General features: G+C 34.7%; 3 protein-coding genes across 4 annotated transcripts in view; 1 reads left to right on the forward strand and 2 right to left on the reverse strand.

The window, feature by feature from the left end:
- Positions 1-13,788: 13,788 nt before the first annotated feature.
- LOC132551798 (transient receptor potential cation channel subfamily V member 6-like) lies at positions 13,789-43,406 on the reverse strand. The gene is made up of 17 exons (XM_060215941.1): positions 43,379-43,406; positions 40,353-40,526; positions 38,466-38,655; positions 37,986-38,139; positions 37,583-37,603; positions 32,617-32,631; positions 29,786-29,887; positions 24,947-25,096; positions 23,643-23,725; positions 23,164-23,344; positions 22,522-22,629; positions 21,731-21,882; positions 20,848-20,957; positions 17,926-18,089; positions 14,697-14,813; positions 14,231-14,353; positions 13,789-13,947 (listed from the first exon to the last, which is right to left on the reverse strand). Exons 1-17 carry the CDS (start codon positions 43,404-43,406, stop codon positions 13,789-13,791), a joined length of 2,031 nt encoding a protein of 676 aa, XP_060071924.1.
- A 1,553-nt stretch (positions 43,407-44,959) lies between these two features.
- On the forward strand, positions 44,960-59,195 carry LOC132551802 (protein FAM166B-like). Its single transcript, XM_060215946.1, has 7 exons — positions 44,960-45,089; positions 45,700-45,775; positions 55,731-55,851; positions 56,999-57,226; positions 57,992-58,181; positions 58,477-58,574; positions 59,017-59,195. The coding sequence occupies exons 1-7, from the start codon at positions 45,004-45,006 to the stop codon at positions 59,127-59,129; spliced, it is 912 nt and encodes a 303-aa protein (XP_060071929.1). The 5' UTR covers positions 44,960-45,003; the 3' UTR covers positions 59,130-59,195.
- Positions 59,196-61,896: 2,701 nt separating this feature from the next.
- LOC132551769 (U4/U6 small nuclear ribonucleoprotein Prp4-like) overlaps positions 61,897-72,089 on the reverse strand; it is a 17,457-nt gene continuing 7,264 nt past the window's right edge. For both annotated transcript variants that reach the window (XM_060215910.1, XM_060215909.1), the window contains exons 7-16: positions 71,993-72,086; positions 71,264-71,358; positions 70,822-70,880; positions 69,449-69,572; positions 68,046-68,138; positions 67,119-67,241; positions 66,724-66,831; positions 66,315-66,433; positions 64,737-64,786; positions 61,897-64,524 (exon numbers count right to left, since the gene is read on the reverse strand). In XM_060215910.1, coding sequence (XP_060071893.1) covers positions 64,366-64,524; positions 64,737-64,786; positions 66,315-66,433; positions 66,724-66,831; positions 67,119-67,241; positions 68,046-68,138; positions 69,449-69,572; positions 70,822-70,880; positions 71,264-71,358; positions 71,993-72,086 — 1,024 coding nt within the window. In that variant the 3' untranslated portion in view covers positions 61,897-64,365. The remainder of the gene's footprint in view (positions 64,525-64,736; positions 64,787-66,314; positions 66,434-66,723; positions 66,832-67,118; positions 67,242-68,045; positions 68,139-69,448; positions 69,573-70,821; positions 70,881-71,263; positions 71,359-71,992; positions 72,087-72,089) is intronic.

The raw sequence follows: 72,089 nt of genomic DNA on the forward strand, positions 1-72,089 counted from the left end.
CACCATTATGGTATGGAAGTGGGAACTACTTGTCATTCTCGAGGTTGTATTTTCCCGGCAGATGTGTTACACACCCGTTTACTATTGGTGTGTTGACATGCACAGGTCGTCAATACAAATATCGATGTGAGAGAAGTATAGTGTAGATGTTGGATAGTGGTAAGGACTAATTGTACACAATGGGTATTGAATAAAGGAAACGGTTAACAAAGAATGCCTTTAATTGTGATTGTATAAAACGGTGTCAAATAGATGTATTAGATAGGTAGTTGTAAACGAATAAAGCGGAGAGGTAGAGCTGTAGTCACGGGAGTGCGTGTCCGTATCTTTATATTTAGGGCTTTTCACTAACTTGTGAAAAGACCTATTGTTTTTGTTCTGTTTCTTATTATTATTATTATTATTAGGGCTTTTCACTAACTTGTGAAAAGACCTATTGTTTTTGTTCTGTTTCTTCTTCTTCTTCTTCTTCTTCTTCTTATTATTATTATTATTATTATTATTATTAGGGCTTTTCACTAACTTGTGAAAAGACCTATTGTTTTTGTTCTGTTTCTTCTTATTATTATTATTATTATTGTTGTTATTATTATTATTATTATTATTATTATTATTATTATTATTATTAGGGCTTTTCACTAACTTGTGAAAAGACCTATTGTTTTTGTTCTGTTTCTTCTTATTATTATTATTATTATTGTTGTTATTATTATTATTATTATTATTATTATTATTATTATTATTAGGGCTTTTCACTAACTTGTGAAAAGACCTATTGTTTTTGTTCTGTTTCTTATTATTATTATTATTATTATTATTATTATTGTTGTTATTATTATTATTATTATTATTATTATTATTATTATTATTATTTTTAACTTGTATTGTTTTTGTTCTGTTTCTTCTTATTATTATTATTATTATTGTTTAGGGCTTTTCACTAACTTGTGAAAAGACCTATTGTTTTTGTTCGGTTTCTTATTATTATTATCATTATTATTATTTTTATTATTCCTTTTCCAATTTTGTGGGTTCGTAATCTTTTAAATTGTAAAAGCTAGACATACAGTCTATTCATTTATTTGTAGATACGTATATGAACTCAAGAACTGTTTCAGCTAGTGACCTCAGTTTTAATCATATTATGTAAAATAATAAGAAAACACTTTTCACAAGAAAAAATCTGGGATCGAAGGTCAACTTCAGGTCTTCGGTAGGGGTCAAAGTTCAAAAGTGTTATTTTAAGTTACAAACTTTGACAAACTTCTTCTCAAGTTCTGCAAAGCTTTGAGTCTTGATATTTCATGTGTAAGATGTCTGATCAATTATCTATCAAGTTTCAAGGTCACAGAGGTCAAATAACTAAGAATCGTTAAATGACAGTTTCTCACTTTCTAGAAGGCACACAATGATGGAAATTGATTAAAAACCTTCTGTGGACACTTCCTATTGATTGTCATAAGAAAAACTTCCTTAAAAGTTCAACTTCCGGTTTTCGGTAGGGCACAAACTTGGAAAGAGCTAATTAGGGTACCAATCTTTGAAAAACTTCTTCTCAAGTTCTGGAAGGCCTAGAGGCTTGATATTTCATGTGAAAGAAGGATATGTAACTGGAAACAAAATTTGATAATTAAAATGACCTTGATCCACTTTCAAGGTCACAGAGGTCAATTAACTAAAAATCGTTAAATGACAGTTTCTCACTTTCTAAAAGGCATACAATGATGAAAATTGATTATAAACCTTCTGTGGACGCTTCCTAATGATTGTCATTAGGAAAACTTCAAGCAAAATGTCAACTTCCGGTTTCCGATAGGGGTCAAAGTTCAAATATACAAAATAGGGTACCAGTGTTCAACAATCTTCTTGTCAAGTTTCACAAGGTCTAGAGAACTAATATTGGGGATGTAATGATCATCAGATGTTACATTATAAGGCTTGCAAATATGAATAACCTTGACCGACATTCAAGGTCACAGGGGTCAAATATGTTTGAACTTTTAAAAAGTGTATTTCTTCGTTATTATGCAGTTATATCTCCTTAACGTTTCAAGATACAAATTTCATCTTTGGATATATTGTAGAGATTAACAAACAATGAATCTTTCTCATATATCGTTATCAGGATAAATGTCAACTTCCAGTCAACTTGTCGCCAAAGAAGTGAAAAGCCCGCCAAATTGTTAACAACAATTTCTAGTATTAATTATTATTGTTAATTCTGATCAGTTCATCAGTTTATATTGTATAACTAGCGAGTTGTTAACAAAGTGTCCATGACGGTGGGTATTTTTTTCTTTTACATCTCAAACCATGTTAAAGTTTTTTTTTTAAATGGCGACATACCGCATTTATCTGAAATAGCATAGCTATACCTTCAAGTTTGCTACGTAAGTATTTTAAAAAATATCGCTATGAATGCGTTTGGATAAAGTGATCAATAAAAAATAGATTGGATAAAACGATCAGCAGAAAATAGGTTCGATAAAGCAAACAGACAATAGATTCGATAAAACGATCAACAGACAATAGATTGGATAAAGTGATCAACAGACAATAGATTCGATAAAACGATCAACAGACAATAGATTTGATAAAGTGATCAACAGACAATAGATTCGATAAAACGATCAACAGACAATAGATTTGATAAAGTGATCAACAGACAATAGATTCGATTAAACGATAAACAGGCGATAGATTCGATAAAGTGATCAACAGACAATACATTTGATGAAGTGATCAACAGACAATAGACTGGATAAAGCGATCAACAGACAATAGATTGGATAAAGCAATCAACAGACAATAGATTCGATAAAGCAAACAGACAATAGATTCGATAAAGCGATCAACAGACAATAGATTGGATAAAGCGATCAACAGACAATAGATTCGATAAAGCAAACAGACAATAGATTCGATAAAGCGATCATCATGCAATACATTTGATAAAGCGATCAACAGACAATAGTTTGGATAAAGCAATCAACAGACAATAGATTCGATAAAGCAAACAGACAATAGATTCGATAAAGCGATCATCATGCAATACATTTGATAAAGCAATCAACAGACAATAGATTCGATAAAGCAAACAGACAATAGATTCGATAAAGCGATCAACAGACAATAGATTGGATAAAGCGATCAACAGACAATAGATTCGATAAAGCAAACAGACAATAGATTCAATAAAGCGATCATCATGCAATACATTTGATAAAGCGATCAACAGACAATAGATTGGATAAAGCGATCATCATGTAATACATTGGATAAAGCGATCAACAGACAATACATTGGATAAAGCGATCAACAGACAATAGATTGGATAAAGCAATCAACAGACAATAGATTCGATAAAGCAAACAGACAATAGATTCGATAAAGCGATCATCATGCAATACATTTGATAAAGCGATCAACAGACAATAGATTGGATAAAGCAATCAACAGACAATAGATTCGATAAAGCAAACAGACAATAGATTCGATAAAGCAAACAGACAATAGATTCGATAAAGCGATCAACAGACAATAGATTCGATAAAGCGATCAACAGACAATAGATTCGATAAAGCGATCATCATGTAATACATTAGATAAAGCGATCAACAGACAATAGATTGGATAAAGCAATCAACAGACAATAGATTCGATAAAGCAAACAAACAATAGATTCGATAAAGCGATCATCATGCAATACATTTGATAAAGCAATCAACAGACAATAGATTGGATAAAGCAATCAACAGACAATAGATTCGATAAAGCAAACAGACAATAGATTCGATAAAACGATAAACAGACAATAGATTTGATAAAGTGATCAACAGACAATAGATTCGATAAAACGATAAACAGACAATAGATTCGATAAAACGATCAACAGACAATACATTGGATAAAGTGATGAACAGACAATAGATTTGATAAAGTTATCAACAGACAATAGATTCGATAAAGTGATCAACAGGCAATACATTGGATAAAGTGATCAACAGACAATAGATTGGATAAAGCGATCAACAGACAATAGATTCGATAAAGCGATTTAAACGTATTGTATTGGATCTAGATTAAGTAGGCATAAGGTTGAATCAATGGACTTTATGAGGGATTATATCAGAACCACAGCATTCATTGTACCGTGTATAGGTTAGTTAACACTGTCTGTTGAAGTTCGTGAAGACTGAATACGCCATTAAAATATTCTATCACAATGTACAATTTCAGTACATGTAATTATCGACATAGTAGAAGATAAACCAGACGTACTCTGCCTCCTTATAAAGACTTAAAAACGAAGAGTGTAAATTTAGGCATATATAAATACTAAAAGGATAAAGAAACGCAGGGTGAACTTTAAACCAGAAATTAAGTATGATATCGGGCTTCATTTCAAACGAAATTTTGTATACTTACAGATAAATTAAAGCTTAAAAATTTCCAAAGTCTGTATTTTGCATCTGACAATTGGTTTAGAGGTACTAACGATTAAATTGAATGGACCCATAGGATTTTGAAATTGAAATTGAACTGAGTCATCAATATCTTGTGTGTCCGCCGTTTGCTGTGGACACGGCCCTTATTCTTCTGTCATAGAGTTCATGAGAGCATTAATCCGTCTTATGGGGATGTTGTCCCACTCTTCAATCAGAGCTCTGGTCAACTGCTCTCGAGTAGTAGGGGTAGCTGGCGCTTTCGAACCTGTCTATCCAACTGGTCCCAAAGATGCTCGATCGGGGACAAATCAGGGCTATCTAGTGGTTGAATGTTGTTGTTGGCCAGAAAGACTTGGCAAATCCTTGCTACGTGGGACCTAGCATTATCCTGCTGTAGGGTTAGATTATGCTGCTGTAAAAAAGGGATAACATGGGGTCGGAGGATCTCATCTCTATACTTAGCTGCTGTTAAATTGCCATCAATAACAACCAATTGTGATTTTAACCCGTGTGAGATTCCTCCCCACACCATTACTGAACCGCCCCCAAACCTATCCCTCTCTACAACGCAAGCGTCCGTAAAACGTTCGCCACGACGTCGGTAGACACGTTGACGGTCGTCAGATCGATAAAGACAGAATCAAGACTCGTCCATGAAGAGAACTTGTCTCCACTGGAAACCGTCGTGGAGCATGTGCAGCGACCCAGGCCATACGATGCTGACGTCGACCAGGGCTAAGCTGTGGACCTACGTAGGGGCGACGTGCTCTTACACCAACTTCTCGTAGTCGATTCCTTACAGTTTTTGAACTTATAGGACGCCCATGATTTCCACGAACATTAAGTGCACTCTCAACGGCAGTAAGGCGCCGATTACGCACATGAGAGACGACGATATAGCGATCCTGACGTCGTGACGTTACGCGCGGACGTCCTGACCTAGGTCGATCAGCCAATCGCCCAGTTTCCCGAAGACGTCTTACAAGACATTCTATGGTGGAAACATTAACACCAAAGTGCCTAGCAACCTGATTTTGCAGCTGTCCTTGCATCAGCATCTGAATGGCCTGACCCCTCTGAACTTCTGTGAGGCATGCCATTCTTAAAACGAATCAAATTCTCAATTAATTTTAGGGAAGCAGTTGGTCTGTATAAAGACTAACGAAGAGTGACTTGTTCAACGCTGCATGAGACCAGAACAACACGGTGCACAAGATTCTTGTTTTTTCCTTCCTCCATTTACCAGAGTTGCGCACTGTACCGTGACTTAATTTTCGATCCATGACAAGGTGTAATATGACCTAATTACTCAATCCACAAAGTTTCACTTTATTTGGAGAACGCGTTTTCAAAATATCGGAATAAATATTACCCTGCGTTTCTTTATTCTTCAGTATATATATAAATACTTGATGATAAAAACATAACATTCTGGCTTTGAACACGAGTACGTCCGTATTATATGCGCAGATGTGAATGGGGTGTAGCACCACATTTCTTGTGTATGAAATTATGCCTAATACATAGCGATACAAATAACGTAGGCCATCTTTGTCCTTGCTTTAGGAAAAATTTTACCGAAGAATTCTAATACTTCATACCTGTTCCAACAGATAACGGTATCCAAGACAACAGCGTGTTTATCCATAAAAGGAATACCGCTTGGCCACATCTAGTTAACGCCATATTCCATCCAGATTGTACAAGGCTTCGTCTCAATGCGGAAGCTTTCGGTAACTGCACAATCATATCAGGTCTTTTAAACACACAAGTCGTTTACAGGGTAAATACGCTTGGGTGAACTTTTTATATATCTTGCCGCTGCATATTATACATGTACCTTTAAAGCTTTTCCCGTAAACGTTTCTGCTATTTGAAAACAGTCATTGTTTACGTACGGCAAATACGCCTATAAGATGAGTGACAATAACAGTGAAAGTATTAGCCCCACAGCTCCTCCTAGTAAACGAGTTAAACTTCCAATAAGATGTGATTCCATGCCAGATTTAAGTGAGGGATAACCATTTGTTTGTACTGTAATGGAAATTGAAGTATAAGAGTTATGTCCCTTGAATATGACTTGTGTAATGGAAATTGAAGTATAAGATTTTTTGTCCCTTGAATATGATTATAGCTAATTACATATTGGTTAGTTTGTTCATCTAATGATTTTTGTCGATTAATACAAATGTTTATAATTATGTATTAAGGTATGGAAAGGTATTTTGTACTATGTTAATATTTTAGTATGCATCATTTATGGTAAATTAAATACCAACATTTGTCATACCTAATGAAAGAGTTTATTATACATTCAAATAGAAATTACTTTGAATTATTGCGAGCGCTGTTATACTGACTGTTGGTGAAGCTTTCGGAGATACACAGACGACGAAAGACCCCTTACTAAGCAAGTAACACAGTTATTTGTAACAGGTGGTGGGTGAAAGTCTGAAATAGTGTCTTTTCCGAAACCGCTTGTCAAGCTGGTGCAAGAGCTGTTTAGTTTTCACCGAAGCTTGGACTTTTGACTGTGGGTATCTAGCTATAGGGTTAGGTTAGAACACGAGCAAGGGTTGACTTAGTTGGTAGGACAACCTAGTGCTTAGTCAGGACCGACTAAGTGGTATTGCTCGGCGACTAGTTCAGTACTTGGAACTAGGGTTAGGTGAAGTCACTGGGTGTCGAGCTTGCACTCACGCTCACATGCTAGTCAGAACAGTCTGTGTCGGGACAGCAGTCCATGTGAATACTAGTTCGTTCGTTAGTTTTATTGTTAACTCAGGTAGAGTTTGCTGTTCCACGCTATATGTATATATCGGCATTTGTTAGCTAGTATCTCTGCAAGGAATCAGAGACTTACCCACCGTGTGCAAAGCTAGGCTACACGTTACAGTACCACACCTAATACTTACAATTGGCGAACGGAAAACTTGTTAAATCAGTATCCGAGGTTATAAAATCGGATCTGCTAGAAACTATTAATACAACATTAGCATCCTCCATTCAACCTCTGATGGATGACATAAAATCCCTAACGGAACGTGTAAAGCTGGTAGTTATCGAAAATAGACAACTCAAAACATGTATTTTAGAGCCTTTTAGAAAAGATTGAAATTTCTCGGGTGGAGGAATATTGGTTTTATTATTCTGACTCCTTAAAATGTAGTCGAAGAAATGATCTTGAATTTTTGGATGGAGAAATACTTTGGATACAGATTGAAATAGGTCGCCAATCCGTTTTGGGAAAGTTTTAAATATTCTATTGAAAAAGCATAAGAGATTACATCTAATGTAGTAATTGTGGGTGATATCAATGTTGATTTTTTAACCATATCGCAAAACCATATTTTACAGCAAATCATGTCAGAATTCGATTTAACCAATGTTATTATTGGACCAACTAGACACGGAATGACGAGACATAGTTTACCTGATCCTATTTTATTAAGTGATAAATCTAAATGTAGTGATTCAAATGTAATTATGATAGACCGAAACATTAGTGATCATGATGCAGTGTAGTATTTTATCTTTACCAGTAAATCTGCTCTCTACCTATGTAATAAAATACACACATAATCCTAATAAAAATATATCATTTTTATAACTAATGTAAAGACACATAAATTACTCAGGGGATACCCAATATCATAACCTTGACTTCATCAACAGAGTCGAGTTGCTGGGATCTCGGATAGAAAAAAAAACCTAAAATGTTGTAATGCAATGATGTGATAGTTCAGTTTCACTAGGATAATTTCAACTATCATACAAAAATGTTTGGAACCAGCAAAAAGGTTTACATCACTTTAGAAAGACAGTGCAAAGTGTCACGAAACCAAAATAATGAGGAAGAATGAAATGCACGTTAGATACAAGAAAATAAACAATTTTTGCTGAAGGAGACATAGAGATATAGGGTTATAAAAAGTAGGGTAAAAAATAAATACGTAACTTCAAACACCAGCTAGTTTAGGGAGCGAATGATAACTGAATCGCTATATCCAGTCATACTAATGGTTGATTTGGTGGATTTCTGAAACTGAATCTGTAATATTCTGATATAGTCTTTTCTGACACCCCTCAAGGACCCTCAGTAGTATATGAACATAAGTCATTTCAAATAATGTACAGATTTCAATCGTAGTTAGTATTGTAATGGTCGTAAATACTTCGTGTTGCCAATGTCACAACTGAACTTAAATAACAGTTATTTGTATCAGCTTACATTTTGAGCGTGCAAAAGGCAACTTACGTAATACCCAACATATACCACATGATTTTGGTAACACACTCTTTTCTCAAGTGGACAATAATTAATTTTCAATAGATCCTACTTTTATGAGTTGATGTATGTCTTCCCGTCCCTTCCACACACAGAGTACGCAAAACTGTTAGATTTAGTTTTTTGTTTCTAACATTTAGTCTAAATGACGATTTTACCCTTTAACACTAGTCAGATGGCATGCCTCCAGGTCTTTTAGTTTATGAGAAAAGTCATTTAAAGGTTTTAACAAATCTGACCACTGTGACCTTGAATATAGGTGAAGTTCATTTCTTTTGTAGGGCTTCATTCTAGGAACATACCAGCAAATACGATGCTTCTAGTCCTTGAATGTTTTAACGCGTTTGACCGCTGTGACCTTGAATATAGGTCAAGATAATTAATTTTCCCAAACTCTGCCAAGTTTATTGGTTCATATTTCTGAATACTTCCCAGATGTTTCAGTTAAATTCCAACTGCAGATATAGTGAATGTTTTTAAAATAAAATACTTTTAACCATACTGGACAATGACAATCATATCTTGGAATTTACGCTTGATTTGGGTCATCTCTGGAGCTATGCAGAAAATATCACTGACAGCCATGAAGATGAAGGTACATATGACTCTGTATTGGTGATCTTAATTCCAGTTTCAGAATGAACATATATAAAATGGTAAGAATATTAAGCCAATATACCAGAGTCTGTATAGTCCAAATACTGTAAATGTACAGCAGTGTACTGAAGTTTTCACAATGTTAAGGTTTATTTTTCACTTTCTTTACAATTTTGTGGGTGTGACTATACCTCAAATAACTATTTTATTAAACCTTGAGGGAGCCTGAAAAATTATATTCCGCGAAAATATGAATGTTTACAGTAAACCATGTCTGCCTTGGTCAGAGGGGATATGAAGACAATGATAAAAAACCACCAATATAGAGTTTAAACAGTATTTAATAAAATCTAGATAAAATAAATTATTCAGAAGGCACATACATACAGCACTGTAATCTAGGTGTGGTTTTATAGTTTTAACATTCTACTATTTGAGTTTGATAAAAATCCTAGATTAAAGCATGACTATACTATTTACATAATACAAGGTTCAGATGATATTTCATATTACATGTAATCAAGTATGGATATTACAAAAAATACATGTCCACTCCTAATGGCTATGTAAATATTAAATTTATGAAAAAAAATCAATAAAAAAACTCATACACTTAAAGATACAATACATCTAAACAATGATACCTTAATCATAGTTTGAAAACTTAATTTTATCACAGTTAATACTTCATAAATAAAGTTAAAGATTGAATATCAATTTGATTTTAAAATAACTTCAAAAAGAAATTCCATTCAGCAGTAAATACAAAACTTGGCCAGTATAGTCTCAGCAGTATCATTACATTTCAGCAGTATTCTCTCAACAGTATGTTATGTTGTCAGTTGTATATTGTTGGTCATATCCTATCAGTAGTATATCATACTATGTCATCAGAAGACATCTTCCAACACTGTCATATTCAGTCAGTAGAATAATACCTGGATCAGTTTAACATAAACTTCTGTCACTTGTGTCTCCTGTTCTGGCAATAACATGCTGCAGAACAGCATATAAACAGTATGACATGTTGGCATTTTCATCCTGTAAGTCATAACCTATCAGCAGTGTGCCATATCAATCTACCTTATATCATATCCTAGCTGTCATCAGTATGCCGTATCCTGTTAGCAGTATGTCATATCCTGTTAGCAGTATGTCACATTCTGTTTGCAATGAGTCATATTTTAGCAGCAAATCATATTCAGTCAGCAGTATGCCATCCCTTGTCAGCAGTACATTGTCTCAAGTCAGCAGTATGTCATCTCTTGTCAGCAGTATGCCATCTCTTGTCAGCAGTATGTCATATCCTGTTAGCAACATATCATACCATGTCAACAGTAAATCATATACTGTTAGTAGCATACAAATTCTGTAGGCATATCATATTCTGTTAGAAGTATGTCACTATTAAGAGTCGGTTAGCAGTATGTCAAATCCTGTTAGCTGTATGTTAAATCCTGTTAGCAGTATACTATATCCAATTAGTAGCATGTCAACAATATAATTTCCTGTTTGCAGTATGTCAAATCCTGAAAGCAGGATGTCCTGTTGGCAATATGTCTTTTTACTATAAAAAGCATACTGTAATAATGAATAACAAGCATCATGTGATCATTAGAGACAGAAGTCATCGTAACATAACAAAGTGTACATTTGTTGCCAGGTGTATATATAACAAAACTAATATAAATGATTGTTCAAGACAAAAAGTATCAAAACGAAAACATAAGGTTCATTACAAAAGGCACAAGGGCAACAAACCAGGGAGATAAACATGTTATTATATCAGTGTTTCAAACAATTCACTGGAGCAGACTTTGGACGGAGTCAAGGTAAATAAAAACATAGTCTAAAAGTACATAAAAGGTTATATCAATACAAACAAACATTCCATTGGTTAGAATTGCACTATATTGGATTCAGGGATGTCAATATAAAAACACCTATAACAACAAAGACAGATATAAACTAAAGCTAAACAATGGAATTACATTCATTTTGATTTCTTGAAACAATTTCACTTTGTTAGCCTAATACCATATCATAGGAACAACTCGAAAATATAGGAATTCTTACATATCACATCTAATAAATGCATTTCTATCTACACACGTAAATATCAAGGGGTCAAATGTAAATCATCATTCACCTCCTCGTCTGTTACCTGTAACGAGCTTCTGTGAGGAACATCTAGGAAAAATTACACAAGAAACACTTTGTCTAAAACACACAAATCTTACATCTACTTATAGTCATGATCATCTATCAAGACAGAGGAAACATCAGTTTGAATAGTACAACTTCACATAAGATAAAATCAAAAGAGGCACAAGAGACCTGCATTGCTCACCTGATATTTTCTAATCAGTGAAGAAAAAACATATCTGTATTGTAAAAACTGGTAACTTTTATGTCTGTTCTATGCCTTTAACTTTTCAGTAGGTTAAATGGCATGTCACACAGGGGATTTTTGGTTATCCAGAAGGAATAGTTTGAATATTTTACACAGTACAACTAATCCCAGTCACATTTGAATTGTTTCATTTGAGAAACTAATATATAAAAACTTTTCATTCAAAACATGCTTCTGGTCAAATATCATGACAATGCAGCTGTTAACATAAATTTGATCACATTTGCCCATTTGACCTGAAATGTTTGTCAAGGTCATTCATTACCTTAATGGTAATATGCTGAGACATGGGATGTTTGGTTATTGCTAAGTATTATTTTTGAAGATTTCAAACATTTTGACACCTAAGACCTTGACAGTGGGTCAGATTCCAAAATGTTAGCACACTTGAAAGCTTCTTCATCCCTGCTGGCCATAATGGCCAAATATCTAAAAGGAATAAGCTGGTCCCTGATGGATGGATAAATCAAACCATGATGGATGAATGGATGACAGAAGCCACACCACAACATCACTTACCTTCAGGCAAGGAAGTAAAAAGTTACTAAAAAGCATATTTCTTTAATATTTACTCTTTAACCACAGTTCATCTGAATTCATAAGTTCCTCACATAATGATTTGACTAGCTGTATTGTCCAAATATAGAAATCAACACACCAGTTAATAACCTGCTTTCCTTACATAAACACTAAACCTAAGATACTTGTGTCAGCTTACACGGTAAGCAAATATTCAAATTCAATCTCCCTCAAATTGGTGGGAATATGCTCATTTATGTGACTATTTAACACAAATAACTATTCTGAAGACATTAAGATTCTTTACAGCCACAACTTAAATATCAAACATACACCACTCCAACAGACTGGAACAATAATTTGATATTTGTCTATATACCAGACAAAATAATCAACCTGTTTAAGTGTACCCTGCTCGTTGATGTAAACAGATAAAAATGCATTCTAGACAGATAAATAACATGTGATGAAATAATCACTAACTCCCTTTAGGACCTAGATTAGTTTTTGTACAACTAATTCTATAATTGAGATTCCTATAATATCAATATACCATATCATACATGACCGACGACTTTTACATATAACTATGTAAAGGGTGGTAATCCAATATGGCGAACACAGAACTCGGGAATGATAACCCCAAGAATGACATGTTCCTGCGTATAATGTGCACCCCCTTTTTGACACGACGGTTTTAGCTTGAAAAAGTGTGCACTATACGCGAAAATTTACGGTATTATTAGATGAAGATCAAATATTTTCGTCTTGCAAGAGGATATTCAAAATCTATAAACAGCCCCACTCTACACAATGTGACTACAGTTTACTAGCATTTATTTTCTTGATGTATCCCCTGTGTATGATATTAACAAGGTAAAAACAATGTGTGATACCTTTTCAAGGTGTATTGTTTATAAGAACACAATGTGTGAGGTCAATGCAAATTTGATGCATTGTCCAATCAATAGGTTTGACATAAAAGCAATGTGAACTTAAATACCGGGCTGACTTTTCTAGGGTGAATATAAATATCAGAAAATATCTGTTATTACTTTCAGACATCATTTGAATTAACAAAATTTAATCCCTGTAAGTATGAACTAGCCCAAACTTGAACAACAACAGAAATGTTAGCCCAACAAAATTAAACAACTATACAGTATATTTGGAAATGTTCAAGGTAGTCCAACTTTCAATCTTATGCCAAAATAATGAAAATGAAGCATAGGCTACAGTCCGATACTGAGGTTTGAATATGTTTCAAGCATTCAGGTTCAATTCCTAACTGGGTGAAATAATCTAATTTCCCTGACTGCCAAAAAGACCTGGATAAAAGTTTCCCAGTGTACAGTAAACCATTTGCTTTGAAAATGTCACCCCAAGTACTTTATAATATATAATAAACAGAGATTAACTGATTTGTTGAAACTCAACTTGGCTAATGAAGCGATTGTAAGACAGGTGATTGTCACAAAAGCCATTAAACCCTATCACATCCTCCTAGAGACTAATCCTAATTGTTAGATGTTGACTTTTCCCTCCTTAGCGTCAGATTCAACAATGGTTTTGTTTGAAGGTGTCTTTTTCAGAATACGTCGATTTCTCTCCTCCAGAATCTTTTTCCTTTGTTTCATCTTCTGTGCTTCCCTCAGTTTCTGTAACTCTTCTCTCTCTTTCTCCTGTAAACACCAAGTAACATAAAGTCAACACTGGATTGCGGAATATACAACAATATCACATACTATGTATGACTATTACAGGTAATTACTGAAACATTTAACAAGTTTTACAGCTTTCAACACAATACCAACAAAAGGTTAAATTTCTATCCTTCCATTGTCATTTTTCTACAATATTTACATGTAGAAATTAACATGGGTATGTATATATCTAACACCAAAATAGGACATTAAGCATAGCAATTATACAGAAAATAAAGGTGGGGATAAATATTACACTCACCGACTGGTGCCAGCGTATGACAAGTGCCCGGTCATTTTTGGTAGGCTGGGAATACTTGGTTTGCATTACCTTCCTCTGTTCTGTAGTCACACTCTGTTCTATCACCAGCAAAATCTTGGCCCACTGTGATAGATATAATCTTTCATTTTTAAACATTATCCTATGTACCTTACAGAGTGTATCAATGTACAAAACCTTGACAGACTTACAAAGGTTGTACCATAACATAATTTACATGACCTTGACAGTGACCCATCAAGTTTCTGTTTGAATGAATCCACAATATTCATCTGGAAATAAGCATGTGCTTGGTAATAAGCCCATACACTTTTAACACCAAGTCATCATGTTATATATTTTGTATCAGGAAGATTTTCCTATAAATATATTTGTGACAAAGTCTTTCTAACAGTACATGTGTATCATCCTGTTGATAATATTCAGTGTCCCCATTATTGGAACCCACCTGTCTGAACCACTCCTTCTGTGTTTCGTTGACAAGTTGATAAGTGTTACCCATCATGGCAATCAGCATGTTTACAAGCAGTAGCGTGACCATGATCATGTACACAAAGAACACAATCTGTAACCAGTCAAATGATTATCAGGGAATACAACAAACATGGCAATTGTGTCTTTATAGAAAACTCTTCAAAAACCATTTATACTGAAATCAGCATATGTTCTAATGAATCCTACCATCTGGGATTTCTTCAGTATCAAAAACATTTATACTGTAATCAGCATATGTTCTAATGAATCCTACCATCTGGGATTTCTTCAGTATCAAAAACCATTTATACTGAAATCAGCATATGTTCTAATGAATCCTACCATCTGGGATTTCTTCAGTATCAAAAACATTTATACTGTAATCAGCATATGTTCTAATGAATCCTACCATCTGGGATTTCTTCAGTATCAAAAACCATTTATACTGAAATCAGCATATGTTCTAATGAATCCTACCATCTGGGATTTCTTCAGTATCAAAAACCATTTATACTGAAATCAGCATATGTTCTAATGAATCCTACCATCTGGGATTTCTTCAGTATCAAAAACCATTTATACTGAAATCAGCATATGTTCTAATGAATCCTACCATCTGGGATTTCTTCAGTATCAAAAACCATTTATACTGAAATCAGCATATGTTCTAATGAATCCTACCATCTGGGATTTCTTCAGTATCAAAAACCATTTATACTGAAATCAGCATATGTTCTAATGAATCCTACCATCTGGGATTTCTTCAGTATCAAAAACCATTTATACTGAAATCAGCATATGTTCTAATGAATCCTACCATCTGGGATTTCTTCAGTATCAAAAACCATTTATACTGAAATCAGCATATGTTCTAATGAATCCTACCATCTGGGATTTCTTCAGTATCAAAAACCATTTATACTGAAATCAGCATATGTTCTAATGAATCCTACCATCTGGGATTTCTTCAGTATCAAAAACCATTTATACTGAAATCAGCATATGTTCTAATGAATCCTACCATCTGGGATTTCTTCAGTATCAAAAACCATTTATACTGAAATCAGCATATGTTCTAATGAATCCTACCATCTGGGATTTCTTCAGTATCAAAAACCATTTATACTGAAATCAGCATATGTTCTAATGAATCCTACCATCTGGGATTTCTTCAGTATCAAAAACCATTTATACTGAAATCAGCATATGTTCTAATGAATCCTACCATCTGGGATTTCTTCAGTATCAAAAAACATTTATACTGAAATCAGCATATGTTCTAATGAATCCTACCATCTGGGATTTCTTCAGTATCAAAAACCATTTATACTGAAATCAGCATATGTTCTAATGAATCCTACCATCTGGGATTTCTTCAGTATCAAAAACCATTTATACTGAAATCAGCATATGTTCTAATGAATCCTACCATCTGGGATTTCTTCAGTATCAAAAACCATTTATACTGAAATCAGCATATGTTCTAATGAATCCTACCATCTGGGATTTCTTCAGTATCAAAAACCATTTATACTGAAATCAGCATATGTTCTAATGAATCCTACCATCTGGGATTTCTTCAGTATCAAAAACCATTTATACTGAAATCAGCATATGTTCTAATGAATCCTACCATCTGGGATTTCTTCAGTATATCTCTTTTATTCACAGCAGCAGCATTTACAATAAGCACTGATTTAATGCATCTTCCTCTACTGGACATGGTAAATGCAAAGAGAATACATATATGTATATCTAATGAATTAAACTACCTTGGCTTAGATTTCATTCAATACAACGTAAATTCTGTCAGATATTTACTTCACTTGAGATAAAAATAATTTTTTGGACAAATTCTCTGCCACAAATTAACACAAAATTGTAAAACTTGACTGAGTAGACAATATGCCACCACTTCATTAGAGCCCTTTATTCAAGGTGGTATTAAAATCTGGTCTCCATTTCTAACTCCACTTTTTCACCATCAGTAACATTTCTAGATATCATAGTAACGTTACAGTAATCTATAGAAAATATAACATTTTCTTTGTAAATATCCATCATATATTTCATTGGCATAAATTAGATGTGCTAAAACATCATCAGAAACATTTCACCAAAGACAGTGGATGAATCCTGTTCCTCTTTACAAATGATAACATTAGGGACTGTGACAAGTTAGAGTGATATTTTATATCATCAGGGATCCAGGAATAAAGTCAATAGCCGTTAGTCAGGAAGGTGTAAATGTTACATACAGAATTGTTGTTAAGGGTTGGGGTCAATACAAGGTCACATCTCCATCATAGTATACAAACCAATATGTACAAAATTAAAGCTGATAATTGAAAAAAGGACATAAGTATTAGACATATAAACCAGAGAATGAATTTCACCTGTAATGCACAGCTGGAATTTTCTTACAAAAATGTAGACATGTGATTTTTAGTAAGAAAAGACTTATCAAAACATCAAAACGTATACATGTAACTAAAATAATTTAGCTCACAACACAAAAACTATCAACAATGTTCTACAGTGGACTATTATCATACTTTGTGCTGACAACAATATAATAATCACACATTAAATATAATATATATGTATAATGAAAATAGCAAGCAAGCAACAAAACCTACAGTTGTAAGATCATTTTTGATACATTTCATATTGATTTTGATATTATTCTTTCCTACAAACTCAGGATTCAAATCCTCTGAAAAAACTTCCTGGCTGACAACGGGATGAGATACCTTACAGAACATAGTACACAAATGTTTTAAATTCCAGTAATTTTATCAGGATATACAGAACACTGAAAGTTTATACGCTGTTCAGATAGATTTATCTTATTGATGTGTTGATTCTAGCAAGAGTTTTGTCCTGAGTCCTATCCAATATCTTAATTACTGTTCATGAATTTTATAAAGTATTCATGAATAAAAGTCTAAATAAATCTCAGGCCAGATGTTGGATAGCGGACCTCCTGCCAGGACTGTAATATTTCAAATGGTAGCAACCATCTTCACCAAATAAATGTTCTATAATTTAGTTACAGGGCACTTTTTTCAATTACAAATTTAAATGTTAACTTATTTTCCTGTGATATAACTACGTTTGAACAATGTATTTCTGGCAAAACATATGATTTGAGGAGCATGGTGTAGCATACATTGTGATGTGAAATTACTTTGTAGACTTACTTTAAGAAGGTCTGGGTATTTGGAGGAACTGAAAGTGTCGTACACATCGTCAAAGTCTCCGACAGTGATGGTAAACAGGCCTAGCATCGACTCAATAGGGTGATTGAACACACATGCATTTTGACTAGGATCACAATTGTTATCATTAAAGGCGATGTAGAATGCTGCAAACAGGAGAAGAGAGGGTGTGGTGCTAGGGAATCACCATGTTAGGGTATGTTAAACACTTGTCTAGATAGACACCTCAGTCTCAACATCAGGACATGGTAGTAACCATATAAACTCCAGGCTATAGCCCTATTACCATTGTGTTTTAGCTTCATTTTCTTCCAAATGGTCTGTTTAAAAACCCAAGGAGTCATTATCAGTATTTTCAAGTAAACACTCTGATACCAATTTCAATACTGAGTCTGAAGGGTTGTGAAGCGATAACTGTGTCCTGCCGATGACTTACAACAAAAAAAGCCCTGGTGATATTTCATCACATGTAGTGTGATCCAATCAAAATGCAAAAATAAAAAAAGGAAATCCCAACTAACTCTATATAACACCATATACCCTGGAAACCTAACCCCATAACAACAACAAAATTTTCTAGACCTGATAACATCACAGCCTGTAGTTTTTATCTACAACTTAAAGCATATTCAGACTACCAGCCCCTTTTTCTTCATCTTCCTTATGAAAGTGGAACATCCCGAATCCTTACATGAGGTAGAAGTGAAACTGTAACTATGACAGCTAAGGTGATTCTGGTGACACTATAAAGAGACAGTTGCTATAGTGACATGGTGATTCCCCAGGAACACTCATACAAACACAATGTTATAATGTGTCTAGGACTCAAACAAATCAGACAATCACAATATATTCAGCAACATCTATGTACAAGAAAACTAAAAGAAAATCAAAACATCAGTTTAATATACTCTCACTCAAATGGAAGCTAAAAAGCGAAATGACAAAAGCAACATGAAATTGTAAAACATTTCAAAATTGAAAATAACGTTCCATTCTATGGATTCCTATCAACATTTAGGGGCTTCTCCCTATTTAAAGATCACTAGTGCTAAATTGATGCAGTCATCTACTAATAAAAAAAGCAAATTTTATACACAGTATTAGCCGTGTAAAAAGACATAGGACACTGACAAAGGTACTTATTACATACACAATTATATATAGCCTTTAGTGAAAATATTTTTATTGTAATTCTTTCATATTAGGGTTGAATTTGAAACTTCTGTTTAAACTTAATAGAAACAGGCATCATCATAGAGAGCATGGATACTGTGACAATTCACCATCAAAATGTCCGTCTCACTTGACAACACTGTCAATAATGAATACGTTATTTCAGTTTGAATAATGTTATAATTGGCATAACATTGCAATTATGGTAGGGAATGTAAATAACAGTAATGAAGTGTCTTCTGATGGCATTTACGGTTGATATAAATGAAAATAATTTTGGTAAAGCTATATGATGTTTACCTAAGAGCTCTGTCATTTATAGGGACCCTTGACACAATATCGAAAGTTCAATGCTCAATTGCTCATAATTTAACCATTATCACATAGTATAACAATGGGATTAATATAGATTTTCTTAGTCATGACTAAATATATATGATTACACATACTTTCAGTTCCAAACCAACTGTTCCTAAACATTTATAAATATGTCTTTAAAACTGGGACCTTCTGGTTTGTCTGAAGTGATTAGAGCATATGGTCACAAGGCCTTGTCTGTTATTGAAAGTTGGATTATAGTTAGATGGACAAGGGGTTATTTGCAGACCTGAAAATCAGGAAGGGAACGAACATAGGGGTATATCAAATATTGACCAACTTCCAAATTACCTTTCAACATCTGAGTTATGTAAACAACAGGTGACAACACAAATACAGTGAGGTTAGGAAAGTTTTGTCTCCAAGTACAACATCAGAATCCATCATTATGATGAAGAACTGAGCAGTTTTTTCATTATTTAAAATAAAAACTAATTTTAAAGTAGAAAGTTTCATATATGCCTCTTGTGAATGTTTGACGAGTTTATCATCCTACGAACAGTTGGGGATATTTTGAGGCAGGGTCTCATTGTAGTAGCTGGTTTACTACCTTACACAACTGCATACGGGAGGCATGTCCCATGCCATTTAGCACAATTAGAGTAAAATGTCAGCACTGACACTGGTTTGTTTCTCATCTACCTGAGAAATAAAAACCACCACAGGTAGGAAACCCTGGATATATAAGATTTGCTGACATCACCAGTAATTAAAAAAGAAAAATTACATCAAAAGTTCCTGCACATGCCATATTCTTCCTCAGTAATTGAAGACAAAACTCTCCTAAACAGAACAAAGTGTACATGCAAAATAACATCCTGACAATTAGGGAGACAACAATTAAAACAGAAGAGTGCCATCAACATGAGCTAAAAGAAAAGGTTACAGAAACAACAGCGAGCAGATAGGAAGCTCTGGTTCTCACTTTTCCTAGTGTGGCGTAGTTTGTGTTATCAAATGATTCATAATAATCGCCAAATTCTCCAAGAGACATCATGAACATGCCCATAACTGCCTCTGTAGGGTCACTGAAAGGTGTGTCCGGAATACCACGGAACACAATATACATTGCTGAAAAACAATGGTATGTAATTACATATTATATTCACTGAAAACAAAAATTCATCATACTATGTCATCATACCATATCACTTAACTGATTTTCTTATATGAATGAAAAATCATTCACATGATTCAAAAAAGTATGTAACACAGTTTCCAAATTAAAGAGTCATTTCAGTGTAAAACACTGATAATTGAAAATGGTATTATGATTGTGCTGTTGATGATTGTATATATTTTAAACATTATTACTTATTTACAGAGAATCTGTATGTGAAAGGAACCTACATTGTGAGAATCCAATGATAAAAACAGCATAAATGATGAAGAACCGGAACAGATCTCCCTTGATCATCTTGTAAATCATCACAACAAAGGGACCAAAGATTGGGAAACCTCTGCAATAAGAAACAAGGAACAATACACATCTCTGTTTCCATAATATTTATTGTTATTAAAATCTATTTAAATCAGAGTGTACAAGTAAACCACACAAACATTTATAGAGATAATCAACAAAATGCACAAAGCATATAAAACTGGTCCCATGTATAGATTTTTATATATGGTTTTGTAAATCATTTCATATTTGAGGGTGTATAAATCAGTATAGATCATGCCTGTTTAAGCCACATTATCTCAGTGAGTATTGATCTTTCATCATTATGTGACTTCAATAATGCCTGTATAATGTATGTAATCCCTTATGACCTTTACTATTACCAGACTTTCTACCTGAAGTTAGTTGCAATATCAGGTCTGCATTATTAACAAACCATTCATTTTCACTTTAACAGATGGGTTCTTTTTTTATCTATAGAGCAAAAATCTTATTAAAAACTTTTTATGAAAGTGACTCTGTGACCTGGACCTTTCAACATTTTGATCCAACATTTTAACAGGTATTTCTCTTGTTTTGGTGGTTAGCATTACAACTTTTATTTAGTAATATTAAAAATATTTTCAGCTCTTCACTTCACCAATTACTTTAATAAACTAACAAAATATCGGAGTGCAATTCACATTTAACATATCACAAGATGAAAAAGCAAAACAACAAACACAATAACGGATGTAAAAATGAAATTACCACACAAAGACCTTGATGTCTATAGGCATAACACAAGTAGTCTGAATACCACAATACTGACAGATCCGTATTTTAACTTACCTGCAGAAAAATAAGAAGTAAGGAGCAGTGAACAGAATGGCCATCACACCCACTACATCTTCGTAGATATATGCACATGCTGCACGCCCCGGCAACATCATGATGACAAACATACAAGACATCAGGAACATGGCCTTTGTAGGGGCTCCTTTCTGTTGGTAAAGAGTGTCTGTGGTACATTATATAATTACAACAATTTTGAAATTAAACTTTGTTTTGTAATATCTGCGAAACAAGTTATTCTATTCTATCACTCATCAGCCCAGATGAAAGAACACAAGACACCTACGTGGAAGGGGAGTTAGTTACTACTGCATCACCTGATCCCCCCTCCCCAACAATAACAACCCCCCTCCCCTCCCGACTTACAGCAATATACCAATGTTTCGAGAATTGTTTGTACATTTGCTTCCACTCAGAAATGCCTCAGTGAACATAATTTGGGAGGCCTGCCACCTGATGTCCATAGCAATTGGGATATTGTACATTCTTAATGGAAACAACAATGATAGCATGGGATAAAACCAAAAACCTCGGATTTTTACGCGGTCATGAAGGCCAACATTACACCAACTGAGCTTTTGCAACCCCTGCTTTAAAAAAATATATGAATTACTTCTAACTATGAATGAATAAAATTTATGGGTGCTGATGTTTAGTCTATATATCTACACAAACCAGATTTTTTATCCTGTCGCTTGTTATATGAAGCTATATGTAGAGCAACTTATGGATCTTGTGAGGATTCAGCCCATCTATTTAAAGTCATGGTAATGCATTTAGAGTCATACCAGTGTTGTAAAGAAGAGCCGGAAGCCTTGGTGATAGATTTCCTTCATGGCAATCAGCAGATACCAGATGGACCCCACCAGAACAAGGGCCTCCAGAGTGAATCGAACCTGTAATATTATATAAAGATTATGTGAATCTTCATCTTTAAAGGAATCCATCGTAGTTAACAAAATACTATACCACATGTCTGGTAATTATTCTAACAATGAAATATCACGGGATGTGTCTTAGACATAGGGCTCTGCAATAAATCAACACATCATATTGTAAAACAAACTGTCATTTCACTCCCAGTAAACCTATAACTACCAGGATTCACAAATGGAACATTACCACAAGTTAACTAACAACAACCTCGGCAGATGATCAAGCTTCATAGCTAAGGACAGTGAATCAAAATAGGTCATGATGTTACATCAGCAGTAAGTACGTTCTGTCAAGGGAGAGGAATTATACATGTATTTGGATCACATGAAAGTAGATTCTTAAATCCAGCCGTGTTTAAATTCTTGGCTTTTATATTAAATATATTGCACACTTTTGACCGAATACTTTCTTCAAGATCAAATTAAGGATTTTCCAAACCAAGAAATCCTAGTGGCATTATGATACACATCAACCTTTGATAGACATATACTTACTATGTCCTCTGTGCTACAAACTTTCAGCAGGTAACAAGGGTCCTTTTCTACTGTAGTAACATTGTCTGTTCCTGTTACGTTAACAGTTCTAGATGGGCACATGTCATCTCCCGGTCGCAGGAGGAACACCACAAGGAAGAGGATGAAGTAGACAGTAAAGATAGCAAACCTCCGATAGAACCTGATGAAACATGGAAGATATTCGGTTATATCCATCAGAAAATGATATCATTTATTCTACAGTCACATATATATATATGATAACATATCAACTTCACAGTATTAGTATCACCATCATTTCTTCTGACTTTTATTATCTAACTTAAATCAAAAACTTAAAGAAAGTAAGATGACACTTCTTAACTATTTTGAAATATTTGATATAGAAATGACAAAGACAAATATTATAAACTTTAAATCATTCCCGTTTAATTTTAACTTCAATCAATAGCAGGAAAAAAGATTTTATTTGTACATACCTAAACCGTACAAATGTCTTCCATTTCTCTTTCAGCAAATTGACAACAACACCATCCATCATATCCAGATGGCCTTCTACTTCCTGTTTACAAAAAAGAATTAAGCAAACCTTCTATGTACAAATCATGGATGTTAGAAAACCCACAAGCCTGAAAGTTTATGCTGAAGAGTAATTATATATAAATAGTCATTACTGTATTCATCCTGGAATCCCAGGAGCCTAAATACAAATTCTCTAACTCAAAGTTTGGGTGTGTGCTTATTACAGGATATTGACCTGTTATATCTGTCAACAGTCTGCTTTAAGCTCAAAATTTCTTGTTTTATACTCTAAAGATCCTCATTATTTGTTTTTAATTCTAATGTAAAGATAGGCTTTTTACCAGATCACTATGGCAATACAGTGGACTCTCCATAATCCGGAAGTTCATAGTCTAGAACACTCCCAATCTGGATGGAAGTGTTCTGGAACAGATTTTTGTAATGTTATTTGTGCTCATCAGTCCGAAAAATTGAATTCCTGCTCAAAAAATACATTTTGTGAATGGAATAGTCCTTTTCCTAGTAATAATCCCTCGATAATTGTGTCACAAGTGTACACTTGATTTATTGCGCTACACTATATATAGTCCTAACAATTGCTGCCAGTTCATCACCTCACTTGTGTAGTTCATATCAGTATACAGTATGCACTTGTTACAGTGGCACATTTTAACTACAGTGTATGCATTGCCAATCATTTTCCCTCTGTTCTTATCATAATTTCACAGGGACATGGATAAGTCATTGAATAGTTATAAAAAGTTTAGAATTGGACTACTGACAGTAAGTTAAGGAAAACAAGGACTGTCTGTGTGTAGAACATCAATACTTTTGAGAATTAGTTGAAGTGTCCTGTATGTTATATTACCAAGGGAGGTAATTCTGTTTTCTTGGCAAATAGACTAAATTTGGCAGTCCTGAAAACTTGCAATCTGGATGATTTTGGCCAAGAACAAAGGTGTACAGATTATGGAGGGTCCACTGTACTAACATGAATCAGTTTAGTGACTACTTTATTTCTCTGAATTGTCAATATATATATTGCCTAGTGTTGATTATCAAGGAAAGGCCTTTCCAGACTTGTTAACAAAAAGCAGAGTAATTGATACATACCACTTTGGTTCCCAGTCTCAAAAACATCCAACTGAATTATGATGTATCCCTATTTATCTATTTATTTCTTACATCCATTATTACAGCCATTCAGGGGAACCATTATTCCTAGTAGCGAAGGACTCTTTATATATATAAATAGACTCACCCCATACACAACAAGATTAAGGGCAGACTTCTCGTTGATCTCTCCTGTGCTTGAAATGGTGTCTATATCACGCAAGGGATAGCCAGCACAAGTCACATTTCCGTAAATCCAACACACCTCACGCATCTTTTCCAAGATGTGTTCATACATCTGTAAATGTATCATGAATCTAGGATTTAGTTAAATATACCTTGTCAGAATCATTAATCATCTTTCTGGATTTTTTTTTCTATGAATTAAACCCTCAACATAAGGTGGAATTTAACAGTCATTTACATGCAGATACTTGAAGTATCACTACCAAAGCAGCTGTCATAATGCCTCCCAAACTGGAAGGTACTACCAAAGCAGCTGTCATAATGCCTCCCAAACTGGAAGGTACTACCAAAGCAGCTGTCATAATGCCTCCCAAACTGGAAGGTACTACCAAAGCAGCTGTCATAATGCCTCCCAAACTGGAAGGTACTACCAAAGCAGCTGTCATAATGCCTCCCAAACTGGAAGGTACTACCAAAGCAGCTGTCATAATGTCTTCCAAACTGGAAGATACTACCAAAGCAGCTGTCATAATGCCTCCCAAACTGGAAGGTACTACCAAAGCAGCTGTCATAATGCCTCCCAAACTGGAAGGTACTACCAAAGCAGCTGTCATAATGCCTCCCAAACTGGAAGGTACTACCAAAGCAGCTGTCATAATGCCTCCCAAACTGGAAGGTACTACCAAAGCAGCTGTCATAATGCCTCCCAAACTGGAAGGTACTACCAAAGCAGCTGTCATAATGCCTCCCAAACTGGAAGGTACTACCAAAGCAGCTGTCATAATGCCTCCCAAACTGGAAGGTACTACCAAAGCAGCTGTCATAATGCCTCCCAAACTGGAAGGTACTACCAAAGCAGCTGTCATAATGCCTCCCAAACTGGAAGGTACTACCAAAGCAGCTGTCATAACCAAAGCAGCTGTCATAATGCCTCCCAAACTGGAAGGTACTACCAAAGCAGCTGTCATAATGCCTCCCAAACTGGAAGGTACTACCAAAGCAGCTGTCATAATGCCTCCCAAACTGGAAGGTACTACCAAAGCAGCTGTCATAATGCCTCCCAAACTGGAAGGTACTACCAAAGCAGCTGTCATAATGCCTCCCAAACTGGAAGGTACTACCAAAGCAGCTGTCATAATGCCTCCCAAACTGGAAGGTACTACCAAAGCAGCTGTCATAATGCCTCCCAAACTGGAAGGTACTACCAAAGCAGCTGTCATAATGCCTCCCAAACTGGAAGGTACTACCAAAGCAGCATAATGCCTCCCAAACTGGAAGGTACTACCAAAGCAGCTGTGCCTCCCAAACTGGAAGGTACTACCAAAGCAGCTGTCATAATGCCTCCCAAACTGGAAGGTACTACCAAAGCAGCTGTCAAAATGCCTCCCAAACTGGAAGGTACTACCAAAGCAGCTGTCATAATGCCTCCCAAACTGGAAGGTACTACCAAAGCAGCTGTCATAATGCCTCCCAAACTGGAAGGTACTACCAAAGCAGCTGTCATAATGCCTCCCAAACTGGAAGGTACTACCAAAGCAGCTGTCATAATGCCTCCCAAACTGGAAGGTACTACCAAAGCAGCTGTCATAATGCCTCCCAAACTGGAAGGTACTACCAAAGCAGCTGTCATAATGCCTCCCAAACTGGAAGGTACTACCAAAGCAGCTGTCATAATGCCTCCCAAACTGGAAGGTACTACCAAAGCAGCTGTCATAATGCCTCCCAAACTGGAAGGTACTACCAAAGCAGCTGTCATAATGCCTCCCAAACTGGAAGGTACTACCAAAGCAGCTGTCATAATGCCTCCCAAACTGGAAGGTACTACCAAAGCAGCTGTCATAATGCCTCCCAAACTGGAAGGTACTACCAAAGCAGCTGTCATAATGCCTCCCAAACTGGAAGGTACTACCAAAGCAGCTGTCATAATGCCTCCCAAACTGGAAGGTACTACCAAAGCAGCTGTCATAATGCCTCCCAAACTGGAAGGTACTACCAAAGCAGCTGTCATAATGCCTCCCAAACTGGAAGGTACTACCAAAGCAGCTGTCATAATGCCTACCAAACTGGAAGGTACTACCAAAGCAGCTGTCATAATGCCTCCCAAACTGGAAGGTACTACCAAAGCAGCTGTCATAATGCCTCCCAAACTGGAAGGTACTACCAAAGCAGCTGTCATAATGCCTCCCAAACTGGAAGGTACTACCAAAGCAGCTGTCATAATGCCTCCCAAACTGGAAGGTACTACCAAAGCAGCTGTCATAATGCCTCCCAAACTGGAAGGTACTACCAAAGCAGCTGTCATAATGCCTCCCAAACTGGAAGGTACTACCAAAGCAGCTGTCATAATGCCTCCCAAACTGGAAACTACCAAAGCAGCTGTCATAATGCCTCCCAAACTGGAAGGTACTACCAAAGCAGCTGTCATAATGCCTCCCAAACTGGAAGGTACTACCAAAGCAGCTGTCATAATGCCTCCCAAACTGGAAGGTACTACCAAAGCAGCTGTCATAATGCCTCATAATGCCTCCCAAACTGGAAGGTACTACCAAAGCAGCTGTCATAATGTCTTCCAAACTGGAAGGTACTACCAAAGCAGCTGTCATAATGCCTCCCAAACTGGAAGGTACTACCAAAGCAGCTGTCATAATGCCTCCCAAACTACTACCAAAAGCTGTCATAATGCCTCCCAAAGTACTACCAAAGCAGCTGTCATAATGCCTCCCAAACTGGAAGGTACTACCAAAGCAGCTGTCATAATGCCTCCCAAACTGGAAGGTACTACCAAAGCAGCTGTCATAATGCCTCCCAAACTGGAAGGTACTACCAAAGCAGCTGTCATAATGCCTCCCAAACTGGAAGGTACTACCAAAGCAGCTGTCATAATGCCTCCCAAACTGGAAGGTACTACCAAAGCAGCTGTCATAATGCCTCCCAAACTGGAAGGTACTACCAAAGCAGCTGTCATAATGCCTCCCAAACTGGAAGGTACTACCAAAGCAGCTGTCATAATGCCTCCCAAACTGGAAGGTACTACCAAAGCAGCTGTCATAATGCCTCCCAAACTGGAAGGTACTACCAAAGCAGCTGTCATAATGCCTCCCAACCTGGAAGGTACTACCAAAGCAGCTGTCATAATGCCTCCCAAACTGGAAGGTACTACCAAAGCAGCTGTCATAATGCCTCCCAAACTGGAAGGTACTACCAAAGCAGCTGTCATAATGCCTCCCAAACTGGAAGGTACTACCAAAGCAGCTGTCATAATGCCTCCCAAACTGTAAGGTACTACCAAAGCAGCTGTCATAATGCCTCCCAAACTGGAAGGTACTACCAAAGCAGCTGTCATAATGCCTCCCAAACTGGAAGGTACTACCAAAGCAGCTGTCATAATGCCTCCCAAACTGGAAGGTACTACCAAAGCAGCTGTCATAATGCCTCCCAAACTGGAAGGTACTACCAAAGCAGCTGTCATAATGCCTCCCAAACTGGAAGGTACTACCAAAGCAGCTGTCATAATGCCTCCCAAACTGGAAGGTACTACCAAAGCAGCTGTCATAATGCCTCCCAAACTGGAAGGTACTACCAAAGCAGCATAATGCCTCCCAAACTGGAAGGTACTACCAAAGCAGCTCCCAAACTGGAAGGTACTACCAAGCAGCTGTCATAATGCCTCCCAAACTGGAAGGTACTACCAAAGCAGCTGTCATAATGCCTCCCAAACTGGAAGGTACTACCAAAGCAGCTGTCATAATGCCTCCCAAACTGGAAGGTACTACCAAAGCAGCTGTCATAATGCCTCCCAAACTGGAAGGTACTACCAAAGCAGCTGTCATAATGCCTCCCAAACTGGAAGGTACTACCAAAGCAGCTGTCATAATGCCTCCCAAACTGGAAGGTACTACCAAAGCAGCTGTCATAATGCCTCCCAAACTGGAAGGTACTACCAAAGCAGCTGTCATAATGCCTCCCAAACTGGAAGGTACTACCAAAGCAGCTGTCATAATGCCTCCCAAACTGGAAGGTACTACCAAAGCAGCTGTCATAATGCCTCCCAAACTGGAAGGTACTACCAAAGCAGCTGTCATAATGCCTCCCAAACTGGAAGGTACTACCAAAGCAGCTGTCATAATGCCTCCCAAACTGGAAGGTACTACCAAAGCAGCTGTCATAATGCCTCCCAAACTGGAAGGTACTACCCATAACTGGAAGGCCTCCCAAACTGGAAGGTACTACCAAAGCAGCTGTCATAATGCCTCCCAAACTGGAAGGTACTACCAAAGCAGCTGTCATAATGCCTCCCAAACTGGAAGGTACTACCAAAGCAGCTGTCATAATGCCTCCCAAACTGGAAGGTACTACCAAAGCAGCTGTCATAATGCCTCCCAAACTGGAAGGTACTACCAAAGCAGCTGTCATAATGCCTCCCAAACTGGAAGGTACTACCAAAGCAGCTGTCATAATGCCTCCCAAACTGGAAGGTACTACCAAAGCAGCTGTCATAATGCCTCCCAAACTGGAAGGTACTACCAAAGCAGCTGTCATAATGCCTCCCAAACTGGAAGGATATTGAATAGTAATAGTGTCTGAAGAATTCAGAATGGCAGAATCCATTTTGAAAACTCTTGCCTTTGTTTAGATTTCTGTTTGCTTTGTAGCAATGCCATTACAAATTTGATACTTTTTTGTTTTTTTTCTGGGGACTTAAAAAATGATATTATACTGTATATTTAAAAAGAAGGATCTGTTTAAAACATTTAGTGTTGGGAATTTCTGGTTGGAGTCCAGACATAATACTTATACTCACATCTTTCCGAGCCAGTTTTGCAGCCAGTGTAAGGGGAGTTAACCCTTGACGGTTCTTGATATCAAGTTCTGCCCCAAGATCTCTTAACAGGTCAAACATTTCCTAAGAAATCAATTGAAATGAATTATGTTTGCTGTAATGTGAATCACAGTTTATAACATTAAAACAGATCATACATTGGTCTGACACTGAAGATGGTTACAAAATGTAAGTGCTTGTCTATAACCTATTAACATTTTCTAAAGCAAAGCAGCCCATATAACCTCTATATCTTTATAGCTATATACAGTTTTTGCTCATACATTGTTATATACACATTAACTGAATATATATATACACAGGTATACATTTCATTGCAATATTGCCCTTGTTATTAATACAACAAATATTAGCCTTTAATTATAGATACTTCAATCAATATGATATTAAACCTTACTGTAACAAATTAAAAAAAAAACAATTTTCATGACATAAATAAATGGATATATTATTGATGTTTAATCCTTTTAATGTAGGTTTTTTTAATAGATTTGCAAGTGTCATAAATAGATCAATAAATTAATATATTAGTTATTTTAGTCCTTAGTAGGCCTAGCTTATATCTTTTCTTTACTGGACACATTGCAGATACCTGAACATTTTAAATATTAGCATTCAATTACTATCTGGAATTTATCAAGCCCTTTTTACATAGATATATATCATGATACTTAACCTGAGTAAGATAAACAAAGAGGCCCATGACTGAAATATTGGTATTACCAAGTTAAACAAACTTTCCTTCACAATGCTGTACCAATATGTGTGTACAAGAAGCTAAGTGAAGACAAAGGAAATTTGAAACTAAATGTGCTATTTTTGCTCCGAAGCATAAAAAGTGAGTGCATCTCTAAGCTGTGAATGTCATATCAATGCATTCTTATTTCCAAAGTTCAAAATTTCTTGACAATAGCTTTAAAGTTTATTAGATAACAGAAATGAATATCAAAAAGCTTGGTATGTCAATTTTAGGTCGCTTTCCAGTGTTTATACTTCATTACCTTGTGTGCATGCACAAAATCAGCACTTTATATTGATAACTGCACTAAAATCAGTATGAAAAGATAGCTGATGAAGGAAAATGAAGTAAGTTAATTACATCTGTCTAGTTTATAGTTTCTAATTCAGAGTATGTATAGTTATGAACCCAAGGAGTGAAATTCTAAACTTCAATTAGTTGTATTAGACAAATAACTTAGTGTAAGTACATTGTTTTATTTGTGACCCTAGATGCATATGAAATGTGAAATATGTCAAATGAAATGATTAATAGTAAAACTTTGTTACTTAATTTAGAGTGAAGTAGAATGAAAGTACTATAATTGAATAACAACTCTACCAAAGACTACAATCAATACTGTATGTAAAGTCAGTTCTCAAAAAAAAGTACTAAAAGTACTACCAATTAGATTTCTATCGATTACAAAATTCTCTAAAATAACCAACATCTATCTATATTAGGTGTCAGAAGTTATAGCATTATCACATTTGATTTCTGGAAAAGATCAGAATTGACAAGTACATGATATATTGTTACAGTTGATGCATACAGTACATTTACAGATAATGAATATATACACACTTCACTCACACACAACAGCTAGGTACAGGTTTCAGCATTCATGTAACAGTTATTAAGCAAATGCATTATCACATCACAATACCAGCAATGTGTATATTGAGAATGTTACCAAATTCTTATAACCCACATGGCCAGCTCCAATCAATATAAAACTCATGGTAATTCAATAAATAGAAAATAAGGAAAATTATCTCCCTTTGTTGAACTTTACTGACTGCATTTCTTTAAAGTCACTATCTAGTTCTAAAGTTGATAAAACAGAAAGAAAAACTGCAGCTTACTGACAATTACTCTTTAAATATAAAGCATACTATCCCAGAATGGTGTGAATTCATCAATTGTCAAACTAACTCCTCATAAATTCACTAAACTACATGGTATAAAAAGACTTCATGACCCTATTGTTATTGGCCTTGTTTCTGAACACATATTTCAACACCTCACATAACAAAATGCAACCTAACACTTTGCCAGCTTTATAATGTAATTGCATTCCATTAAACTAGTGAAAAACTTGTGAACAGTCACTCTTAATACCTATAAATTCTCTTGTCAACTTGCTTCATCCAAATTTAGTCAACATTTTTGTAGCAGGATGATGAGACTTAATATGTGATGCTTCAAAATACAGTTTGGATGATAAAGTTGCTCCTCAGTTCAGGAGAAGATGTCACACAACTATTTTACTTAATGGCATGTTACCTTCATCAAGTGACTTGCATCTAGTATTTTACATACAACACAATCAGGTGAAGTTTTTGAAGAAACAATTGGGCATTCTGTCAGAATGTTGCAGACAAGGCAGCATTAACTGTGATCTTGACACTTTGACCTTTGACCATGTCATTTGACCGCTTTCATTAAAACTGGTTTAGCTATTTTTGATAAAGTTTCAAATTCAGGCAATGTATCCTATGTTGAAAGCACATGCAAGTGTCCCCTCCTTCCTCATCCATCTCCTCTCAATTATGAAATCAATCACACAAAGCAAAACAAATATGGCAAAAATCACTACATAGCTTTCCTTACTGACAAATTACATGTAACACCAACATTTATCTTACAAACAAGGACAACAATTAATGGTCAGGTCAAGGTGCACTGTACAGGTTGTTAATTAAGACATAAGGATGCGTGCAAGTGGATTAAAAACATTAAAACATGTTAATAATGAACCAACATACACCAGAGAAAGGGTGAAGGTGCAAACCTTTTTGGAGGCATACTGTTGGGTGGTGATTTAAACGCAGCATGAATGGAACATGAAATACAACATTTGACTGTTAGTTATTACATACAACAACATCAGGTTAGTTGTTTACCAACAATTGTCCAAACTTTGTAACCTTTATATTACACTAGGCCTGCCTGTAGCTTTGGTGATTTTATTAAATTGAGAAGGTTATACTGTATAAATTAAGCGAATTCTAATTCAGTGAATTATTAACGATTTTCCCGAGCACTGAACAGATAGGACTATACCATTTTCCATAGAATGCAATACAGTATAATCATTCTTTTTGATTCATTTTGTGTATAAATATACAACTTTGACCAGAATTATAAAATTTAGCTTTATGTAACAGTGGACTATTAATTCTTTATCCACAAAATAGAATATCCATTAAATATTGTAATCATTGAAATAGTGTTAGGAAAAAACAGTGTTGATTACACATTCCAATAAAACAAATACTGTCAAATCCTTTTTGTTCTTACATAAGTCCAACAGGAAACAGTTCCTTATAGAGTGATATAAAATTGAGAAAACCGTGTTTGGACAAGAGTTAGGTAGACTGTACAAATGCATGGTAAAACAATGTCATCCATAATTAATATTAAGATATCAGATATATTAAATACATTAATGTGTCCATCTTTTAAAACAAACATCTTAATTAATTTATTAAACAAACTGATTACAAAACACAGTACTCAAAATTAAAAACAAACAAGTTTATTATATCAGGTGGTAGGTAACTGTTAAAATTAAACAGAAAGCATTGTCACATGTTAACATATCTAAAAGTAGTTTGTATAGACTGTCTTTTCTTAAATTACCTTTCAGTTTACAAAACACAAAGAAACAATTGAACACAAACATTTTAGCCTAAGATGCTGCAGAGCGAACATGTTTCTGAACATAGCTAGCTCAACTATATATGTGCATCCTTATTAGTTACAATTTACCTCCAAGGTCACGATATGTACATGATAGTTGATAAAAAATTCCCAAAGAATATTTCATTAAGTTGATTTAGCTGTTGAAATTTGGCTTATTACATTTAAATTAAAATATCAGTAAACATAAATGACTGCCAACACTACCAGTGTTTTTAACATAAAGCAGTATTTGACACCAAACAAGCATCAGGTAGCATCCATATCAGTGATGCCAGGAATAGGAAGGTGACATGGTTCCACTACAAAATACTGGATAATATTTTAGGGTGCATCAGAGATAGAGATCATGAGTCTGTGAATTTGATCCGGGATTGATGAGACATACAAAAGTCAGAGAAAAGATGTAGGAGATTGTGTAGTATGTAATTATAGTGCTGACAGCTGTTCATAGATGTATGCATATGCTATACAAGAAATATTTGATGTATTGGTATAAACAAGTGACAACCTTAAGGTTCCTAAAATGTTAGGTGCATTTATGAGGTCAATTTGTAAAATATGTGAATTTAACATAACTAGAGGTACAAGAATAACAGTTTTTCCATTTACACCTTGTAATTAACTATACTTTTTCATTAGAATAACTATTCAATATTGAGCTAATCAAGAAAGTTAGGTATAGACAAGTAGTGTCGTTTGTTGGCTGCACGCATTAGATGCACACCAATATAAGCTTTTTATTTCAAAAGTGGTTAAGTACAATTTATGACCAACAACCACTGAAATCTAATCATGGTGTGAAACTCTGGTGTGAAAATAAAAACTCTATCTGTTGACAAGTTGTTCATAGATATCTTGAGCTTCAAACCGATGGATTGGATACAAGGATATTCCCAGGAATATATACCCACTATGTTATTGAGTTAGGGGTTGAAATAATTGTCTCGTATACTCAGGTCTGAAGGGAAAAAATCAAACATACAATGCATACCTGTAAGTGTACAGCAAGCAGCTGTCATTGGTATGATTTCCGTATTCCAATTTATAGTAACAATTGTTAATGACTATACAGGCATCGGGAAGGATGTTAGGGAGATGAGGGGTGGAGGAATGGAGGTCACCCAGGGGTCATAAGGAATTTAAAAATCTGCTTAGATTATACCAAAATCACTTGTTATCACTAACTGATGAGGCAGCAGGCTGTTTAACTGCAAACAATTTTTCCTTGGTTTTAGCCAATTTAATTTGCATTTGTAGTGAAAGGGGAGATAACAAGCTTGTGACATGTACATCAACAAACAGTTGTATCATCATCTAGGGGTGATATATATACATTAAATGACACATCCTACCATCTTCTACTAAAATGTAGCTTTAAGTGGGCAACTACAGTTCAATTCTTCAATATAACATTGTTCAGAATTTATTATTATTAGAATCTACAGGAAATCTATATAGATACTGAGTTTTTAAGTGATGAGTGAAAAGTTGAGAAATTCCTAAAAAGCTAATTAGAGAAAATGGTAAGGTGTCATGACGTAACAACCTAGGCTTCTAATTCATCATCCTCAACCTAGCAATAAAATAAAACATTCTCACATGAAACTTTTCATCTGATTCCAAGAATTTTTCCTGTAAAGTATTGCTTTATAGACATGATATTTTTCAATAATTAATCAAAAGTGTACCTTTCAATTTTGTCATTTCTTAAAATACTCTAGTGTTATTTGAAATTAATAAAGGCATGTATTTTTCTGAAGAAATACTGGTGATTACAATTACACCATCAATATACACACACTTGTAAATTACTCTCTGTGATCATAATCCTATTGCATCAATCAACACAGTAAATACATATGTAAAAAAAAAATTCTAGGAAAAGTTCCACATCAACTAACCCTTTAAGCAAATTTTGAAGTTTACATAACATAATGAGTGATTTTTTTGTTGAATATAAAACAAAACCTTTCACTATATATTGAAATGTATCAAAATTAATTTTTTAATAAAAATTCTCACAACAATATCAAGAATGCAACATGAGTTGCCAATGTTCTAAATATCGATAGTTATTTTTTTGTTTAATGTTTAATTTTAATTCTAACCAAGAGATTAATCTTACATGTAACGTTAGATCAGGAACAAAAACCAATGGGTTGTCTCCCCTGATATGAATTCATGAGTTTCAACAAGTGAATGCAATTAAGTTAGCGAGGTTATAGACATGTCCTAGATAACACAACACCTAAAAAAAAAGTTAATTTAGAGTTACTTTAACAAAACACTATCTAGTATCAACAATCTGCTTACAACTAAACGTAACGGGTCTTTGCTGGGTAGGGAATCAGGACTGCTCTAAAATAAAAATTGAGGCTTCAATTGTAGATATTGACTAAAATGGATTTTTTCAGTCACACCAACACCTAAGTTCCCATTCCTAAGACAGGAAATTGGCTAAGTAATTAAACAAAAATATCCTAAAGTATGATGGATTATAGGATCGATTTGCTTTGTGTCACAGCCATGTTTTTTCTTAAATTATCATCATACATACATATACAATTTTCTTTTTTTTTTCTAAATCTTCATTTTATATCATATAGTTAAAAATTTCAAATTACGCAGAAATTTATTAAAATGTATAGTTTTCTTCAATACTGTATTTATCAAAACCATGTAATAAAAAGAGAAGGATAATCGCTACATCAAATTGAAGAACATCAATGAAGTCCTACAACAGAGCTAATAATCATATAATCATTTGCTAGTAGTATATACTTTCTGTACATTTCACATCTATATTCACAGCATATTCATTGGTACTTGTTCAAGACAACAACTTATCAAAAAATAAGAAATGATTCCCATTAGATTTTAAATATTCATGGCAGGATGTTTTGAGTTTTAAAGTTTAACAACTAAACCTAGTGGAGAGGTTAGCTAGGTGGATGTAAAGAGGGAAAAGATTTAGTTTTAGTTAGGACAAACTCTGAGAGATAACAAATTCCACATTACAGGAAAGATGACAAATACAACCACAAAAACTAACGATTTAACATTAAAACAAATTTACATTAAAACACTCAACATTAATAGTACAAAACAGAAACTAGGAAAACATCAAACACTGGCATTGAATAGTTTGTCTTTTCTCAATTATCTCTAATCTAAATCAGAATTGTAATTTCACATGTACTAAATTAACACTGTAATCAATGCATGGTTCCATGATATCACCAATATAATCCTGTAACATGATTTGTTTAGTTTTAAAACCACACTACATGTAGTAGTTCACAAAAGTAAAACTAAGTTTGATTGTGAGATAAACACCACTATTCAGAAAACAAACATATCTTACATCTGTAATTCTTAATGATAATTGGCAAAATACATTGCATTTCATTAGGTGTCAAAATGACATCACATACTATATATTAGTGATATTGTAGTTTTCACAACTCTTTTTGTTTTCCTTATTGACATAAACTAAAAACTGCTATGAGAATTACTCATATTTTTTCTTTTCAACAAAACTGATGTTAAAATATCCTCTTTTATACCTGTTCCATTAAAGGGCTTCATAAGCTATTTCACTATCCAATAACACATGATAAAGGAATCAATAACTACCAGTCAGTAATATGAATGACAGTCCCACCAAATTGATTTTACTTGGACATACATAGGTATATGTAAACGACAAGATTGGTCAACTGAGACAGACAAGACAAACAGACAACACAAACAAGGAAAAAACATACATATTCAGTAGACAATATCTAATAGCTATTCTTGTGTATAGATTTTCAATCATTTAAAATAAAAGTTTTAGCTTCAATTAGAAAAGAAAAACAACAATGAGACATTTAACTCTATGACAACCCTATAGCTCTATAGCTGAAGTTCATTATGGTAGGTTCTGTTTATATATGAAGATACACCAAAATTTATGAAAAAGAATATTTACTCCATCACTACATTCAAAATCAAATACAAAATAATTCTATTAAAAACCAAAAAAAAAAAAATGTGTCAAGAGTTCAAACCTCTCCATCTAATTCTTTCTCCTGGTATAAGATAAACAAATAGATTTCTCATCAGTTGACAATAACACACAAAAATATTGAATCAACTCTGAAATAAATTACATAATTATAGTTATATCATGGATACGATCTCATTTTAAACATGCAGACTGCTGTATCAAGTTATTTATGTGTTAGAGGTATTGGGCTACACAATATATAGGATTACAGACACAAATCATTATAATGGGTGGATTTGTGAAAATCTATACTAAATCATTCAGTATAAAAACAAAGTGTAATATACTTCTATTAACCATGAAATGAACTGAATAAGATGACATTTTACACCAATTCCAAAACATGATTGATATACAGAGTATGTGTAATGCTAACAACTTAAATGGACAGGTTACAGTCTTACCTTCTTATCATGGATGACAAGCATATGCATGACAGTGTTTCCGTTGTTATCCTGGAGGTTGGGGTTAGCTCCCTTGGCAACTAGCAGGCGAACACACTCCTCTTGTCCAAGACAGGCAGCAAAGCTCAGAGGATATTCTCCAAAGTACACATGTCTGAATTTCAAAATATGGATTAAATGCCATCCTGGTGTTAGATGTTATAGGGAGCATTATGAATCATGTCTTCTTACCGTCTAGATTCTATACTGTTAAGCATATGGTCAGCAAGTGGAAAATACTTCTATTAAGGGGTTATATATTGGTAAATATCACAAGATGATTAATATTACATGAAAATATTGCATTATTCTTGGCAATATGCCTCAATATTAATATATCAATTTTTGTAGAAAATTTACAGAACAAATTAAAATTCAAGATGAGCTTTATTTTTGACTTGTTTATTATCTAAAGAGGTCAAATAACCAATTGAATATTACCCATCATAGTTTGTAGTTTCACAGACATCGACCCATTCATGGTCTAAACTGTCTGACCTTGAATCTTTCTGATCATCTGGACACATGAACCGACCACAACAACGGGCATGGACATCAGCTCCCTTGTCTAATAAGAACTTGACCATGGCAGGATCTTCATTGACCACTGCCATATGCAGCACATTCTCTCCTGATATACATAAATAAAGCCATATAAAAACAAATGAGAGATTAAGACAACTGTTCAAATCATAGCTATGCTCAGGATCACAAAGAATATATCATGATAATCATGAGTTGTCTTCCCATAGATCCACAAAATGTGGCTTATCTCCCTTTAATGATTGGGTTATCCTCAGCTGATCACAAGAACAAATATGTTTCCTGTACTTGTAAACAGAGAGGAAAAAGTCCTATGTGAAGTCATTGTCCATTTAAATCTGCAAACTGAATTCTTACCACTCATCATTGTCTTGTTTTACCATCATAGGATGTAATACTGAAGTCTCATTTTTTTCTATTTGCAGATATGATCTTCACATTTTAATTGTGTCACTGCTGAAAGGTTCATCGTCCAAATTAATGATGCTTGTTTTTTGGAGATTATGGTTAAAAAACTAGAGCTGTTTCAATTGATTTTAAGCATGGAGGGAACCTAACAATCTTGCAAGAAAGACCCTTTACTTTTGCAGATAAGTCTTTGGCTGTAATATGTATGTTTTGTATTACATATATCACTTTATTAGATCACATCATCAATATGCCAAGATCAACAAAACAGTCAAAAAAGTCTGTAAACTTGATCTGCAATCACATTTATCTTGTCACTAAAGTTTGTCTGTATTGCCTATCTCCTCGTGTGCCAGAAATCCTGATAAACTACCTGTTATCGGACTTATACCCCACTATAATGTAAAATTTAATATTTTTATTAAATTTGAGTTTATGTTAGAAACTGTTCTCCTTCTATAGCTTCCTGTTTCGATTGTGATTTGTTGTTTATTTTTTTCTGTTTGTACATCAATGTGTCGTATCTTTATGCTAATTAGTATGCTAATGAGTTTTTTCTTTATCTTTAACCAATCAGCAATTACTCCTTAGAGGGATATCAGTATTGGCATCCATTAACTTTCAGCGTTTGCTGAGTGAGAGGAGCGTTTTATTTTGTGCCTTACCCACCCGCCATCCCCTTCATCACCTTTAGGACAGATGGTTGTATGTTTTACTTGTATATACCTGTTCATTTTTTTTTTTTTTCTCGCTTTTATTACAAATGTATTTAGTTCTTCTTTATTTGCAAATGTTTGTATTTTGACTGCCATTATAGTTGTGCTACTCACTCTTGTTAGGGGGTCAAACTTCTTAACAGGGTCCTTTCATGAGTCAAGTCACTACTCTGTAACGGTTCAGAGTTCACAGTCTTCTCATTGGTTACCCTGGAGTCAAGTTTGTCCTAGTATTATACTAGCTGCTCTGTGAGCCAGTGTCAGAGTCAAGTCACTTCTCTAGAACCTTCGGAGTCTCTTAGAGTCAAGTACTTCTCTATACTCTTACAGAGTCTAGCCCTATCATTCCTAGCTTCTCTGGCATCAGCGAGTCTAGTTGCTTCTCTGTTCATCAGAGTCAAGTGATTTCTCCTGTTCCGGAGGAGTCAAGCACAGTTCACTTTACTTCGCTTCTCTGATTTGCAGAGTCAAGCTTGTCACAATTATATGTTCAATAGTTTGCTTATGAGTGAGTAGCCCCTGTTACGCCAAAGAGATCGTTACGCCCAAGAGATTGTTTTTTGTTGCTACAGAAGACGTCTCATGCATTATCAATAAACAGCTTCACTAGTAGTCAAGTCTTGCTTTGTTTTTTGTATAAAGCCAGGTTTATTCTATTTACCATAGTACTCCTCACTAGTGTAGATATCAAGGATCAGTTTGGGGAAAGCCTGAAGGAGTCTCTTGGCCAGGTCAGCATGGATAGCAGAGGCATTAAGCAGACATAGGTGAAGGATAGTTTCCCCTACGGTTCCTCTCTCATTTAGATCCCAGCAGGTCTCACGGAATTTACGATCTAAACAAAAAAATCAGTACATATCTTATTTATTACAATAACAGATATAATTTTATCAATATTTGAAACATGAAGTTTTCTTTCAGTATCAAGATTATTTATGTCATTTCACAGAGGATTCTAACAATCAATATATCAATTAAGTAGCTGTAACCTAGATTACAATGGTTTACATTATGTGAACTTTGTATCATTACCCAAGACAATCTAGACAGTAAATTATTTGTGAGAAGTTATATAACCAGAATCACTGTGCCATGTAAATAAAAACAAGAGGCCCATGGGCCTGAGTGGTCATCTGACAATAAAGACTTATATATGAAAGAGGCCAAATAGACCTGAAATAAATTTTATCAATTGTTGGTTCATAAAAATATTTTCTGCAAACTTGAAATCATATTCTTTATACATGTTACTATACAAAGCTATTACTAAGAACCTATTGCTTGCCGAGACAGAAATTGTAAGATCTCAACTCACTTAACCCAAAAGATCTTGAATAAAGTTCAATTATGTGAACAAATCGGTAGTCCATCATCCACTTATATTAAAGAACCAATATCGAAAACGAAGTTTTTTGTTATTGAGAAGTCTTTTACAGATTTTTACATATTTGTCGTCTGTGACCTTGAAAATAGGTAAAAGACATTCATTTGATCAAACATGCTTTGGGCTCAATATCAGCACCCTCGGCCTTCTGGTTATTGAGAAGAAATTGTTTAAAGATTTTGACATATTTGACACATGTGACCTTGAAAGTGAGTCAATATCATTCATTTTATTAAACTTGGTAGCCCTTTATCCCAGCATCATACAGGTATATCAGCTCCCTGTGCTTTCTGGTTATTGAGGATATCAATAATGTTTCAAACAGAACCATATTCCATACAAAACAGATTATTATAATTCCACAACAGTCTGGTAATTACCAGATATTTAATCAGAACAAAAGGCAATAATCAGAACATGACATACTAACAGATGATGCTTTTTTCAGCACTGAACCCCAAGAAACAAATTGTATGCTGGGTATGTTCCTTTGGCTTCTTTTTTAATTCCTAAATGAATCTTTAGGTCATAAACAACTTTGTATTTCCACAGTAAAATTCACCTTTTCCTTTATTTCAGTGAGTCAGGCAACTTTCAATCTTGAATCACAGTACTTATGGTCAAATTATGTATAGATTCTATATGCTATAAAACCTGAGTTCCCTACATTATACTGGTATATGATATATATACCTATGCAACAGTTTTGATATATTCAGGCTTTGCTTATGTTACAGAAATGATCAAAAGAAGTATTGATATCCCTCTTCATCTCAATACAATTGAATATCTTAAGTAGTTTGCTCTTTAAAATTGTTAAACAACAACTGAATTAAGAAGACAAATAAATAATATTCACAACAAATTGTTATTTTTTGATTATCATAAACAATTGACAGAGGTCAAATGTGCCTGAGTTGCTCCCCTGTGTGTGCTTTAGTTTAAAAGAGCTTTGTCAATTATGTCAATTTCTGTAAACTTGAGCACTCATTTCCAAAGCATAGCCACAAGTATAAGGTTACAAGGCCTACTCACGACAGCCTTAGTTCTTCGAAATGAACTCCTGTGACCTTGAAAGTGAATCTAGGACATTAATTTGAATAAACTTTAAAGCACTTTCTCCAAGTATGATATGTACCTATTTATCATGACCAGGAGCTTATTGTTGAAAATTCAGAAGAGGTTTTTAAGACATCTAATTATATTTGACATCTGTGACATGAAATGTGTTTGTATAAAGGTAATTTATTTCAGCTAACGTAGAAGCCCTTCTTTCCAGCATGCTAATGGCCAAATAACCTGAACCTGGGTCACTTGATTATTAAAAAGATGTTGCTTTAACATCTTAACCCATTTGATCCTTTAGTACCTTGAAAAGGTTTACAGTCATTCATTTGAATATGGTACTGGGTCAATGTCAGCTTGGCCTCTCGGTTTTTGAGAAGAAGTTGTTTAACTGTTGTTAACTCAACCCCTGTGACCTAGAGAGAGTTTCAAGGCCATTTATATGAACAAACCTTGTAGCCTTTCATCCGAACATGAAACAAGCAAAACCAAACTTTATGATAACCCTATATATCTTGTTTACTCTAAAAAAGATGTTCAAAGTTTTCATACATTTAACCCCAAAAGTTACATAAAAAATGACTCATCTTTAAAGTGATTCAGTTAAAGAAAATAGGTAGTCTATTTCTAAGCATTCTACAGGTTCTGAACCAATGTAATAATCTTCTTTGTTAATCAGAAGTTATTTACAGGGAAAAGATAATGACTGATGATGGATTCCTGGAGAATGACAGATGCTGCACCACAGTTCACCAGTCCTTCAGGCAGGTGAATTAATACGGAGAGATAAATATGTAGGATGGGACAAATGGAATGGGCAGCCAAAACAACAGGTGGGTGTATAAGTCTTGATTGGATGAAAACATATGTATATTGTTGGAAGCTCTTCATACATGTGTTAAGTCTATACTATATTATCTAAACTGAACTTCTATAATTTAACATTTTTAAAGAAAGAAAATGAATTACTTTCAACAATGAAATTAGCAAGATTTAGCATAGAGAAAACTGTATACTAAGTCATGTTTGAAACAGTATTTTAATGCAGGCGTGGATGTATGGCAAAGCCTGTAAGCAGTGCATATGAGAGCACAAAGACGTAAATAAAATATTCATCAGAGCAACAACAATGAGACTGCACTGTTAACGACAATACATATGTACCATACACATTCACAGTGGTGCAACAGTACAAACACATGAAAAAGCAAAGGTGTAATGCCAGTTTTGATACATACCTGGTAGTGCAGTACCGTCTGAAAGCATTTTCATTATTATTATACAACAGTGAATAAATCATATATCTAGTGCAAGTCGGTCATGCTGAAATAATGTAACAAATGTGAATAACATATTGGTTTAGACTTTTATATTGTTAAATACATGATGTACTCATACATTGGAAAACTACTAGTACTATGGGTGTAATATTTCAAACATATTTTCACGTTAAATACACTTTGAACCCCATCTCCTGCTCTCAAATCTGAAAGTTCGTTTCAATAACTTGCATGGCAGTTGTGTTTAAGGAAACCTTTTACATCATTAAAAATATAAAGTAAACTTTGTAAGAATATTAAATAACACAGTCAAAATGTATTTGATTTACCATACTAAAGTTAATTCTGATCTGGGACATATACACATAAATACAGAATACCAATGGATATGTCAACTCAGATTCAGGTCTCTGGTTACACTAGTACTGTAAACTGTAATATCATCCCCAGAGACCTATATAGTCTACGTTCAGTGAAGACAAAAGATTTTTTAAAAAACAAAACAATTTACATATACCTACATGAATACATATGCCAATACATAATTGATAACTTATTTATGTTAATTCTAGTGGATAATGGCATGCTTCTCTGAAGTAGGCCTATTTATGATCTCACTGGTCTGTGATCGACAGAGATCGTCCCGTCACCAGTAAGACAGACGATCATTGGTCCAGCAGCTGTTTACCTGGTTTGTTCTGGAGATAGTTGTCCTGGCCATCAGGAAACCGCATATCAATCAATGCCAGCTCTTTGTCTTTTTCCTGTCTCTGTTTATTAATCTTTGGCTTGTTACTACTTCTCTCTTTACTTCTTGTCATAATGAGATCCACGATCGGGACTTTCTTTCCATCGCCATCATTATAGAGAAATTTTTTGACGTCCGTCTGTATTTTTTCGTCAATTTCCTTGTAATTTTTTCTCCATCTGGCCCTTTTCATAAGCTCGACTAACTCGCCCCCACCCTTCAAGTCGACAAGTTGGTAAAGCTTCTTCACATCGCTGTCTCCTTGTGCCTTCACATTGGAGGCTACGACAGTGGTGTTCCCCATCTTTGTATCTTGTCCTCTCACCTGTCAAACTGTACAGCCATGTTGGATTTTGTGTCACAGGTAAATAGAAAATTACGCATGTGTATTGCTTAACTTCCTGTGTCCCCTACTGGTACATGCGACAATGTAGTTAATGGCGTGGTAATGAGCAGCACACCTGAGTGTACATCTTTATTCTTACATATCTAAATAATGACACTCAATTCCCCAACCACATTTTAGTTTTAATCAATGTAACACAAAGTAGCCAAAACGACAGATTTCGAAGGCGCGAGGTCTGCTACCGTTGTTTATCAGTAACGTTGCGTGCTGCTCCTAACAGGTAAAAACGCCAGGTGCGTGCCCTATCGTGATACCAGTGCCGAGTTGGGCATTTAATCTACCTTTCATTGGCTGCTCAGCGAAGTGTGTAACACCTTAGCAACTCGAGGCGCCCTAGACGACCAAGGGCCGTATCCAAACAAGTATCGTAATTTACGTGTATACCTAGGATATCGAACTCGGGATACCTGTGTCAGCCACTGCAGTAATATGACAACCGTAGCTTGCGGAGGGGGACCATCCCTGGACCAGAGGCGGGCGTTCGCTGCCCTGAGGGATGGGACACACGTACCTGGGTAAGTGACCAGTCATCTCAAGTTTTTCACACCTATACCTAACACTTGCGTGTTTTTCACGACGGACAGGAGAACGGCTACCAGCTATGATAAGTTACCTGTTAAAGGTATCCGTTTTAATGGAACATACAAACAATTGACGAGATCCAAACAATTAGTAATATAATGCATGGATTTATAATGTGTGTCATTATTGCTGATATACATCCTTTTGTACACAATGAAAACATGTAAACATTTACTTGTAAATATACATTACAAGATTATGATAACATCTGCCACTATCAAAATGATATGAAACATAGGACATTTACAACTCAATATAATGTAGTCACATTAATATCATTTCTATATTTAGTAAGCCATAATTCTTCTTTTTTTTCTCTCTCATTAAGATCAGTTCGTTACAGACAAACAGTATTTCTTTGTTTCAATAACAATTCAAATAACCTTAATTTGATTATATAATTATGATCTTATGTACAAGATAGAATATTGTGTTGCCAAATTAATTTACAAAAAAATAAAGGATAGTATATAATACATGATCATAGACTATAAGTACCTATTTAGGTACCTTCATTAATGTTTTATATATTGTGTATTTTAGGTACAGGGGATATTGTCCACAAATAAAATACAGGGTCGGTAAAACCTACGGAACAGACACCCACATCTTAGCAGGGGTAAGTACATAGAATGAAAGTTGTGTAGATAGACCAGATCGGATCGCATGTCTGTATATTGATAAAACATTTTCACCTGAACTTCTGTCCTGAGTATAAAATTATCGCCTTAACAGGTTACAACTTCACCCAACTTACACCCCTGGTTCATCAAGGATGTCTACCCCTTCCCCCATATATTCATTTAAACTCATGCATGTACACATTCTGACCTGGTGTCAACCTCTTCTCCAACTGTACAGCTAGACACTGGGAGGTAGACATTCCAAGCTGGTTGTCAACCTCTCCTCCACCTGTACAGCTAGACACTGGGAGGTAGACATTCCCTCCTGGTTGTCAACCTCTCCTCCACCTGTACAGCTAAACACTGGGAGGTAGACATTCCCAGCTGGTTGTTAACCCTTTTCCACCTGTACAGCTAGACACTGGGAGGTAGACATTCGAAGCTGGTTGTCAACTCTCCTCCACCTGTACAGCTAGACACTGGGAGGTAGGCATTCCCAGCTGGTTGTCAACCTCTCCACCACCTGTACAGCTAGACACTGGGAGGTAGACATTCCCAGCTGGTTGTCAACCTCTCCTCCACCTGTACAGCTAAACACTGGGAGGTAGACATTTCCAGCTGGTTGTCAACCCCTCCTCCACCTGTACAGCTAGACACTGGGAGGTAGACATTCCCTCCTGGTTGTCAACCTCTCCTCCACCTGTACACATTCTCACATTGTTATAAATCTCCCCACATCCAACTGTCCCACCTGAACATTGAGGCTCAGGTGAGTGACACATTCAGATTTTCATTTGGTTGTAAATCTCATTGGTAACCTGACAGCTATGTATATTGTACTTCTAAGTCCATCACTAAACTTATCAATAGATAACATCTACTTTGTTATATAAGAGAATGGCTTCTTTCAATAAGAATACCTAGATTAGTAAATAAGATATAAAATACACATACCTGTACAAGAACCTAACATATTTGTATACGACAGTTGCCAATGAATTGTGTATAATGCAATTTACCTGTACATGCACTATAGCTCTATCAGCAGTCTCAATTATTGCAATTCCTACAGTGAATTGAGTCGCTGACTGACACCTAAATGTAAATGACACATAAATATAAATACACAGATCATTCATATGAAATTTAGTTTGTCAATATCAAACCAAACACTGCATTAGCTTGACACGTAAGTGGGCTGAAGTAGTGCTATATGGTGGTGGAAGGGGGGACTGGATATAAATCATTAGAGCCACAAGTCAGTATCACTGTGTGTTGTTGACTTTGTTATCTGAGAGTAAAGAAGTTTGACATGATTTGTGTGACCAATATCAGCTAAGATTAATCTTTTCATAATTGTTATTTCTAAAATGATAAAGACATTAAATAAGAAGAACATTAAAGTTTTACATTATAAAGTACTACTCTATATTGACAGATTGAAATAAACATTCTGTATATACTGTATAAAAAGTTTTGTTACTGTGAAATCATGTATTTTTGTGGGTACTCTTAGTCCACAAATTTATATGCCTATGAATCATTAGTTTAAGTAAATCTATTGAGCTCTATCAATGCACGAAATCAAAGGTCCATAAAATACTATATTTTGGAAAAACCACAAAACTTTTGCCCTATGAACATGTAAGATTTTACAAAAGCATGAACAATTATAAAGTACATGCACTTTTAGCCATAGATTTCATTTAAGAGGGTATCAGTAATTGTGCAGTTAAAATATACCTGTAGTTATAAGGAGACATATTCTTAAACCTTATCCTAGCATTTAGCTTTCCTCGGCAAATCGTCTTGTCAGTCTTTCCTACGTGACAGATTATAGGTAATTATGATTATTATATACTGTATATATAAATATCTCTTAAATACAGAGTACATTATGTACTTATCTTTCAATGTCATCACAATTTTGAACCGCAGTTGTTGTATTCAGGAGCAGTATTAATATAAAAACAGATTTTAAAGTTGTTTTTTTCCCTTCAGACTTTTACAGAATAGTAAAGTTTATTGATATGTAGACTCCTCAAGGAGCACACGTTTTAGCTAGGAAAAACAGCTGATTTTTAGCTGTGAACGTTTTATTTAAAAAATCTCTAAATAGATTCATTACACCATAACTCTTTATTGGTGTGTCAATCAGACAGAAGCACTAGTAGGGGCTTTGTAGAACCTATTGATTTTGATTAACCTGTAAACCTATTGTAAATACATACTGTGAAAGTATTTGACAAGTTTGTTCTCGCCATGGTAATTCAATACTAAAGGTGTCTCTTCAGAAAACTTAATTATTCAGGTGGTATTGTATGGGTAAAAAGGACAGAGCCTATACACCCGACCATTTTCTAATTACCCTGTCCTCACACAGCAAATTACATATATAACACCTGACACGACAACATTTCCGGCAACATTATCAATACTGATGACGCGAGTTTATTGTGTTGGCGAAAAATTCTCATTAAAAACAGAATCAATGATTGATTTACAGATACCTGGAGTTTAAACCCTTGAAATGCTACATTTATATGGAAGTGGAATGTTTTATTACTTTAAATAAAAAACAAGGGGAAAATTTGATAATCTATATTTAAAATGCAGATAATGTTTTAAAAATACATCCATATTATATAAACTGATTTTAATTAATGATACAATTCTTTGTGCCATTTGATACATATGTTATTATCAAATCTAATACCACTTAAAATTGTAGATTTTATTTATTTATTTGTTTATAAATTCTTTTAGAAATTATTGCGCATTTCATTTTTTAAACTTGTAAAACACCATTGTTTCACATTCTACAGATACTGTATATCGATATTGGATGTATCTGTTCTAAAATATTCAAGATTGTATAAAAACAATCAAACAGTTTAAAAAGATGTAAGATAATTGAGTAGTAAATAAACATTTAATTAAAGTTTAAATCACAATCCAATTGTAAATCTGTGATAGAAATCAATGACTGGACTAACAACAGGGGAATTGAAATCCACACTACAGTTAGGGAGGGACCATTAATCAGACACCAGGATTTTATGGCCAATTTGTTAGACTGCTTTAATTTTAAAATCTTACCAATTAAAGTATCTATCCCCTCTTTCCATGATGTTATGAAAAAATATCTCTGTGACACACTGCATTCATGTGTTCTACCCATTAATGGTTTATCAGCCAATGGGTATCTTACATGTTCAATCACTAAGTAACAGTTGATCAATCAAGCTTGTTGTATAAGCTAACTGTGATATACTATGCCTCCTAAAAACCAGGTTTTTAACTTGTTTTGAATCTTATTTTCTAAAACATGACCTTTGAATATCAAAGTCATATTTTAAGTGCTAATGACATCATCACATTCTGATACACAGGTATCTGCTGTCTCTAAGATGTCCACCATTTTCAATATAAACTATTAGACAGATATATATAATTATATGAATATCTAAACGGTAATTGTATGATCTGACTGGATATACAAGTTTATATGGCTAGTGTGTACAGTGTTACCAGGCATTGCTATATCACACATTTTATTTAATGTATTTTAATAGTTCAAGGTGATAATAATCATACAATGGTATACCAGTAGCCTATGAATAGACACTTGCCATATATATACCAGGTATATATATACAATAAAAACTAATTACTCGTATGATCACTATAGATCATTACACACGCAGCCAGCTTGTCCCTACATGAATGTGGTTGATTGATACAATCAACATATTGAATATCTAGATACAAGCATTATAGATTTACAGATTGAAGGGTTCAACCTAAAACCACAGGGCATACAATTTAATCACAGTATAAACATTTCCAAGAAAAAGAAAAGAAAAAACACAAAAAATAGTTTTAAGAAAAAATTAAGAAAAAACCCAAAACACTCCCCCCTCTCCCCCTTTCCCCCCCCCCCCCCCCCCCCCAAAAAAAAAAAAAAAAAAAACAAACAAAAAATAAATAAAATTTTACCATATGTAGATCTTATAATATAAATTACATGATCATAATGAATTTAATTTCATGAACTAGTGTTAAAATGATAATAAAGCCCGAGTATGAATACTTATATTCCTGGAAAGTAATATAATACCTCTTTGCTAACTCAGATGACTGCAAAAATACCTTAACAGATTAATTGCAATTTGCTTTACTTATATTCATATGTTATACTTATATACATATTTAAATCCTTCTCAAGTTTTGGCATCAATATCATCGATACCTGAGCGCTATAAACCTCAGTGTTGTTTAGCTAAGTGAGAATGTGTATTTGTTCAGACAACAAAACCAGTAGAGAAAACTTTACTTATTAGATCTATACATGACAGATGAATAAATGAAGGTTTCAAGTCAACTATAATTACAATCCTTTAATTCTACTCTGATGAGATTTAAACGCGCCAGTGAGACGTACCGGAAACTCTAATCTTTGTTGGTCATGTTTGTCTATGGAAAACAGACATGTTTTTACAGTAAAATATTGCTTTCTTATAATATATTGGTGTTTTCAGCTAAATAAAACTCTTTTCAGATTGAGAAATTATAGGAGCATACAATTGATGTATACAATCTGGCCCAGGGGCACTAAATCACCCATTGTGGAAGTTTCAGGCCACATTCAGTAGTAATTTTATCTATTAAAATTTATTTATACAACTAATACCACCCATTTTTATACCCACAGAGGCTTTATCTCACCTATGTAATTGACACACAAATGATCCATTACATTTTTACATCTGATTAGAAAGCTGAATGATAATCCAGTCCAATTTATAGTCGCCTTGGTGAAAAGCCAGTTTGAATCCACGACGCTATCCAACAACCCAATTTTAAGCTCTCTAAATGAAAAACCCTTTATTTGCAAATACGTTCACACTTGATTAGAAACAATGAATTGGCTAATTTACATGGAGACCCTTGATGAAGATCAAGAATATGATAAGACCAGGTGTTCCGGAATGGTAAGCATCTTCTACTTCAGCAACCATACCAGCCATGTAAATCTTGGTAATACCAAGCATTTAAGTAGTGTCCTGTTCTCAAATGTGAACAAGGTATATAACAACAAAACTGCCAGAAATCCTAACAAGTATTGAACACATCAAACCACCTGTCACATAAACAAATGGGATATTGCCAATTGAGATCATAATGGTGACCATAGCATTTTCCTACTTTTACCATCACCGATTTATTTCAATTGGTACCACCCTGATGTTTTGTAATCAATTTGGTAGTTGGTACATATTCATGTGCTAATTGAAAATATGTTTGAAATCAATATACCAAAAAGAAAAAAGGAAATGTAAATTTAACATTTAATTGCTTTTTTAAATTAAAAGATAACTGATATTACACACCATTTTCTGGTAATAGTAATGTTTAAAAGTATTAAATGCAAGTGCATGAGTAAAATATGGAACTAGATTTGGAGCAGGTAATTTCATTTGATGGGTAAACCATTAAGGTGAGAAGAAATATCCTGATTGGGCCTCGGAATGGACGTAGTGTTGTGTTGGCCGTGGACGTGTATGTTTAAGGTATTCTGAAGTGTTTAACTAATGGCCAGGTGATCTACAAGTGTAAATAAAACATGAATTGGCTGTGTACCTGTAGCATAGACAGCATATCTGATATCTATTGTATAAATACATTACTGATTACAGCATAACGTCACAGAAGGTGGTATCCAATGTCAGTATATAACCTCTTAAATTGTCTACTTCTGCTAACATCAATATTGATAGTTTCCTTTTTAGATTCTACTTGAACCAATGTGAGGGCTTCTAGCAGTGGCTCACAGGTCTCTTAGTTACAGACAGTGCCTATACGCCTATACATGTATATTTTGTTATGTTCTGTTTTGAATCTGTTGGACGAAGCAACAATATAATTTAGTGCTTAGTCCAACTACAGCTTGGTCCCATGACTGGCATATGGTCAATTCTTACCAGACAATTAATTAATGTATCCGCAGATCCCTATTATGTCATCCTTATACACATGATAATATTAAGTGTTACTTTAACTGTGAAATGATTTGACTGTTACTTTGGAAAGGAGGGCAACTGTTTGTAAGAGAAGCAATTCCATTGTGCTTATAATAGAATAAATACTCGGTTTAAGAAGCATAACTGACCAGGTGATTAACTTTCGTTTCCAAATAGTTACGCTACAGCTTCCAGTCAATTAAATTACATATTTATTTCTTACCCATCAAAAAATTATTTAAATGTATATGTATGTAGCTGAATTCAGAACGCTGCATATTTATACGGCGTCTCCCGATCTGTTTGATGTGGATCCCGACCACTGAGCCGTCATGGGGAACCATCAATAGTACATACAACCCAGTGAATTGCGACACACCTCCAATACTTTCTACTGATCGATAGATCCTGTTAAGCTTTGATTGAGAATCAATGGGATTAATATTGTCCACATTGTGTATAGATACACAAGTATGGTGGGGATATGACAGGATCAAATAGGCTAGAGTTCATAGTCTTACCTTGTAAAATAGGATAGAGCTCAAATCTATCAAAATCCACTTGAACATTTTAAATGTTTCCTGATTGATAGAGAAATGGAAATCTTACACATGAAACACTGGCTAAATCTGTGCATTACTCTACATGGTCTATATTTTACAGAAAATCTGTTGTTCTTAAAAGAAATCCCCAGGACCCTATCACTACTGGTATCTCCACCACCACTCTTTACTGTTCTCAATTTTCTTACATGGAATCCTAGGGACTCTATTTCTGTCTCTACTAGACTTTTAACTGATTAAGGTTTTCCTGCAAGGATCAATCTCCGGATTCAAAGGGTCTATTTTAGTTTATCTCGTATAGACATGAAGATATGAGTCTCTTTTTACCAGCTACAGTTAATAGTCTATATGTAAATTATATTAGCGTTTAATTGTGTTGGTGTTTATATGTAGTTGTAACAAATGACCTGGCACTGCAGGGATTGTTCATTAATGTAATATGGTATGGTATCAATAACCTAACTCATGTATTTATTTTCTTCACTTTTTGCTGTTTTGTGGTTATTTTGCTACCAAATGTACAGTCCTTTGGATGGAACAGCCATTGTGACGATGATTCACTGTCTCCATCTCCAGGACTACACACCATGATGGTCCTCTGAGTAATACTGACTAAGTCCACCTCTGACTACAGTTTACATATTACTTGTCAAATTGTTGCTTAGTCAATTAATGACTATTTTCTAGAATCATGTAATACAGTTATTGGATTGGCTTTTTTCTCGAAATTTTTCTTTTTGAAATACATACCTTAATATGACAAATGTAAAATATATAAAATTATAACAAATCCTTGGTGTCTACCTGAACAGGGATTGATTCATCATTTAAGCTCCTTTGCTTTAGTAATACCAATATTACATAATGATCATTTGAATAAGCAGTCCTTTATATGTCACACATCCTCTCCTACCCAAATTATGATGTAATATATAAGAAACACTTGTGGTTAATTCTACCTCGTCAGATATCGTGATGCCATATATTACCTAGCCAAAACATGTTACAAGCTGTCTTAAATCACAAACCAACTTGCTTGTCAAATATATATACATATCTAACACTATTAAATGTAACAAATCCTACTTTTTCTTTGTTAAACAAACTTCTGAATAGATCAATACTGTCAAGAAGATTATAAAATCCACTTCTCACAACTTTTAGCATTCATACCTATTAGCGTTGTATTCTTGTTTTGATACCTGCTTTTGAAAAAAAGATCACAAACATTGAATGTCTCACCTGATGATATTTAAATCTACATTATTTTACTGAAAAGCCTTTAATTCTCAACAGATTACTCAACCCTACATATAAATAACATCAATGATGACAGAACACAACAGGTTTAATCACAGGTGTAAAATACCATCAGGGGAGATAATCCTCTGATAAGATCCTTCCTGTAAGCTCTTTTCCTTCATAGTCACTGGTGTATTAATTTTCTCAAAGTGTTATGATATCCTACATGTACTTCAAGTTTAATTATGTTTTAGTTAAAACTTTTTGATAATCAATACAGTAACAGACTTATAGTTACATTATTAAGATTTTTTTTATTGCACTAAAGCAAAAGTCATTCTTACCAGACTTTGTACAGTAAAAATATTACTAGTCTTGATTAGTACACTTACATTAGTTCTCATATATAATGTCATCTGTGTTGTAATACAGGTATGTCCAAGTAAATAATTCTAACAAAAAGAGAATTATTTGTTTTGATAATGAATATAATTATATAACTATGCATTTACAACTAAATAAAGAATAATTGTACAAGTATCGCCATAGCTAAGCTTAAAATTACGGTTCAGCTGTCTCATAATTACGCATTGTCTTGATCACGTGATGATAACAATACAGTTTGTTACACTATACAAAGCAAAGGAACAAAGGTAGCTATAGATTATATAAAATACAAAAATGGTAGAGCGATGCTGTTTATGTTTACCGTTGTTCTGATGAGGGCTAGTCTAGCTTGCCGAAACATGTCAACCTAATAAAACTACCGATCACAGAATCCTTGGTGTTGATGCTCCGTCCTTTATTCAGTTGTTATTAACTATTGTCTATGGAGCTCTGCTAGAATCCTCCAGATCCACCTAGGATTCTTCTACCGATACATCTACCAACTAGTACCACTCACAGGACGTTGGTTCTACCGATACATCTACCAACTAGTACCACTCACAGGACGTTGGTTCTACCGATACATCTACCAACTAGTACCACTCACAGGATGTTGGACTCCACCACCTCTTTTTATTTTCCAACTATGCATTTAGATTTACAGAATTACATGATTTTATGTAAACTCTCTGGATAAATGCTTTGTATACATGTCAACATACCTAATATCATCAAATATCTAGGTATAAATATACCTGTTGTACATTTTACTTCAGTACTGCTATTTCATAAATTACAGATCATTACACTTGTGAACCCAGAAATAATATGATTAGAGGTGTAACTAATTTGTAAATCTCCGTGCAAAATTACTGTGGGAAGTAAAAATGCAAATGGCTTTAGTTGCTGTAACCAGTTGCTGGGCAAGTGTAATGTGTTAAGATGATAAGTTCGACATTGGCCCAGATACTGTATTTCAGGACTGTTAACAATCTATACATGTTGTACATTACTACATCCTGTGGTACACTGTGTGCCTTTACACATTCATTCTTAATAGGATTAAAGCATTATCTTTAATCTTCAATACTTCATTGTTTGCTAAACAATATTTCAAATATTGTTATTATTGACAAGTAACACAAGGGCAACATGGGTCTGTTTCCTAATGTTACAAATACTTAGCACTAGGTTGAATCTGGATGTAACATCATACAGATATTGAAAGCTTACCACTGTGTTCCTAGTCACCAGTCATCAAGTCATTTGATTGTGAATAAGTCTGATGTTTATTTTATGTCTAATACCAAAGGATTTACTCTTCAAGTTAATCTGGCTAACAAAATTAAAAAAACAAAAAAGTCCACTGCTGTTTATACATGTAGATCTACTAAGAAGCCATTTCATATTATGATACCTAGAAACAAACATGTAACAATTTACATACAATCACATACAGCCTGTGTACATGATTTTGTAACCAAGCTGTACTTGTATGACATGCTATGTATACATATGATGAAGACACATAATTTACAGCCACTGAAACTCTCTACAATGATGAATGTTTCCTCCGAGGTAACCATTTCTGAGTGATACTAAATACTGTGTATAGAGACCATTACTAGTAACACCAATTCAAAGTATCTAACTTCAAAGAAATAAATTCCTGAAAAACATGTTGTGTATATATACTGACCACTACAGGTAAATCAAGAATATTCTTTCCATTACAGGAAGTCCAGCACAGACATCCTGCATCTGTGCTTGCAGCAACGATACCTGCACCTCCTAAACAACTTCCAGACGCAACCGGGGACAACAAATATACCAAGAACATGGTCCCTGGCTACACAGGTATGATATGCGTGTATATCTGGTTCCCTGCTACACAGGTATGATATATATCTGGTTCCCTGCTACACAGGTATGATATATATCTGGTTCCTTGCCTACACAGGTATGATATATATCTGGTCCCTGGCTACACAGGTATGTTATAAATTTGGTTCCTAGCTGCACAGGTATACTGTATATATATCTTGTTCTTGCCTACACAGGTATGATATATATCTGGTTCCTGGCTACACAGGTATGTTATATATCTGGTTCCCAGCTACACAGGTATGCTATATTTCTTGTTCTTGCCTACACAGGTATGATATATATCTGGTTCCTGGCTACACAGGTATGATATATATCTGGTCCCTAGCTACACAGGTATGATATATATCTGATTCCTGGCTACACAGGTATGAAATATATCTGGTTCCTGGCTACACAGGATATATATGTATGATATATATCTGGTTCCCAGGTATGATATATATCTGAGCTACACAGGATATATATACAGGTATGATATATATCTGGTTCCTGGCTACACAGGTATGATATATATCTGGTTCCCGGCTACACAGGTATGATATATATCTGGTCCCTAGCTACACAGGTATGATATATATCTGATTCCTGGCTACACAGGTATGATATATATCTGGTTCCTGGCTACACAGGTATGATATATATGTGGTTCCTGGCTACACAAGTGTAATATTTATATACATCATGTATATCTTCACTGCTGAATTAAGGGATGTCGTCCAACATGATAAAAATCATACAAGACATCTTCTTAGATCAGAAAATTTGACATAAATCATACTTCAATTTTGTTTTTTGTATCTATAATATAACAAACATAATGATGTGATGTTCATTAACATAGATTATAACTGAATAATTATTTTTAATGACATTATATGTACAATGAAAATAACATGTAGGGCTATTCCAATAAAATATTCATATCAGGTACCAACAGAGGTTTATCAGCCCACTGGTGATTTAATGGTTTATTGGAAATTGCCTTCAAAATTTCTTCATTTCTCAAAAATTCATACCTGTTGGGAAAGCTATTTCATTGGAATAGTCCTTACTCAATTTTAATTCTACATATTATTCAAAAGGCTTTTACTAATTCATTGTCTTCATAACATTACAGGATATATACCTCGGATTCCATTTAAATTTGGTAATACATACAAAGAGGACTGCGATTACTGCATAGATGAATATTTGACAAATAGAAACACTTATGACCAGAAACAGGCAGACCTTCGCCAGCAAATAAATGGCCATCCAAGGCTTACTGCAATATCACACGACCCTGAAGTCAAGGAAAAACTCAACATGTACAGGGATACGCATCCAACAAAAACAATCTTAGTTGGTAGGTCGTTAGCAAGTCAGATACATATATACACAAATTAATATTAGTTGTTCGTTTAACATATTTGATTAAAAGTTCTTTGGTAGTTTCTGTTTAAAATATTATTCATTTTGCCACAGTTTACTATATCAAGCTGGACTTTTGAAAACATTTTTTTGAGTTACCCCCGGTAATATCTGATTAGCTTATCAGTATGTTGACATCTTTGGCACAGAATTGATTAAACAAACAGGATTTTTTTTATAAATAACAATAAAAAAATGTTCCTGATTAGCCTGATAATTGATTTAATAGTCTTAACAAGATTCATTGCTTCATGAATAAAATAACATGAAAATATTCTGAAATTCTGAAAGTCTGAAGTCTGAAATTACCTGTCACTCAGAGTTATTAGTGTCAAACAGATTCAGAACTAAACAGTTATATCTTGATAGTTAACCGTGTGAGTGCATGTGTAATCCAGCAATGTTAACATTCAATTATTTATTGTAAAACACATGAATTTGTAGTAAAAGAAAAAAATAATAATTCATTGATTTCATCTTAAAAAAAGACGTTTTTTTTTTATTACTTTTAGCAAAAACTTATATGAGATATTCTGATTGGTGATAACAGCTTCAGAGATAATAAAAAACTTAACTGTTGTAATTATCTTTCTTTAAGTTTGTGACAAAATAACTTGTCCCTGTTGTCTCAGGATAAGCCCATTATATGTATGTTGAGGTTTAGCATTAAGTTTATTTTGTTACCAACTTGACGTTTCAGAGGATAAGAGAGGACTAACAGAGCCCCCTATTCCTGGTTACCGTGGTTACATCCCAAGAATAAAAGCAACAGAAATGGGTTTGGGCAGTCGTTATAACCAGACGACTAAAAAGGGCCTTGAACTGTTTGTACAGGAGACAGCTGCCAATGCAGCTCGTAGTACAGGCAAACTGCCTCAGTCACTCTCGACGTAAGGCTTCTGTAATCTCTCTCAAAACATATTTCACTTTTTTCATACCATTGGTAATAATAACATGTATAAAGATCTGTGCTAAAAATCAAATCTCATGTTAAAAGGAGAAAATTTCCATGGAAATGTGTTTTTAATGCGATGATTTTGAGAGAAATATGTAGATATATAGGCTTGAAGACAGAGTTTTTTCCAATCAAGATTTTTGATCGTAATTTCATGATTCATTGCTGAACTATAACAGTTCTTTAAGCCCAGTTATTCCTTAACAAAGTCATATTTCTGAATGTTTTAGGGTTTCCCACCAAACTCTGAAGAGTGCACCTCCTAGTTTTAACAGGCGTCTGTATCTCAACGATGGCATGATCCCCAAGTACACAGGATATATACCTCGTAAGTATCAGGAATAAAGCTGCTTTAGAACAAAATGAGATTCAGTAATTTTGTTTACAGAATGTTCTGCCAGTTCTGATACTTATTTCCCCTTTTTTTTGTCCAGAAATATTTGTGAGATATATGTGTACTGTGAAATCATGTATTTTCATCTGGGCTCAGTTTACATTGTTTTTCAAAGAGTCACTATTTCGTGGAAGAAGAGTACCCACGAAATTAACGTAAATAAACCTTCATTGAAAATTGCAGATTTTACAGAACAGTATGTTTGAAATAATCTATAATCATAATACAGATCTGTGCGTTTGATTAAACAATAACGTTTTACGTCAAATAGTTTACGTGATATAGATGGTGATGTATTCGATGTAACAAAGGATACGTTGACAGATGAGATGTGTTTGAGGTATGTGATTGACATTTTGTGTTTATTGCTTTCCAGACCGACGATTTGTGTTTGGAAATACATACGGAGACACAACAAGATCTTTAAATGTATGTAGTCATCCGAGTCAGTCATATGGGGACTTCCTCCGCTCAAAAACCACGCTCTAGTTCCCATAACACCACACGTCATCAGCTGTTATAGAAAGGAAAACACGAAACAATAGACCTTTGACCTCTAACTGTGATATATCATACTCAGTATGGCGTTTTTCTGAGGAGTGCCTGGTATTATATGTTTACCATATATGTGAGTTTATCAGGAACCTGAAGAAAGACAATCTTATATAACCTACAAAATGTCGTCATTGAAAACCTGCTGGACAAATTGCAAGCAGCAACCTGTCTCATTCAAAATGTTGCCCCAGCAAAAGCTGTGTTGTCAAGGATACCAATGATTTGGGTTTCATACTGATACCAAGGTTTGCCGACTTGTTGATCAGATATCTCTGATGAGATGGAACCATATTATCTTTTTCTTTTTTCAAATTGCTGTCATTATAGATGAAATATTTTTTCCAATTTATATTTAGAGATTTCTAACAGTAACCATTTTGAAAAAGTTACTTTGATATTTCCACAATTTACACAATTGGCCTAAATGTTTAAGGGATGATATACAGTAGTAGGCCTAAGGCCTTTAGTACTTGGCCTCTGTCTTTGTGTACAACTTTTTATGTAAGTGTTAAGTCCATAGTGTGTCCACTGCCTAGTATATATATAATTGTTCATGTGGTAAGTTTGGGGACCAAAATGAAAAAAAAAAATGTTCGTTTGTGAGTGTGTGGATGATGTACTATCTTTTCAGTATCTCCACAATCTCAAGATAAGGTCATCCATGACGACCTTGTCCAAGGTCATTGGTTATGATTTCGTCAAAAGTTATGACTAATCATTGAATAATAAATTTGCCGTGATAAAAAAAGTAAATTAAGATATACCATGGGATAGACATTTCAACCTGAAGTGTATATATAAGACCAAATTTGTAAATTAAGTACACCTGTGGTGTAGGATACCAGATATATCAACACTTACCTTCTTATAAGGCAGAATCATTTATATATTTACTAATGTTGCTGTATATAGATGTAGAATTTACTGTATATTTAATAAATGTTAAAATATACAAAAATATCATTTCAGTATTATTTCATATTTTATCAGTGTAGTTATGTGCCTAGAATGATGCAAACTGTCCCTTACGTAATCTACACAATTCTACCCTTAACAATGTTTCCCTTAAATCTCAAGTAATTTGAATTCATAGGAATAAGCACTTTGCTGATTACAAACAGATATTTATTGTCATTTTGGCAAATCTGCTATTGCCTATAACCAATACACCTATTTTACTTTCAACTTTTGGTTAACCTACAAAGCCTTCAGCAGTATTATCTGAAGTTTTAGAAGCTAAACATAATCTACAATTTTACATTATTCTCCATGCAATAAATCAAAACCCATTCTTGAAATGAAATTCCAGGAAAGGATTCAAATGTATAACACAGTACTATTGAACATTAACAAGAAAAACACATCTCACGATCCTCCACAGCAATTCTGTCTATTCATATAACCATGTCACGTATAAAATTATTTTTATACATTTATTTAGAAATTTACCAATAACAGATTTCCAATACAGATTTCAAATATAAGGGTGAAAAATATTAATGGTTGTTTTTATCAACCTGCTTTCGTTTTGTTTTTAATTTTTCTTAACTAATAATTTATTGATAGTTGTACATGTAGAATGTAGTAGTAAATGGCTCAATTAAGTGTTAAATTTTTTTAAGCTTATGTATTCATATTGTGCTGTGCCAACCTAGTTAATGGTATACTGCTTGAAGGAGACAGAAAGGTTTTTATTCTATTTCAGACCATCTGGAGTACTGGGAGACCAGATTCTTTTATGTAGTAGTTTTACATTAAAATGGAGTTGAATCTGAACTGGTTGTGTTAAACAGACTTATAAAAGGGTTGCCCTTAGCTCTCTATGATTGAGGCTCTTGAAAGTAGCCATTTCTTTCTTATGGGTACTACAAAGAAGTCCTTTTTTCCTATAACAGCACTGGTATAGAGGCCCTTAGGCTCTTTATCAATGACTGGGGCGTTGTAAAAAAGTTAGCATTCCAATACACATATCGGGTTTTTCACCAAATATGTCTTTCATATAATTATATAATTATCTATTATATACCATAATCATGAACACACATGTTACACGTAAGGCAGTGATTGTGTTTTTACTAACTGGGCTTGGTGTATGGAAACTCGTACAGTTCTTTAATCAGAGTAAAGGGAAACAACTCTCACGTCAGAACTAGAGGTATTTTTTACCATGTTATTTCAATAAGAAAGTGCATATTCATCGTTTTTGGTTCTTCTGTAGCATTCCCATTAAAGTTATATATAATGATATTCCTTTGAAATTAAAACATTATGATAAAATTCTTTTATGTTTGTGTTTTTCTTTATATCCAACCATTCTAATTTTGACAAACTTAGGTACATATACATCAAATAACATATTCAGAAAAATAACGAAATAAGTCAGGGTAAAAACTGAACATTAGATATAACTAATGTTTTAACTTACTACACCAGTAACTAACGATACATAATTCATTATGTGAAAAAAAAGAAGAAAAAATAAAATTTGAGAGAAACATATTAGAAAATGAAAAACAACAAAAAGACATGATACATATCATGAATTGCTAACAATTTAACAACCAGTATTGAACACCAAACTTAATAGAGTTTATTCCAGCTATATGACCAAAAAACAGACACAATCTTATATACACAAAAAACAGACACTATCTTATATAAACAAAAAACAGACACAATCTTCAATTGATAAAGTGAGATGATTTATTTAGTTGTCAATGATGTAAATATTACAAAGTGTAAATCATTCATGTGATTATGTTCCCTTAACATCTGTTCACTTGTACTCTTAACATCATCCATATCTCTAACATATTAAACTTACTTTTGTACATTATAACATAAAAGATGTCCTCAACCAACACTTGGAAAAATATAAAATTGTCATACACACAGATAATTTGGTAACAGTACAATGATCATGATAAACCACAAAAAAGTGAAAGTGAATCCAAATATCAATGACAATGATTGTTTACTGACATTATGTATTACTGTCTTGTCAACTGATTCAAATTGTGTTACAGAGGTCCAGTATATATGTTGGAATTTTATATCCTAATATAACAGACTGCAAGACCATTAACCCACGCGAGTATGATCTACAGTCCTTACTGGTTAACTAGGGTAACAAAAAGAGTAAGGCCTTCAATCCTCTCTGGTTCACCAATGGTAACACATTCAGTGAAGCCTACAGTCCTCCCAGATTAACTGAGGATACCACACACAGTACAGCCTAATAGTTCTCCCTGGTTAACTGTGGGAAACTCTGTATACAGCCTACAGTCCTCCCTGGTTAACCAAAGATTACACACACAGTACAGTCTACAGTCCTCCCTGGTTAACTGAGGATAACACACACAGTACAGTCTACAGTCCTCCCTGGTTAACTGAGGATAACACACACAGTACAGCATACAGTCCTCCCTGGTTAACCAAGGATAACACACACAGTACAGTCTACAGCCCTCCCTGGTTAACTGAGAATAACACACACAGTACAGTCTACAGTCCTCCCTGCTTAACTGATGATAACACACACAGTACAGCCTACAGTCCTCCCTGGTTAACCAAAGACAACACACAGTACAGCCTAATAGTTCTCCCTGGTTAACCAAGGATAACACACACAGTACAGTCTACAGTCTTCCCTGGTTAACCAAAGACAACACACAGTACAGTCTACAGTCCTCCCTGGTTAACCAAGGATAACACACACAGTACAGTCTACAGTCCTCCCTGGTTAACTGAGGATAACACACACAGTACAGTCTACAGTCCTCCCTGGTTAACCAAAGATAATACACACAGTACAGTCTACAGTCCTCCCTGGTTAACCAAAGACAACACACACAGTATAACCTACAGTCCTCCCTGGTTAACCAAGGATAACACACACAGTACAGCCTACAGTCCTCCCTGGTTAACCAAAGATTACACACACAGTACAGCCTACAGTCCTCCCTGGTTAACCAAAGACAACACACACAGTATAGCCTACAGTCCTCCCTGGTTAACTGAGGATAACACACACAGTACAGTCTACAGTCCTCCCAGATTAACTGAGGATAACACACACAGTAGTCTACAGTCCTCCCTGGTTAACTGAGGATAACACACACAGTATAGCCTACAGTCCTCCCTGGTTAACCAAGGATAACACACACAGTACAGTCTACAGTCCTGCCTGGTTAACTGAGGATAACACACACAGTAGTCTACAGTCCTCCCTGGTTAACTGAGGATAACACACACAGTATAGCCTACAGTCCTCCCTGGTTAACCAAGGATAACACACACAGTACAGTCTACAGTCCTCCCAAATTAACTGAGGATACCTCACACAGTACAGCCTAATAGTTCTGTCTGGTTAACGGTGGGAAACTCTGTATACAGCCTACAGTCCTCCCTGGTTAACCAAGGATAACACACACAGTACAGTCTACAGTCCTGCCTGGTTAACTGAGGATACCACACACAGTATAGCTTACAGTCCTCCCTGGTTAAGCAAGGATAACACACACAGTATAGCCTACAGTCCTCCCTGGTTAACCAAGGATAACACACACAGTATATCCTACAGTCCTCCCTGGTTAACCAAGGATAACAGACACAGTACAGGCTATAGTCAAGTATAACACATACAATACATTCCTCCCTGGTTAACTAAGAGTAACACACATTACAGCCTACAGTTCTACCTGGTTATCCAAGAGTAACACACTTAGTACCACCTACACTCCTACCTGGTTATTTGAGGGAAACTCAACATATGGCTTACAATCCTCCCTGGTTAACTGAGGATAATGCACACAATACAGCCTACCATTCTCCCTGGTTAACTGAGGAAACCTCGGTATACAGCCTACAATCCTCCATCAATAACTGAGGAAAACTCTGTATATGTCCTACAATTTCCCTGGTTAACCAAGGAAAACACACAGAGTACATCCTACATTTCTTCTTGCTTATTCCTTTGTTACACAAAATATGGCCTACAGTCCTCCCTGGTTAACTGAGGATAAAGCACACAATAAAGCCTACAGTCCTCCCTGGTTAACTGAGGGTAACACAGAATATGGCCTACAGTCCTCCCTGGTTAACTGAGGATAAAGCACACAATAAAGCCTACAGTCCTCCCTGGTTAACTGAGGGTAACACAGAATATGGCCTACAGTCCTCCCTGATTATCTGAGGCCCATAGTTTGAATGTTCTGTCATATGACACAGAGGCTATATACTTGCGGTCAGGTGAGATGTCAATTGCCATTACTTTACCCTCATGCCCTGCCAGTGTCTTCAGAGGTGCCCAGGTAGGATGGGCCCAGACCTGGCAACAAAATGGTCGTGATATTATTTTCTTATCTCAAAACAGATGAATACAGAAATGCTGCACTGATTAATCATCATAATACTATTGTCTTACATTGTAAACTCCATTCTGTATTGACAATACTTTTATTCATGCTAAAGCTTTGCCAACCAATCACATTAACCTTGAGACTGTAGCTCCAACCATCCTCATATGTAAATAATGCTTACCTTTGATGTACAGTCATATGAAGATGTAACCAGGTAACTGGACTCTTCAGCTGCATTGTAAAAAAATGAACAAAATCATTAAAGACCTATTCCTACATACTGTCCAAAAACATACAATGATAATCAGGAATACAGCTTACCTGTTCTGGCATGTAACACACCCATTTTATAGATCAATGAACCCTGACCTTACAGACAAACTTACTATGAAAGTTAATTGTATAAATATGTATTTATATTGATATTTAACTTGTTATAGTTTGACATAAGACATGAAACTGGTGTGATCAAGGTGGTATATATATACTTACCTATATCAATGACTTACATTAAAACTTTACAATGGAGAAGAAGTTGGTATGTTGATATTATTATGCTCATTATAGTTAGTTGGCAAGACCATAAGGACACTCTGCCACAAAAGTCAAGAAAGACTGCCACAAAAGTCAAGAAAGACTATGAAAAAAAAGCATTTATTGATTTAAACTTATAGTTACAGTGACCATTGGCCTTTGGACTTGAATCTGTATCTATCTAAAACAAACACTTCTGGTTGAAGAGCATTGCATCAAGTTTGAGTTGAGATTGGCTACGGCAAATTCCAATTATTCCACAAAACAGATTTTCCATTATAGCAACAATAACATCATCCTTTGACTTCTGAGTCTGAAAAGTAATCCCTAGCAAGAACTTTCAGTTAGAAAGCATTGAATGAGTTTGATTGGCCCAAGGGAACCCCAGGTATATCACTGAAACCAATCAAATACTTAGTAACAAGTAACAGTAATCTGGACCATTGACCCTGGGACCTGAGAAGCGATCTAAAGCAAGCCATTTTTGTGAGGAATCATTGCATGATGTATGAGTTTAACTGGCCAAAGCAAACTTGAATTATAGTACAGAAACTGATTTTTCATTTCTATAGGATCAGTGATCTTAACCTTTGACCTTTAAAACTGTAAAGCCATCCCAACACTTTCAGTAAGGAAGTACTGAGTGAAGTTTGGGTTAGATTGGCCAAAGTAAACTCTAGTTTTCACATGGAAACTTATTTTCTATAGCATCAGTGACCTTGACCTTTAACATTGGGAGTTGAAAAGACACATACCCCAAGCAAACAATTCCTTCAAGGAGGCTTGGCATAAAGTTTGAGTGTCATTGGCCATACAGAATTTGAGATACTGTCATATTTGACTTAAGTATGTAATTTTTCCCCTCACTGTAATTTATTTACAAATGACCTGAATTAACTGACTTCATTTCTGTGTCCCAAATTTTGAAAAAACGTTTTTAGTGACTCACTGAAAGTTATCTAGCTCCCATAAATGTAAATATTATTTTGCTTCTCATTCACTTTCACACTATTTTGTAAAGCATGAAACTATCTTGGACTCATTTATTGAATTGTTCCATAAAAATCAGTTATCAACTGAATATATACTTTTTTCTTTTTCCAATTTATTACAAAACAGCCCCATCTACGTAAATCAGTACAATGTAACAGCTTGTCCAGTAAAGCATATGTACAGGTATTACTTCAGCAATAATTTCCTATGCTTGTTTTAATTAGTGACTTACGTTGGAACTTGACCTTAGAGACCAGGTTGGTGTGGGCGGGAATGGTATAGATACACTTGTGTTGGCGGAGATCCCAGATTTTAGCTGTGTTGTCCTCACTGCCTGTTGCAATGTGATAACTGTAAATCAAAATGTACCATAAAGATTTCATTTATTGAAGGTTTCATCTACACATTGAACACTGTAACAACAGTCACATTTAGTTCATACCCATTTTGTTCTATTTTGTAAACAGTGATATCTTGAATATATCCTTTAAAACTGAAACAACAAGGAATGGCTGAGTATATGGGGTAGAAGCCTGGTGGTGTCGGTGATCTCACCACTGTTGAGAATATATAAAATTGTATTAGATAATCCCATCCAAACAGAAGCCAACAGGCCATTTACTTTTGATCAAATGACCTACCCATCCGGAGAGAAATCAACACCCAGCACACTTTTCAAATGACCCTCCATAAACATGATACAGCGCCCAGTACGCAGATCCCAAACTCGTCCAAATCCGTCCATTCCCCTGTAAGATACCTTTTCTGTTATAAAGAAGTGACATTAGGCAAAGTAAACTCCTATCATTGTCCAGATTACTTCATACATATTTATCAAGATAATTCATTTTGAATTTTCCAACAGCAATTAGAATCAGAATGACGAGGAACAAAATCACTTTGATCATTTGGGAAAAAATCCTATAAAGATCGCTCAGATACTGTCTTAAACAAATGTTGTGTAATGGTCATTATGATAAATAGAATTATAGCATAATACACAGTAAATTCAGTATTTTGTAAAGAAATAGCCTACCCAGTGACAGACAGAGCACCATCCCTCTGAAAGGCTATGTCATACACTGCTTTACTGTGCCCCTCCTGGTGAAGAATCTCTTCCTGAGCTTCTAGGTCCCACAGTCTCCAAGAATTGTCAAAACTGTCCAAAAAAATAAACAGAGAGAATGGAAGTCACAACCTTATTTTCTGTATATTTTGCAAGTGGTTAAATTACTAAAAGAATTTTTTCATAAAATGTAGGGTCTGATTTCTCTGCTATGAACGGGATATAATTAACTGGCATGTCTACTCTAATCTAATGTTATAAAGAACTTTGGTTTCATCAAAATTTGTTTGAAGCACTGACAATATATAGCAATTACTAACTGATAGGCAAACACAGGCTGTGGTTATGATATATAATCATGCTCTATAGGATAAGGACGATGTGCATAGTGATAAGATAGACAAAGAAAGAAGGGACATAACTCTTCCAATGCTGAAAGATTGAAGTCTGTATTAGGATATCCTGATAACTAGAGAATGGAGGAAATTATAAAAATGAAATTAAATTTCATTTTGATTTTAATTACATTTAAAAATGAGTCAACAGTCACACAATTGATAATACAAAATCTCCCGTGCAACAAAAATATTTATCGATAAATTTTCTAAATATTTCTTAGAACACATGTACCCCTGATATGACATCTGGTTGGACGATGTGGACACATTAGTTAGGAGTCTGGAATCTATTGTCTATATTAGAGCACGCATTTGGATGGCGATGTTGTTAATATTTTTATCATTTACATTGATTTGCACAATTTGAAACAAGCTGCAGCTTATGTTCTGTGATACAATTCATTGGACACATCTGTATCAATGTCTGAAATCCTTGAGGTAAAAGAAGTGAATGACAGATGAGGACAAACTGAAATTATACAGAATTTGAGTACATTACCAGCATGTTCCAAGGAAGCGTCCAGAGGGATGATAGGCCAGACGTGACACTCTGTAGGGGGCGTGGCCTTCAATATCTGCCATTGGCTCCTCACTAGTAAACATAAGTTAGATTAATATATATATATGTGTAGTGTTATTAAAGGAACATCATGGTAATAACATTATCTTAGGTATAGATTGTACATATTTTATAAATTTACATTTACGTTTCTATACAATCCTGATATTCACAGTACTTTTCCAAGGTCCAGATTGACCTCTTTGGTTCAGGAAACCAGTCCTCTCAAATTTAGTCCTGATAACGTTATGTAATAGTTCTGAAACCAAGGCAGTTCATTTTGTAAACACAACACATGATGGCGATCAGAAAGGACAGCAACAGCAGTGACACAGTACGTGAAATCACATTTTTCAGTTCCAGATTTTGTTATGAATGTGGCAAATGTTATTTGATAACTCAAAGTCAATTCGGAATTTAGAAATAAATGACATTAATTACCGACATTGTTGTGACACATTCAGGCAGGTTTTACCATGATGTCACTTTAATTTGTGTAAGTCACTTTATCCTCATCTATTTACAATTTGTTATGCTTGATAACTTTACTTTGCGGTCCCCTTACCTTTATTAAATTATGTCAATGAATTAAGTCAAGTCTGTGACTTAACACACTACAATATATCGGTGTTCAGTGTTGACAATCTTATGAATCTTATGAATGAAGATTTAATTAATTTTTTAAGGTTTCAAAAGTTCAAAGGTGCATATATATATGTTCATGTAGATGACAAAATTATTGTGTGTTCAACGTTTCCCTGAAATAGGTCTCAGTTTGTATGTATATACATTAAGTCCTGCTTAACATCATGTTCCATTTATCAGGGGAGAATTGGATAAAAAGTGAAAAGTGACATATATAGTTGACACATTTTTTCTACAACACTAAACCCCAAAGTTAAATTTCTGATGTGCCAAAACTGTCTTGTTTCTAACAGAAATTGCTCAAAGACAAGAAATTTGTAATTAGGTTGTTTTTTCCCACAAGAGATTTTCCTTAACTTTTATTTTTTTTTGTTCTTTGAAATATCTAAATTGTTATCATACATTATCGTGAACAATCATATGTCATATTCAAAGTATACACATGGTCAGATTTGTATGTGGAACGGGGAAGCCAAAGTTCAATATTTCAGCAGAAAAGTATGTCTTAAGTATCTTTGGTGTATCTATATCATCTATATTCATATCTATGGAACATAATTACTGCCATCAAATTTCATCAACATGAAACAACAAAAATCAAAGCCATGACATGAATATTCAAAAAAAGTAATCATTATTTTTTTTTTAATTCTTGATTTTTATATTTTCACCGTGTTTCCTCTCGAGTTGTTACAAACCTAACAAGATTCCACAGCTTTACTGATCCATCTTGACCACATGAAGCCATACAGCAGGCTTTTTCATCAAGTGAGATAGTGGCTTGAGGATGGAAAACTATAGCTCCTACGTTACCATTATGTCCTGTGGAAAAGGAGCTTCTGTCTAGTAAAACTGTCACGAATGCAGTCCAACAAAATTACTTAATTTGACAATAAAAATCAATAAAGCAATTATAATTTGAAACCTTTATGGTGAGATAATTTTCAAGAGTCAATCTATCATTCCGTTTCTGGAAAAAATGAACCACATGTATAATTGTTTATTGAATGCTGAAGAAAGAAGAAGAAAAAATAACAACAAAAACATGAATACTATATTTCCTGATATGAACCAATATTGTCGACCCCTCGCTGTCAAATACCTGGTCATAGCCCTTCAACATCAAGGGTGAAGGGGTGCACTTAAAAGGTCATCATGGAAAGTGACTATAAGTCAATACAATTGTGTAGTTATCACATCTGTATAGATTCAGATGTTCCTTATTACATTTTAATATTATTATAATTATATTGAATCCAAAAAAACTATTTCAAGTTTCTGAATACTTTTCAAAAGTCAAAAATATTAGGTGAATCTTAGCATTTTTCACGATATGATCAAGTCACTATCAATATCATATAATATAAACAACATCAGGCTGGCCTGACAAAATTAGTATGCAACTGATCTCTTATTGGGTGTGTATGTATTCAAAATCTCTATCCATGACAAAACCACAGAGAAAAGTTATACATTTACACGCAACGCATGCATCAGTTGTCAATATATAGAAACATTGACCACTTGTATGTATAAAACTTTTCACTGTTGTTTTTTTTCACTGATAGAGTTAGAGATTGTAAATATAAAACAAGCAGGCTTACATTTCAACTTACAGACTAACATTGCGATTAGTAATTTTGACAACCAATACAACTGAGAGGATAATAAGGAACCACTATAAACCTGGTACATCTGTATAGACGTAAGAAAGATGTGACAAATTTACGCAAAAAAAACTTGAAAAAGAAGAAGACCAGTATCTAAGCATTCCGGGACGACCAAAGGTAAGCATCTTCTGCTGGCAAGTAATGTCATATTCTCAAATATATTTATTATAACAGAACCAACTGGTACACTTTCAAACAAATAATCACGTCTAACTTCATGTTGCATAAAGGAATAGAATTTAAGAAGTAAAAGATAGAGATTTGATACTTATAGGTGAAAGAGCATTAGGGATATATGTCACAGACAAGTCCTATATTATGGTCCTGTCTGTTTGTACCTGGGGGAGATAAGTGAAGGATTTTTAGCTAGGTATTTCAATACAACAGAAAAGCAAACTCACCTCTGAGTTGTCTTATCAGCCCACAGTCAGGTATTGACCACAGCTTACAAAGTCCAGACCTGTAGATAATTATAAACAGCTGTATATCTTATTTTTGATAGTAAAGCCAAAGGATTGACACAAACTAGTTAAACATTTAGAACTAAACAAAAGATCTTCTAGAACAAAGCAATGGGTATCCAGTAGGTCAACAAAACATGTCACCTACAGCCTTGCAATCAATAATTCAATATATTTTCTCTTCACAAATAACAACAATTCAATTTTTATTGTGTCTGCATGTTAATTGAATTAAGCACTGAAAGGTTTATATTTTTAATCTGCTGATTTTATCAGTATCCAAAAAGTGGATCAAGGATCCATTATAGAATCACTGATTGAACCTGTAAACAGAATTGTTAAGTGTGCAGATTTATCAACATAATGCCTCTGTTATTCATACCATGAGGATACTGCCAGTATCTTCCCATCTGGACTGAAGTTACAGAAAGACAGCGGACGATTATCTCCAATCTGACTACATTCATTGGATATAGCCTGCAGCATAAAAATATGTTAAACATCTACACATCAATGCTCAGATACAACCATTTCTCTCAAAACTGACCATTATTTAGGGCAAAATTTATATGTGAAACTGTTTATTCAATCACTTTTAAAACTTGTTGTAAGTCACAATTACTGGACGTTTTGTGTCAAAATTATCCCTATCACCAAACATAGAAAAGAAAAAGATCAAACAACACTGCAACATACAGACTTTTGGGTATCTTCAAATCTTTGTATTAACAGTACTATGAACAGATAGTATCATTGTATATTTATGCTTTACTTTACAGCAGAGTGTTACCATTACAAAAATAATAATTTCATCAAACAAAATATTTCAAATCTTTAATCATATTATATACATTGCATTTATCCTCAAATAAGCTCTGGGTGTCAACATATTACTTCTTAGTCAGTCAGAAGGTGGGCTTATTACAGGACAATGAAATAGCACTAGTTTATAAATTATTAAACAACAGTATCTATTAGTGGGTTTGGGCTTTTACCAGGCATGATCTGAAACAGAAGAATAGATATGGTGCATGGTTTTTCACCTGAGAAAACCATTGATACTAAAGATAGTTTATGAACCCTGCAGCTGCTAAAATACTTCTATACTTACACCAACGCGTTTCTGTATATCCTGGGTCTTAGCATTTTTTTGTGTAGTAGGAATAAATTTTGTCTGCCTCTGAACTGCCAGTCTTTTTTTGGCCCTG

The sequence above is a fragment of the Ylistrum balloti genome, unplaced genomic scaffold, assembly GCF_031769215.1.
Source record: "Ylistrum balloti isolate Yb309-2 unplaced genomic scaffold, AGI_CSIRO_Ybal_v1 Utg370214, whole genome shotgun sequence".
NCBI lineage: Eukaryota > Metazoa > Mollusca > Bivalvia > Pectinida > Pectinidae > Ylistrum > Ylistrum balloti.

What these genes read in the sequence shown, in the direction of transcription:
- LOC132551798 (XM_060215941.1), bottom strand. Translation starts at nt 43,406, where the DNA reads ATGCTTTCAGACGGTACTGCACTACCAG. An exon ending in AGACGGTACTGCACTACCAG is followed by an intron (nt 40,527 to 43,378) that starts GTATGTATCAAA and finishes TTTTTTGTTTAG; the next exon opens with ATCGTAAATTCCGTGAGACC. An exon ending in GAAACTACAAACTATGATGG is followed by an intron (nt 38,140 to 38,465) that starts GTAATATTCAAT and finishes TTTGAAATTCAG; the next exon opens with ACATGTGTACTTTGGAGAAT.
- LOC132551802 (XM_060215946.1), top strand. Translation starts at nt 45,004, where the DNA reads ATGACAACCGTAGCTTGCGGAGGGGGACCATCCCTGGACCAGAGGCGG. An exon ending in GATGGGACACACGTACCTGG is followed by an intron (nt 45,090 to 45,699) that starts GTAAGTGACCAG and finishes TGTGTATTTTAG; the next exon opens with GTACAGGGGATATTGTCCAC. An exon ending in CATGGTCCCTGGCTACACAG is followed by an intron (nt 55,852 to 56,998) that starts GTATGATATGCG and finishes ATAACATTACAG; the next exon opens with GATATATACCTCGGATTCCA.